At 46.0% G+C, this 72,089-nt stretch overlaps 1 protein-coding gene and 1 long non-coding RNA gene across 3 annotated transcripts; one reads left to right on the plus strand and one right to left on the minus strand.

Annotated features, from left to right (window-relative positions):
* Positions 1–370: 370 nt before the first annotated feature.
* On the minus strand, positions 371–52,166 carry Fam81a (family with sequence similarity 81 member A). 2 transcript variants are annotated; one of them, XM_052713465.1, is made up of 9 exons: positions 52,064–52,166; positions 35,048–35,144; positions 33,818–34,091; positions 20,320–20,438; positions 13,584–13,713; positions 12,176–12,282; positions 8,465–8,600; positions 6,276–6,471; positions 371–2,791 (listed from the first exon to the last, which is right to left on the minus strand). In XM_052713465.1, the coding sequence occupies exons 2-9, from the start codon at positions 35,056–35,058 to the stop codon at positions 2,667–2,669; spliced, it is 1,098 nt and encodes a 365-aa protein (XP_052569425.1). In that variant the 5' UTR covers positions 35,059–35,144; positions 52,064–52,166; the 3' UTR covers positions 371–2,666. The 2 variants fall into 2 exon arrangements, with proteins under 2 accessions (XP_052569425.1, XP_052569416.1); XM_052713456.1 differs by lacking the exon at positions 52,064–52,166 and adding an exon at positions 51,305–51,420.
* Positions 2,798–8,458, plus strand: LOC128094931 (uncharacterized). The gene is made up of 3 exons (XR_008213111.1): positions 2,798–3,264; positions 5,314–5,400; positions 6,467–8,458. It is a non-coding gene; the product is annotated as an uncharacterized LOC128094931 (long non-coding RNA).
* Positions 52,167–72,089: the final 19,923 nt, after the last annotated feature.

A 72,089-nucleotide genomic window follows, 5' to 3' on the forward strand; every position in this document is an offset into this window, starting at 1 on the left:
TAACTCCAGCTCCAAATGATCCGGTGCCCTCTTCTGACATCCTAGGGTCGATGCTCATGTACACACATGCACGCACGCACGCACGCACGCATGCACGCACACACACATGGGGTTAAAAAATATTTTTTAGAAGTCTCAGCACAGATCTGTGGCACACAGCCAGGAACTGCTCGATAGTGTGACTCCAGGGGCAGCAGAGACCTGAGACCCTGGTTCCCCGTGAGTGATGCAGTCTGCAATGGCCCTGTAAGGCCTGCTGGGACTCCAGCATCAGATTTCTCAAGAAAGCAAAGTGGCACCTTTCCTGAGGCGGTTGGCCTGCCCAAGTTTTCGCCCCACACTACAAAACTCTTCCCATTTAAGAGTCCCATACCACACATATTTGGAAATTTTATTCTTTTTATTGCAAATCTCTGGTAAAGGAAAAGACAGGATAGCTGATTCTCCTTTAAACTTTGGCGAGAAGAGTACTCCATTGTCTTCGCTGGATGGCTGGCCTCCCAGCTGCACGCGGAAACACTGGGGGTGGGGGCGGAGTTAGGGGTGAGACACGTAACTGATGCTGGTGACTGCCTCTCAGATGCTCCGATGTAATTGGTCTGGAGGTTGTTCAGCATCAGTAGCTCCTTAAACTCCCCGAATGACCCCAAGCAGCCAGGGTGGAGAGGCCCTGCCCCAGTTCCTTGGCAGGGACTAGGCAACATCTTGAGCACCTAGGCAATTCCACCAGCAGCTGTATCACCTGTTGACACCACCTGCTAGGCCAGAGTCGGCTTCTGTCCGCTGTCCCCCTCTTCCCAGGTGTCATCTGTGCTCATCCTTCTCCCTTAGAGCCCCCAGAGGAGAGAGACAGGGAGGGGGCATGGCCCTGTCCCAAGGCTTGTGCTTAATCACTCCAAGAAACATGGCTAGCCTAGCACAAGGGGGCGGGGGGGGGGGGGGGGACACCACTTTCTGAACACCAGTGACTTCTCCTAGGTGGAAAGATCTTCCTATCTCGAGATGAAAAGATTTGCGGGGAAATGAAGAAATGCATGGATACGTATTCATCACATAACCTCTCATGAGTCCAAATGAAAATAAAAGCTGTCAAGCTACCAAGAGTGAACAAAATATTAGGAACGTGAGCAGCATACCTTACAAGGGTCAACAGTAAGAGCCAGTTAGAATCTCGTTGTGATTTATTCTAGAAATAGAAAATGAGTTTTATTTTCCTGAGTCCTTGCAAACGAGAGAGAAGAGGAAAAGACAAGGTATTGTTCTGGGAACTTTTAAACGCTCCTGCTCTCTCTCTCTCTCTCTCTCTCTCTCTCTCTCTCTCTCTCTCTCTCTCTCTCTCTCTCGCTCTCTCTTAGGGTGCCCTCACACTTTAACACGAGTGTCTTCTGTCAGCTATGGCACACTCACAGGCGAGCAAACAGCACGGGCTCGAGTCTTCAACAACTCAAACCCGGGGACTGAAAATAAAACATCTACAAGGTGCCGGGACGCGCCTGGTATGATCCGGGAGCATCACATCGTGGGATGGTAAATGGCACATCCGTTTGACTCTGTCCACACGAACGTGTGTGTAGCGACTCCATGAATGATGCCGAATGCAGCCCATCAAGACAGAGATAAAATTGTTAGGACGCTTAAAAAGTACGTAGGATCCCAGTCTTACATCACAGCCCTGATGTGTTTACCACACTTTCTGTTTTGTTGGTAATTTTTTTTTAAAACAAGGGGACAGTACAGTGATGTGATAAAAACCAAGGCACAAATATACAGTTACAACAAATGTCTATAAACCCTAGCACTTAGTGTCTATTTGGGGAACATTAAGGTAAACTGTAAAGTCTGAAAAATTCTCACATTCATTACAACTGATGAACAATTAACTGTGCGGAAAAACAGACTGCTTAGCCACCACCTCATTATTAAATATATGGCTATTGGCTACACCGGCTGTAAATGGTTCCAAAAATAGCTTTAAATATTAAAATCTGGTACCTCTAGGAGGATATAAATATTGTGCCTTGTGGGATCTAGATAAATGTAGTAAGTTTCCACTTAATTTGTAATCTATATGGCAGTTATCAATTTTAAAAAACTATTCTCATTATATAAATGGCAAGGTTTTTTCTTTTCCCCAGTGTTAAATCTCTTCTCTCTACAAAAGACAGGTGGTTTACAAGAAAATAATGTTTAAAAAAATGCATAGACAACAGTAATACAATCCAGATGTGGACTAAAAGCTGAACTCTAATCTACCAGGACATTCTCTTGAAATAGAGTGAGGAGCAGTACATACCCGGAACAATTCGTTCATTTCTTAATTTAAAAAAATCACCATGGCAGCTTTTCTTTTCAAAATAGTCGTCTTGCTGGCTAGAGCATCAAGCATTGAAAATAAATTCTTTTCATTCATAAAAGCCTTTCAAAATCCGAGGGCATAGGGCTCAACTGCACTTAGCTAGGGAAATAAAGTTGTAAAAATTGTATTTAAGATTTTTAAATCAAGGGTGTTTCAATCCCAAAGGTAAACGTTTAGACCCATGAGAACACGTCTCTTGGCACATGCACACCCTGGATGGGATCCAGAACACAGCCATCGTCCAGCTGCAGAGGTGTCTGGCTCTTAGCCCCACAGGCCGTCTCCTGTCATGTCCTTGTCCCGGCCCTCTTCACATGGAAGTTTCTGGCTTCTGCATCTGCTGAATCTGCTTCTGTAGCTGGTCCCTGTCCAGCTTCATCTTGGCCTCCAGCACTTGCCTGAGGGATCCTATGCTTTCGTAGATGGCTGTAAACCCTTGAGGAGGAGGCAAACGTCACAGGAGTTAACAGTTTGCAAGCAGTGCCCTGCCAGGTTCTACAGCTACAGTAAACGCTGACACTCCAGGGGTCAACCCTGGATGGGGGCCTCCATGAAGACTGCTTCTGAGTTACCAAGGGGACTATTGCAGTCAAGACACAGGACAGATGCTACTTTAGCCAAGTGATCCCAGCTCACACCACTATCACCGAGACATCACATCATGTACCTGTGGATCAGATGGCCAGAGCAGGGCGGCCATCTCTCCTGTGGCATCTCTGTTCCAGGTCATATCATAAGGAAGCCATCAACCCCCAACCGAGCTTTCTGCAAAACACTGCCCTGTAGTCTAAAAAGACTAGGTCCAGGCGCCTCTGTGGGTCAAGAGAGCACCAGGAACTTAGGCCTCCAGCTCCTAAGGGACCAGACAGAACTCTACAGTGAGGTCTTCTGGCCCAGTGGCCCCACAGGTCAGTGCCGGGGCTGAGCTTTGGCTCCAGTGTCCCCGGGGTCTCCTGAGAGACTGGAGGTTTGTTTCCAATCATCTCTGGGGTTATGAGTGAAGGCTTTTCTGAGGCTCCAGTTCTCACTGCAGGACCTGGCATCTACACTGCTGTGCTCCAAGAGGTCACTTTGGGCCTGTCACCCTAAACATGGATCCCAGATAGGAGCCAGATTTCGCTGAGAAAAATGCTGGGCTCAGCCAGGCATAGTGGCACATGCCTGCATTTCAGTACTTGGAAGACTAAGGCAAGACTAAGAGTTTGAAACCAGCCTGTTCTACACAGCTAGACTCCTTTTCTTTCTTTCTTTCTTTCTTTCTTTCTTTCTTTCTTTCTTTCTTTCTTTCTTTCTTTCTTTCTTTCTTTCTTTCTTCCTTTCTTCCTTCCTTTCTCTCTCTCTCTCTCTCTCTCTCTCTCTCTCTTCCTTTTTTTTTTTTTTTGAGACAGGGTTTCTCTATGTAACAGCCTTGGCTGTCCTGGAACGCCCTCTGTAGACAAGGCTGGCCTCAAACTCACAGAGATCCACTTGCCTCAGCCTCCTGAATGTTGGGATTAAAGACATGCAACACCACTGCCCAGCTAGACTTCATCTCAGAAGCAAAACAGCATCATAGAGGAACTGATCCAGATACACAAGACTGTGGTGATATATATTGTGTACCCTAATAAACTTGCCTGAGGATCAGAGGACAGAGCCAGCCACTAGATCAGACATAGAGGCCAGGCAGTGGTGGCACACACCCTTAATCCTATCACTCAGGTGGCAGAGATCTGTCTGGATCTCTGTGAGTTCAAGGCCACACTAGAAACAGCCAAGCCATGGTGGCACACACCTTTAATCCCAGTACTGGGAAGCACACATGCCTTTAATCCCAGTGCCCCAACTGGACACACACTGAGAAGGAAAACGGCCACCTAATAAAGAGATCCTCACTCGGGTGCCCAGCCCTCCCTTTTGTCTGTGTGTTTTCAAGACTGTCCTGGCTGTCCTGGAAATCTCTTTGTAGACCAGGCTGCCTCTGTTTCTGCCTGTGCTGGGATTAAAGGCGTATGCCACCACACTCAGCCTGCCTTTTTCTTTTTCTTTTTCTTTTCCTTTTTTTTTTTTGAGACAGGGTCACTATGTAACTGCTGAGCCATCTCTCTAACCCTGGCTACATTCATATGATGATTCAAAAGGAAAAAAATTAAACACATAAACACAGAATAAAATGGCAGATACCAGGGGCATGATGTGGGCAGACAGGGGAGTAAGGAGACTCAGATCAAAGGGTAAAAACAGCAAAATACATAAAACAAACAAGTCTAGAGATCTAATACACATTGTGAGGAAAATTCAATATATTGTCTTTGGGGTTTTTGATGAAAGTGTTGACTCAAGGTAGACACGAACACACATACATATGCACACATATACACCATACACATATACACACACCATGCACACACACACACACCATGCACACACACACCATGCACACACACACACACACACCATACACATACATATGCACACATACATACACATATATACCATACACATATACAATACACATTCACAAATATATACACATACATACACACACATATATAGCACACACAACACACATATATCCCATGTGAGATGATGGGTAGCTTAATTTATGTGAACACAGTAAACGTTGTGTTACATATATCAAAACATAAACTTTAAATATACAAATAAACATTTTTTTTTTTTTATTTAAAGCACGTTTGAGGGCCAAAGAGATGTGTCAGCGGCTAGTTTTGCTGTGCTGGCTAGTTTTGTGCCAACTTGACACAAGCTAGAGTCACTAGAGAGGAGGGGTCCTTGACTGAGGAAACACCTCCCTATCATTTGGCTGTAGGCAAGCATTTCCTTAATTAGTGATTGATGGGGGAGGGCCCAGCCCACTGCAGGTGGTGCCACCCCTGGGCTGGTGGCCCAGGGTTCTATAAGAAAGCAGGCTAAGGAAGCCATGAGGAGCAAGCCAGTAAACAACACTCCTCCTACAGACTCTGCCTCAGTTCCTGCCTCCAGGTTCCTGCCTTGCTTCGGTTCCTGTCCTGACTTCATTCAATGAAGACCAGTGCTGTGGAAGAGTAAGTCAAACCAACCCTTTTCTCCTCAGGTTGTGTTGGTCATGGTGTTTCATCACAGGAACAGAAACCCCAACTAGGACAGTGGTTAAGAGCACTTTACTGCTCTATTGGAGGACTGGAGTTCAGATCCCCACATCCACATCAGGTGGCTCACAAATGCCTGTTGCTCCTCTCCTAGAGAGCTAACACACTCCTTCTGACCTTCATGGGCACGTGTATACACACACACACACACACACACACACACACACACACACACACACACCAGAGAGAGAGAGAGAGAGAGAGAGAGAGAGAGAGAGAGAGAGAGAGAGAGAGAGAGAGAGAGAGAGAGGAAATAAAACGGATCTTTTAAAAGAAATTTTGATTAGGAAAAAAATGTTTAAAAGGTGAGAGAGAACTGACTCTACACTCATGTGCATTGTGCATATGGCCAGCAGTGCAGAGGTAGCCCTCAAAAATTCCTCAAAGGCACATTGATCCTGGCCATGAACAGGAAGAAATCAGCGGGTGGCACTAAAGAAAATGTCCACCATCAGCAGGTTAAGCATTTTGTCTGCCTGTGTATCATGGAGATACTTCAGAGACCTGCAACTGAACTAATACTTTAGGCCTGGGAGCGTAGCTCACTGGCGGAGGGCGTGCAGTATAGCAACTGGGAGGTGCTGAGTTCAACTCCCAGCACTACAGTAAGTAAATAAATAAATTAGCTAGCATCTTTGTTCAGTACTGCATAGATACTTAGAAGAGCAACTAAAGACATAATGCTGTTTTTTTTTTTTTCCTAGCCATCTCAGTCTCAGTTTCAGGGGAAATCTCAGTGACTAGCTTTTTAGATAACTCCGCCGCACGAGCTGCGTGCGGGGCTGGCATACCGGCATTAACCTCTGCTTTCATTTCCTTCATATCCTCGTTCATCTGTAACTCCAGTTTGCTGATCCGCCCATGCACCTTCTCCTCTTCCGGCTTCGTTCTCTGCCCTTCCACGTTCTTCTTCTGACTCTCTTCGATTTTGTCAAGCCTGGCCGACATCTGGCTGAGCTTCTTCTCCATGTCTCTTTCACAGGCTCCCTGAGGTCCATAATAAGAATTACACTTGGTTATCGCCAAAAAGGAGCATACACCGTGTCTCACACCGGCCGCAGCACTTAACCATCTGCAGGGACCAGAACCTCCATGGCTCCTTATTGTATGGCCTGCAACCATTCTCCAAGGTCACCCAGAGTGAAAATCTACACTTTCTTCTGCCTCTTGAGTTTGCTGTGGCCATATGATCTAGCCAAGGGGGCGTAAGAACTGTGCATGTGACTGCTTCCAGAAAAACTTAAAGAACACGTGCTGCATATCCTTAACTTTTTCCTTTCCCTTCTGTTTCTACCATTCAGTGGATGGCTGGAGCTCTTTCAGCCACCCTGAATGGAGGGGACCAGGGCTGCTCTCTGAGCCTGGCAGGAAGCTAACCTAAAAGGATTCTGGGTCACTGAAGACTGACAAGCCCTCGCCTCATGTTTCTCCTGAAAAATGCACACCTGGATTTGTTTTACGTGAGGGAAACGTAAGTTGGCATCTTAGTGAATCCACCATCATCCTGGAGTTCATTAGCTTAAGTCAATGTGAAAATCAAGCTGTAAACCACAGACTCTGAACTCCACAAATGTGCCAGGATGCGTCAAGGCACAACACTAGTAGGTCTGAGCAAAGTAGGGGGAAGAGTCAAGGGATAGATTGGAAATCCCGAGTGTTTCCTTGTCTTTGCAGTCCACTATCCCTGTGTTTGGTGAAACTCTTTAGGGACACCAAGCCCTCATCATGTGACATGACACCACTCCTGTGACGGCATTGATGCAGAGCCCACAACTCAACGAGGCTCAGCACCTGGAGGAAGCAGTCGGACGAACAAACCGCACCAGCCACTTCTGCTCAGTCTAAACCCCACGGGAGGAAGCTGGGCGAGAAAAGAAAACCCAGCACAATTTGCCTGCCTAGCACCAGTTCCCAAACCTGCTGGTTTTAAATGTGATAAAAGCACGACTTTTGGAAGATATTTTTTTGGCAGTTCTGCAAGCCTTAGCTCTTTGAGAGAGGGGGGTGGAAGCAGAAGTAGATGGCCGAAAAAAAATGGATTCTGCTCTGTCGCCCTGGGAGAATGAGGCACACTGTTATTACAGTCCGTTAGAGTGGCCTGGAGGGGCAGAGAGTCACTAAATATGTGAAAGCAAAAAGTAAAAGCAGAAAAACAGGATCAAGTCGGTGACTGATAGCTGTATTTAGAAATGTGTGATAGACAACTGGGTTCACTAAAGTCGTGACTTAAAAACCATTAACTGAAATGTTCAGTTTGTCCTTTCTTAATGAACATAAATCAGAGCACTCCCCGTCTTTATGAACAATATGAAGAACAGGGAATGGGGGGCATGGCTGGGTGCTAAGGTTCAAGATTAGCTGATCTGATGGCTAGTGTTAGTTGTCAATTTAACAGAATCTAGAACCAACCGGGAGTCTCTGGGCGTGCCTGTGGGGGGCTATTTTGGTTTGCTGGAGGTGGAAAGACTCAACCACTGTGAGTGGCCCCATTCCATGGCTGGGACCCTGAACCGTGTGAGTGGGAAGAATGCTGAGCAGTGGCCTGTATTCACCCCTCTCTGCTTCCTGTAGTGGATGCAACATGACCAGTTGTGTGAGGCGCTCCTGCTGCCTTGACCCCCTCCCCGTCACGGAGTGTACCCTTGACCTGTGAACCGGAACAAACTGCTTCTCCCTTAAATTGCTTTCTTCAGGGGATTTTTCTCATAGCAACAGGAAAAGAAACTAAGATAGCAGGTATGAGAACCAGGGTTTGATCCCCAGAACAAAGGAAGGAAGAGCAAGAACTGGGGAAATGGGAGAGGAAGAAGCAGGGAAAGAGAGGGGGGTAAAAAGGAAAGGAACACGGAAATGATTCAAAGGCACGAATGCCTGGACAGCTGTGGGTGGTGCCAAATTAACGAGTGCCAAGTCCTTAGGTCCTGGTGAGACATGGCAGGCCGCCACTGAGTATCTATTATTGAAAAATATCAATACCCACACTGTTTTCCTTCACAATCAAGGAAAGGTGGTCGATTTTCTGTAAAAGCTCTTTCTCTATCCGTTCTTGTTCTTGTTGCAGCCAGCTCCGTGCAGATAAAATCTGGTTGCTGAGCTCCTCGACTGTACCTTTAAATCTACAATAACAAAAGAAAGGCAAGAAAAGGCATGTAGACAAGTTGAATGTAAGGCCGTTTTAAGGAGCATTAAACAATGTCTATTCAATGAGAATGCCTTGCTTTCCTTCTCTTAGGACCACATGCAACATGAAGCTGGTGGAGGATGGAAACACAACAGGAACTCACCTGATGATGCTCCTACCCATAGGAGCTGGCAGCTCGGGCACAGAGGTGACACAGTAATACAGAGATGCCAGGGGCTAGTGACCTTTGCAGTTCTAAGGGTCCATGGTCCTCCTTGCTCAGAGGACACACCATCCTTCACCTCTTTTTTCAGAATCCTCTCCTTACCTGCACCCTCCCTCCTTGTATCTCCCAGGACTAGAGTCTGGCTTGCTTTCTCTCTCTCTCGTGTTTTCTATTGCCCTTTCCCCATACAGACATGGCCTAATTTAAACCAGTAGGAAATAATCTAGGCATAATGGAACATACCCGAAATCCCAGCACTTGGAAGGTATAGCCAGGAGGATCAGGAGTTAAAGGTCATAGTGAGTTCAAGGCCAGCTTGGGTAACTTGAGATTTAGTCTCAAAAAAAAAAAAAAAAAATCAAACAGAAAATGGAAAGTACCCCTACAACATTCCATCCTTTCCAGAATCTTTAACTATCAATGCATGCTACTTCCCTTAATCAATTTCTTCTTATTTGTATTAACATGTAAAGAAAGCATAGACTATATAAAGATATATGTAGATGTGTAATAGATGTAGCTATGTGATTTAAATAATAATAAGAACACTCATTAAAGTCACTAATTGTCCTGAAATGTCTACTTTTTGTTTTCTTATGTAAGGAGTCTTCACGTCACTGGGATACATGGCTGCCTAGCCAGAGATCACATTTACTAGCTTCCCTTGCAGCTAGGTGAATATGATGGTTAATCTTCTGTATCATCTTGACTGTATTTGAAATCATCTAGGAGACACACCTTGGGTGTGAGGGTGTTTTCAGAGGGATTTCATGAAGAGGGAAGATCCACTCTGAATGTGTTAAACACCATCCTAATGGACTAGGGTCCCACATTGAAAAAAAAGAGAGGGGAAGGAGGAAGTACACTAAGCTCCAGCATTCATCTTTTTTGCCTCTGACTATGGATGCAATGAGACTACCCACTTCTTGTTCCTGCAACCACATGTTCATCGACATGGTGGATGGTATCCCCTCAAACTGTGAGCCAAACTGTCATCCTCATTACTTAAGCACTTTTGTCAGGTCTCAGCAATGAAAAAAGGAGCAGTTACAGTGCAGTGTACCAGTAAGTCACGTGACACAGTGCATGAAGGACAGAAGTACATGGCTCTGGTCACGTCCTTCAAAATAGAACTGTCGCCCTGGATTTCCCCTCTGTAGCAGCTGGGGAAGATCAAGGCCTGGAGCTGTAGAGGCTCCACACTGGGTGGTCAGAGATGCCCTGTCTGTCCTGGAACACTGACCACAGAACACTGAACCATCTTGTAGTTGAACTAATATAGCTATCTGTACAGATTGAGACACTGGCCACCACCAGGACTTAGAAGACCCAAGTGTGCAGCCCAGTCACACTCCCCCAGAAGTTAGCATTGCCAGGACCTGCTATTCTTTACCAGTGCCTTCCTCTCAGGACTCTAGTGATGACGTCAGGCTTGCTGGGATGACCCACCCATTTTAAAACCTTCTTTAGGGGGCCAGGGAGTGGGTTCAGTGGGTAAAGCCCTTGCTGTGCAAGCATAAGGGCCTGATCCCCAGAACCCATGTAAAGCCAGAGGTGGCCTATAATTCCAGCACTCCTATGACAAGATGGGAAACAGAGACAGGAAACCCTAGAAGCTCCCAGGTCATCTAGCCTGGGGTACATATTGATGAACAACCACAGACCTTCTCTCAAAGAAAAGAGGTGAGAACTAACACCCAAGGTTATAGTCTGACTTTGACACCTATACCATGGTATGCACATGTGTGTGCACACACATGCGCACACAGATTTTTTTTTTCTTTTTCACAGATTTTTTTTAAAAGGCATTTTTCCCCTAACCTATGGCCTCACTCATGCTAGGCAAGCACTTTACTCCTGAACTACATTCCAGGTGAAGACGCTTAGTCACACCTGTTGCATGATATTTTGTTTGTGTGCTGACAAATAAAGCTTGCCTGGAGATCAGAGAAGCAAAGCATCAGCCACTTAGAGACCTCTTACCTCTACGAAATCTCAGACCAAATGGGTGGTCCCGTCTAAGAATCCTCAGACTGAATGGGCCCAAGATCCCGTCTCCACCCACCGTATATTTCTGTCTCCACCTCTCTGGCACTGAGATTAAAGGTGTGAGCCTCCCAAGTGCTGAGATCAAAAGTGTGATCCACCAATGCCTGGCCTCTATGATTAACTAGAGGCTAGCTCTGCCCTCTGATCTCCTGGCAAGCTTTATTTGTCAGAACACAAACAAAATATCATACAATACACACCTGCCAAGTTCCTTTCCCTAAAAGTTAACAAACATATTCACATGGAGAATTTGGGGGAATCATTATTTAACTTAACATAACCACATACCTATTCCCTGAAGCACCATTAATAATAGATGATACAGAGCACCCTGTTTAAGTCCTTATCTGAAACCTGGACATCAGCTCCCTAAACTGTAGACTCTAAAGGATTAAGAACAAGGTCTGTTTTGTTTTGTTTTTTCTTATGTTAAGCCTCTAGGCAAGTGCTTAACAAATACGTACTAGGGGCAGGGAAGTTGACTCGGTGGGTAAAGTACTTGCTGCACAAACACAAGGACCAGAGTTTGGATGCCCGGAATCCCTGTAAAAAGCCAGACGTGATGGCTTGCACCTACAGTCCTAGCACTGGGGAGATGGAAAAAGAGTCTCACTAGCCAGTTAATCTAGAAGAACCCATGAGAGACCCTGCCTCAAAAAAATAAGGTGGAGTGGGAAAGAGGAGGATGCCCAATGTTGACCCTCACCTCCACACACTCATGCACCCATTCCATCTACCCCTGCACACACACACACACACACACACACACACACACACACACACACACACCCCACATATACACATCAAAATATAACAAATAAACCAAATGCACATTGAATGAAGAGATGGACCATCATTCATTCAACTGCTAGAAGCAATAATTATGAAGAAAAAGTGACAATGTGCCACATGGAAACCTTTTCTTTTAGCTTTCATTATTGTTTTCACTCTGTGTGATAAATAAAAACCAGGAGGTGGGCAGAAGAGATGGCTCATCAGTTAAGAGCACCTGCTGTTCTTCCAGAGAATGGGAGTTCAGTTCCCAGCACCCATATCTGGCTACTCACAACCACCTGCAACTCCAGCTCCAGGGGATCCAATGCTCTCTTCTGGCCTCTGTAGGTACTGCACTCATGTGCACATATCCACACAGACATAAATAAAAATAAAAATAAATCTTTAAAACAAACAAAGTTTAGAGATTATGTTTTAAAATAAAAGCAAGAGGGAGAAAATGTGAATTCTGTGAACTCAGAAAGGAACTCGAGAAAACCCTTTACAACCTGATAACTTACTTAGTGTCCAGGAGCTGAAGCTGGTGGTTGCTGTCTCTGTGGGACATCTTCAGTTTGGTGCTCTGCTCTGAAATGGACAGGTCTACTCTGCTCAAAAGCTGAGAAATCTGGAAAAGAAGATTGGATTATAAAGATCTCACATCATGTCTTCAGGGGCCATTTCAGAAAACATGGCATATGCTCTCTGCTGGCCAGTGGCATTGAGAATCACTTTACTAAGTCCATTTAGGAGTTTGCCTCCTCTTTCCACCTCTGTTTTCGTGTGTGTGTGTGTGTGTGTGTGTGTGTGTGTGTGTGTGTGTGTGTGTGCAGATGCATGTGCACACAGGTATATATGGAAGCCAGAGGTCAACATGAGTGTCTTTCTCAATCATCCTCTATTTTTTGAGGCAGGGTCCCTCACTGAATATGGAGCTCATCTATTGGCTAGGATAGCTGGCCAGTAAGTCTCCACTACACAGTTCTTGATATTACCACAGTGTCTAGGTTTTGAAAAACATTTTTTTAGGGGCTAGAGAGATGGCTCAGTGGTTAAGAGCACTGGCTGCTCTTCTAGAGGTCCTGAGTTCAATTCCCAGCGACCACATGGTGGCTCATAACCATCTCTAGTAGACTCTGATGCTCTCTTCTGACATAAAGCCGTACATGCAGACAGAGCACTCATACACAAAATAAATAAATAAAGCCTGTGAGTAACAAAAACCAATCAAACAATAAACATCTGAAGTAGGGGCTAGAGAGATGGCTCAGTAGGTAGTTAAGAGCATATATTCCTCAGAGTTCAATCCCCAGGACCCGTTTCTTACATTAATCCAGCTCCAGGAGGAATCCAAGTCCTCTGGCCTCTGGGAGCACCTGCACTCATGTACACACACACACACACACACACACACACACACACCAAGCTGGTGAAATGCTAAGTTTCGCTTTGTGAAATAAATGATGAATTTCAAGGTGAAATACCCCAAGATTCCTTGGCCAGCTTACTTGCTTCCTCTCTAGCTTTGGCCTAAGTTGTTCCCACACACAGACCACGTGATGAGTCAGCACATGCAATGTGTCCCAGTCAGTAAAGAGCATATTTCCTGAATCAGACACTGGGATAGACAACTTCCAAAGCTATACTGGGTCACTCACCTGGGCAAGAGGTAGTTTGGGGGGACATAATTTAGAATTTCTGGGGTATATGAATTATTTTATGAATAAGGGGAAAGAATCTTTAAATTGGCACTGTACCAAAAATGCTCTGTGATCTGGCTGCCTGATTCACAAAGGCCCACTCCAAGCAAGATGGGGAAGGAAGACAGGAAGAGGTGAGGATTTGCATAAACCCACACTGGGGGCTCCGGCTGGCTGCTCTAGGCTGAGAACAAACTCTTCGCCTTTAGGGTGTCTGTCCCGACCGTACCTGTCCTTCTGCATCTTTGATTTTTGTTTCCAGGATCAGCTTGGCTGCTTGCTGTTCCTTGTTCAAGTGCTGGAGCCCCTCGAAGGTCGTCTTATGCTCTGCAGAGAGTCTGGCTATGCTGGCATCGCACCTACCCGGGGAGAGAACACACAACCATCCAAGTTTAACAGCATGTCAAATAGCTGCCTTGCAATTTCATACTACAAAATGCATCGTGCGATGCAAGGCCTCCTCAGAAACTGAGCAACTGACTTGTGGAGAAGGCTCAGACCGTAAAGCAGGAGGAACAGTCTGATCCTCAGAATGCATGTAAAGAAAAAACAAAACAAAACAAAACAGGTGTGGGGCTGGAGAGATGGCTCTGTGGTTAAGAGCATGTACTGCTCTTGCAGAAGACCCGAGTTCAGTCCCCAGCATCCACGTCAGGCAGCTCACCACAGCCTATAACTCCAGTTCCAGGGGATCCATTACCTCACCAGGTACCTGAACTCACATGCATACCTACACATAATTAATCACAGTACAGGGGAGGCAGAGACAGGTAGACCTCGCGGGCTCACTGGCTGCCAGTCCAGCCTGCTTGGTAAGCTCAAGGCCAGCAAGTTACCCTCTTGTTTTGTTTGAAAGTGGCTCAGTTGGTTGAGATGGCTCAGGGGCTAGAGGTATGTGTGTCCAGGCCCAAGGGCCTGAGTTCAATCCCCGGATCCCGAAAGGTGGAGGAGAGAACCAAGTCCCTGCAAGGTGGAGGAGAGAACCAAGTCCCAATAGCTCTCCTCTCACTTCCACACTGCACCATGGTGCATGCGTGTCTCTGTACCTGAAAATGCACTTGTGCACACACACGAAGTTTGGGGCCAGCAGGATGGCTCAGTGGGTAAAATGCTTACTGTGCAAGTCTGAGGATCTAAGTTCAGTCTTCAGAACCCACACAGTGGAAGGAGAGAACTGACTCCACAATGGTGTCCTCTCTCTCTCTCTCTCTCTCTCTCTCTCTCTCTCTCTCACACACACACACACACACACACACACACACACACACACACACACACACACACACTTTTTAAAATAGTGGATGGCTCCGGAGAGTAACTCCTGAGCTTAACCTCTGGTGCACACACAGTGATAATGAGACAAGTGGGGAGGGGGAGGGGACGAGAGAGGGAAGGGACTTAAGTGTCCCCAACCCCAAATGATTTTCAAGTTTGGCGCCAAGACAACCTGGTGAGGGACAGAATAGACTTTTGACCAATGATGTTGAAAAATAACTAAGCATGCACACACACACACACACACACACACACACACACACACACACACACACACACTATGTATAAAAGGCTGCCTCAGGGCTGGAGAAATGGATCAGTGGTCAGAACACTTGGAGTTCGGGTCACAGCACCCACATGGGGCTGTGCACAACCACCTTTAACACCAGCTCCTGAGGACCTGACACCCTTCTCTGGTCTCCATGGGCACTGCACACACATGGTACACGTACATGTATGCAAGCAAAACACTCATACACATAAAGTAAATCTTTTAAAAAAATGTAAACATACAAGGCCTCATAAACAAATATTATCAGCATATTATTTGTAATAGACAAAAAGCTGAGACAGCATATCCACCCGATTTATAATGAAACAAAACGCTCTCTTAGCCATAGAGAGCAATGATATACTGACACACTTTACACAGATGAACCCTGAAAGCACTGCGCAAACTGTAAGAAGCTGGCCTTAAAGAACCGTGTGTTAGGTACGACTCCACTTACAGGAAACATCCAGAGAGGCAAATCCTAGAGATGGAAAGAATGGACAGGGGTGGAGGGAGGATAGGGGAGTGACTGCCAATGAATGAACTGTTCTAATGGTCTAGGGTTAATTGTCATGGCTGAATATACCCAAACCCACCCAAGTGTATGCTTTCAAGTTTTATTTTATTTTTAGGTTTTTTGAGACAGGGTTTCTCTGTGTAGCTTTACACCTTTCCTGGAACTCACTTGGTAGCCCAGGCTGGCCTTGAACTCACAGAGATCAGCCTGCCTCTGCCTCCCGAGTACTGGGATTAAAGGCATGCGCCACCACCGGCCGGCTTAAAGTTTTATTTCTAAACTGTGTGTGTGTGTGTGTGTGTGTGTGTGTGTGTGTGTGTGTGTGTGTGTGTGCCTATGTGAGTGCAGTTTCTGCAGACTTTGAAGAAGTTGTCAGGTCTCCTGGAGCTGGAGTTTCAGGCAGTTGTGAACCACCTGACATGGATCCAGGGGCACGAACTTGGGGGTCCTTTGGAAGAGCAGTGTCCACTCTGAAGTGCTAAGCCATCTCTCCAGCCACTCCACCCCACTGTCGCTTGTATGTAAATTATATATAATACAATATCTATAAATATAAATAAACTTATCTGAAAATTATATATCAGAAAATTATATATGTCATAAAATAAACATAAGTATAAAAAAATCATAAAATAAGGTATCATAAAATAAAGAACAATAGAGAGACAGAGAAAGGGAGGGAAGGAAGGAGGGAGAGGAGAGAGTGAGTACTCTCAGGTCCACTGAGGCGTTTGTGAAGGTCTCAGTATTATCTCACTAATTCCCAATTCCCGTGTGTTGGGAGCTTACGTTGGCATATGGACATGTCCCCTCTCTCACTCTGCCTCCAGGCACACCCCACATCCTACAAGAGAAGAAAGAGGACGTGGCCACTGAGTTTTGGGGAAATGTAGGAAATGTGCCAAACACAGGAACAAACATCCCAGCAGGAACTGAGAAGCTAAAAGTGAGACTTTCTTCAGGAAGCAATGGAAAAATCTCTGGCCACATCCTATGTGAGGTTCACTATGCTGAGGGGGATGAACGTCCCTTACCTTCAAAGAGAACCTGCCTAAGCTAGCTCTACAAGTGAGGAACGAGGACCTGTTTGCTGTTAACTGTATTCCTAATAGATTCATAAAAAACTACACATTCAAATAAGAGATTATATGCCAGCCTAGTAATTTAGTAATATCACTTTAAAAGCTAGACTTCTTCAACACAATTATGTAATCGATGCACGCAAGCCGAAATCTTGCCAGAGTTTTTTTTTTTTTAATCTCACATGAATTCATCTCAACAGTCTCATTAGCTTTCCAAGAGAAAGACAGATATAGCCTCCAAACAAACCCAAAATATCCGGTGCTTCTAACAAACACTCTGGGCGCGTTTGGAATCAAGGTGTTTGTTAACGGGGAGGAGCAAGTCGGGTGGAGAAGGCGAAGAGACACTGAGGCAGAATGGAAGATTCCTGAAGGTATTTCAAGAGACTGCTGTGTCTAGATACAAAGTCATAAAGATGACAGCAGTTTGCACCGTTGGCTGAGGTGGTGCCGGGAACCGACATTTGTAGCATCATCCCCCCCAACACACACACACACACACACACACACACACACACACACACACACACACACACACACACACACGAGCCCTCAATCTCCACCTGCACCCACAGTGGCGTGCTGGTTAATATTGGTTATCATCTTGACTGGAGCCAGCCACTGGGCACACCTGTGAGAGGTTTACCCGTTCAGGCAGTTAGAAGTGAGAAGACCCCCCCCAAACGTAGGCAGCACCTCCCTGAGGCAGCCCCGATAAAAGAAGGGCTGAGGGAAAGCGGTGCCTTTCCCTCCCTGCCTTTGTGTCTCACTGACAAGGTCATCTGCCCTCCTCCTCCTCCTGCTGCCGCTGCCTTCCCCACTGACATCACACTCAGGCTCCTTCAGGTTTCCAACAGGGACCCGGGACCAGGGCTCTCCGGGACCCCTCCAGACCTTCAGCACCAGGGTGGGAGTGCTGAGGCACACAGCCTCTCAGGCTAAGCGACTACCAAGTGCTCAGTCCCTCCTGCATGGAGACGACCATTATCCGACTGTCAGCCTATACTGTATAAACCAATCTAATCACACACACACACACACACACACACACACACACACACACACACACACACACACACACACACACACACTGTTCGTTCTGTTCCTCTAGAGAAAGACCTCTAACAAATATAGTGGCCATGAAGATCTTCAGCTGTCTCCTTGAGTCCCTGCTCTACCTTGTGGCTCTCAAGTCCTTCCAAGCCCAGGCTGTTCTCTGAGTTTGGGGGTCTTTTAAAAGCCAAACTCCCCAAACAAAGACTCAGTCTTGTTTTCAAGTTTTCAGTCATTCATCCAAACATGCATTTGTCGAGTTCCTACTGTTTTCAACAGGCTCCAGGCACTTGACTCCAGGAGTGAATGACAGACAGAGAGCCTCACTCTGAGACAGTCAGGAAGACAACAGAGTGACTGGATGGAGCGTAAGTGGAGGGGGCGCTCTGCAGAGTGGGGGTGTCAGGAAAGACCCTCAGAGGATAAGACATTTGCACTACCCGTCAAAGGTGGACCAGGAGTTAGAAGAGGAAGTAGAAAGGTACTCTGGGAGAAGGACACAAGCCAAGGCCCAGCGGCAGAAGAATTGACTTCTTTGGAGATGAACAAAGGTGGGGCATGGCTGAAGATGCAAGACAAGTGTAGAGAGAGGTGAGGAGAGATCAGGAGGTGTCCACCACCAAGAGTCAGACTGAGGAGACTAGAGTGGGGTTCATCCTGCTGAGAACAGCAAGCGACAGACGGGCCAGGCATGGTGGGACACACCTGTAATCCCAGCACTCAGGAGGCTGAGGCAGGACAACATGATGCAAAGCCTGCTGGGGCTACAGAACAAGACTCCAGTTCAGTTACAAATAAAGAAAAGGGGCTTGAGAGGTGGCTTGGCGGTTAAGAGCGCTCACTGCTCTTGCAGAGGACCAGGGTTCAGTCCCCGGCATTCACATGGTGGCTCACAACCTCCTGCAACTCCAGTTCCAGAGGCTCTGACACCTTCTCACATCCAGAGGCTCCTGCATGCATGTGGCACATATATACACTCAGGCACACATGTGCACATTAAATAAATAAAGACAAACAAAAAGAAAATAGCAAAGAGCCGAGGTAGAGCGGTCACTGCGACCCTCATTCAGTCCTCATAACCCTCCTCCAACCGGTAACGGATCTTTAACCGACAGCTGCCAGCACACATACCCAGCATACAAGGCACTAGATTTCTGCACAAATACACCCTAACATGGCTCTCTCTGCTCTAAAGATGCCCTGGTGGATCCCTGTTCTTAACCTGGTCCCAAGCTCATGTGTACTCATTGTCAACCCAAGCTGGCTGGTAATGTTTCTTTGCTCCAGATTCCCATTAGCTGCATACTTGCATTTGGTTCTCAGTAGCAGCAGAGGGCAGAAGAGGCCCATACATGTTCTGACAACTTCATCCCAGCCAGCTAAACATAATCCGGAGGGAAGGTCTCTTGCAGCAGTTCTTAAACATCGGTGTGCCCAGAATCCAGAGATCTCATTAGAAACAGATTCCAGTTCAGTGGCTGTGACAATAGTGGACATGGCTACCAAGGTCCCAGGTAAGGGCCAGGAAGGTGGTTCAACCCGTAAAAGCATGTGGTGCCAAACCTGGTGATTTGAGCTCCTCCGGACAGGTGTGGTAGAAGGAGAGAATCAATTCCTGCAATTATATCCTCTGATCGCCACACATGTGCCACAGTACACACACACACACACACACACACACACACACACACACACACACACACACACACACACACACACACACCCGTAAATACATAAAGGTAACTGTAAATAAAATACATTTTTAAAAATCCCAAGGCTCTGAGTTCATGGAACACACCCAAGTAAAGAGAAAAATCACTTTCCACACTGACAGAAAAACATTTCTTAAAATTTCCAGCCTAGGGTTGGGGATTTAGCTCAGTGGTAGAGCACTTGCCTAGCAAGGGCAAGGCCCTGGGTTCGATCCTCAGCTAAAAAAAAAAAAAAAAAAAAAAAAAAATTCCAGCCTAGGAGAAGCCAATACTTTCAGGAAGTAAAACGAAAAATAATTATAACCAAGATGAACGTTTTAGAAGGCATACAAATAGTAAGCTCTGACTATATTATTTGATTCAAAATGACGATACTATTACCTGACCAAATGACATCAGCCAGCAGAGGGCGCTCTCTGATCATTTCCTCCCATGAAGACCGGACCAGCTTCAGAAACAAAAGTGTGTGTGTGTGTGTGTGTGTGTGTGTGTGTGTGTGTGTGTGTGTGTGTGTAGAAGACAACTTTGTGGAGTTGGTGTTCTCCTTCCACCCTCCCGGGGATGCTGGTATGTAACTGAGGTTAATAAACTTGTACAGCCAACCCTTTACTCCCTGGCCACCCCAGAGCCAAGTAAAAACTGTTCTTCAGGGGTAAAGTCTCTAACATTCAAACACCTGCTGTGATGGGTAATCATCACGGACAACTTGACTGAATTCAGAGTCACCTAGGAGACACACCTCTGGGCTTGGCGGTGAGGGCGTTTTCGGAGAGGTGTAACGGAAGAGAGTAGACCTACCCTGAATGTGGGCAGAACCTCCTCAGGGGCTGGGGTCCCAGACTGAACAAAACAACCAGGCTTAGCTGCTGCAGCAGCAGCAGCCAACTCCTCCTGCTTCTCTCTTGACCGTGGACCCCCGAGAACAGTCACCTCATGCTCCTGCCGACGTGTTCCCCACCCGAGGGACTGGAACCCCCAAACTGTAGTCCAAAACAACCCTGCTTCCTGAAGACGCTTCCACGGGGCGCTCTGAGGGCAGTAACTGGTATGCCTACCTTGCAACTCTTCCTCGGAGATCCCCCAAACCAGAGAGCTGGCGCATCTCCAGCGTCTTTAAGGCAGAATTAGTTCCATAGCTGATGTTGTCCCGGGCACGGATCTGCTCCTGGAGAACCTGGGCAACACAAAGGTCACTCGGGGTCACTGGCAAATTCACAGATGTCCATAATATATTTCATAATTCGGGAAAGTACATGAGTGCTCACCTCATTTTTTCGTAAGGGAGGTTTTTGTTTGTTTAAAACTAAGGGTCTCACTATTAGTCCTGGCTGGTCTGGAATTTGCCGTGTAGATCAGGCTGGCCTTGCACTCACAGCGATCCATCTGCATAAGGTGCTCTTTTTAGCAGTGAACTGATAAACACAGATGATCACAGAGAACCAGGGGGCCTTGGTTACCACTCCCAACTAAGGGACCCCCAATTTACTAATAAAACTATGCTCCTTTTCCCCCCCTTAGTACAGAAGGGGTTTTATTTTCAGTACAATATCTGCTATGCCTTAAGCTGAGTGTGGACTTATTTATTTGTCTTTTGAGACAGTATCTCACTGTGTGACCAAGGCTGGCCTCCAATTTGTCTGCCTCCTACCTCAGCCTCTGCATTACAGGAATTAGAGGCCTATTCCACTATTCCCAGCCCTTATTATTTTATTTTTCATGGTTTTAACTTCAGTTTTGAATTTCTCTTTGATTTAAGGATGTCTGAATATCTAAGGATTACTCAGAATTAGAGGGCTGGTATGGTGGTGCAGGTGAGTAATCCTAACACTCAGGAGGCTGAGGCAGGAGGATTATGAGTTTGAGGCTAGCCACAGCTATACCACAAGATTTTGTTTTAAAAACTAAAACCAAAAACATAATTTAAATTGTGTTTCTTTATTTCAAGCTGTTAAGATTTTGTGTGGGCTTTGTTGTTGTTGTTTGTGGGTTTTTTTTTACAATTTTTATTACATTTTATTTAGTGACGGGTGGGAGGTATGGATCAGAACACGACTTTCAGGAGCCAATTCTCTCTCTACCATGTATGCCGGGGATCAAATCCAAGTCTTTAGGAGCGGTGGCAAGTGCCTTTTCCTGCCGATTCGTCTTGCTGGCTCTGTCTTTAATACTTAAGTCTCGCTGTACTGGCTTAAGACAGTCTGTAAGACATTTCTTATTTTCAATATGCTAGGTTTTCCTTTGTGACACATGACTGGGGTGTTAAATTTTTACTTATGTATATGTGTGGGAGCCTATGCCTCATGTGTGTGGGTGCCCATGTGAAGTCGGAATTTTCTTTGGGCCACCAACCAGCTCCCAAATAAAGACAAGGAGACTTATTAATTATGAATGCTCAGCCTTGGCTTAGGCTTGTCCCACTAGCTCTTTTAACTTAATTTAAACTGTTTCTATTCGGCTTTTTACCTTTCTCTCATTCTGTATGTCCTACTTTCCTGCTTTCTCCGTGTCTGTCTGTCTGGCCCCTGGTGTCTCCCTGGCATCTTTTTCTTTCTTCTCTGAGCCTAAATTCTTCCTCCTACTTACTCTCCCTGCCCTGAAGCCCGCCTATACCTCCTCCCTCACTATTGGCCATTCAGCTTTGTATTAGACCAATCAGGTGCCTTAGGCAGGCAAGGTGAAACAGCAACACATCTTTACATAATTAAACAAATATTCCGCAACACCCACGAAAGCCATGCTAGGGTGTCTGGTGCTCTGGAACTGGAGTCACAGGTGGCTGTGATCAGAAGGAGGTGGGTGCTAGGAACTGAATCAAGCTGGACCACAGGGCCACCATCTTTGCAGCATCTCTGGCCCCACTCTGCTTCTAAAAACCCATTAACCTGGAGCTTGGGGAACTTGTCAGACTTTGTTTTCCTCAACTCACACATAATTTCCCTGTGTAACTAATATTCCCTCTTCTCTCCTCTCAACCCTGTTTTGGCGCTTGGCGGCACCAAAACTTGCCCTTCTGGACAGCTCCACTCTTGAATTAACTGTCCTCTCTGGGTTTCTTCCGCTTTTCCCGGGGACCCACTAAACCCTTAAGTTCAAGGCAGCAGTTTCACAGTGCACTCAGGGGTCCTAAGTGTGTAAATTGCTCTTTTATTCCTGGCCCACTGGTTCCCTCTGTTGGAAGGCATGGCTTTCCTCCTCTGGTCCTTGGATGAGATGGAGCGTTTCTTTCTCTGCTCGCTAGAGTGCTTGGGTGGGTGTTCCTGACAGTAGTGGCAGCATCAGTGGGCTGGAGGTACAGCCAGTGAGGGACCTGTGCCAGGTCCTAGCCGAAGACTGAGAGGAAAAGTCGGCCTCCAGAGCTGCCTCCACAGTGTCTCCTCGCCTCCTTCACAGGGTAAGAGACTGGCTCGGTCACAGTCACATAGAGGGAGGTGGTGGGCCTGGCTCCCCCCAAACTCTGAAGGCCTCATTCTGTGACTTTCCCAGACTGGGGTTTGGCTGCCACTGTTGGACCCTCTTGTCTGTGCTGTCCAGATTCTGAACCCCTCTGCAGAATGCTAATAATGGGTGTGCCTGAGGGGGTGTGCTACAGGGAGCTGTGGGCACGGAGGTGCTAGGTATGAACGCAGGGGCTGAATGGACGCTTTGTCCAGGTGCCCAAGAAGGGGGTACCAGGACTGGGGCTAGCGAGGAGGCACTGAGTGACCAGTGTCCCTCACCTCCTGCACCATCAATACAGGGACTTGTTTCCCTGGTTTTGTTCAGTTTGGTGACATTTATATTTCATTAGTACTGAAAATGGAATTTGCAATTGCCAGACCCATTATTTCCTAAGGTTCTTAATTTTTGAATGAATGAACCTGCTCTATGGAGAAGAATGCAAACTAGCTACAATCACCTATGAATGACAAAATGTTACTCATCTGAACACATTCCTGCAAAGAGACTTCAGGTCTGACTAATTCATCTCTGGCACTCTCCCACTGATGAAAGGCGCTGGTGGATCTCTCTCTCTCTCTCTCTCTCTCTCTCTCTCTCTCTCTCTCTCTCTCTCTCTCTCTCTCTCTCTCGGAAGTGGTATCTATTAGAAGCAGTGAATAAGAAGAAACACTCATGCTTTCTGTATGGGTTTCTTCAGACTTTTGTTGATAATAATAAGACACAAGGCCACAGTGCTCAAATGCCTCTGGGGTACATACATGTCACCCAGAAGGCCCATTGCACATGCAGAGTCCCAGGTCCTGTCCCCAGGAAGACGGAACTAAGGAATGGGCCTGAAGGTGAATGCAAAAGAAAGACACAGGCCTCTCCTAGGGTCCCACTGCATTAGATGCTCAGAAACCCAGGCTTTGCTTTGGTTTTCCAATCCCTTGATAAAGAAAATGGAAAGGAATTCACAAAAGAGGTGCTTAAAATAATGAACACAGTCAACGTTTCTAGTAAGCAGAGACACAGAGACCATGCAGTGGGGGCTGGGGATGTAGTTCAGTTGCCAGAGTGCCTGCACAGCAGAGCACCTGCAAAGCCTTGAGCTCTATCTGGGGACCAACGGCAGCGGCAGCGGCCGGCACGGTGGGTTTCTATCCACAACCTGAGAAACCCTGTCTTGAAAAACAAAAACAAAGATCATCTTTGTTTATTATGGCTCAGCTCGATCCCCAGCACCCACGTAACAACCAGGCGTGTCTACACAAGCTGCAAACCCAGCACTCAGGAGACAGAGACAGGAGGATCTCCGTGGGTTCGAGGCCAGCCTGGTCTACAGAGCGAGATCCAGGACAGCCAGGGCTACACAAAGAAACCCTGTCTCAAAAAAGGGGGGGTGGTGGAATATGTAGTGTTCGATATTGAACAAGAAGAACGGGTATAAAATAAACACACAGGTTGGTTCCTGCTGTGTGCTAAGAACCTTGTAAAGTAGGGGAATGTTAAAATCTCCCTTATTATATCTAGTTTGAGAGAGAGCAGATGTCTCTTTCTTGTATTTCCCACATTATGTTCATAATCAGAAAAAAAAAGTATGTAGTTTTTTCTTTTACAGCTTAGAAATAAGAAAAGCTCATTTAACTTTTCGAGTTCCTATGCAGATGAATGAGGCATTGCATTAGCAATGCTTTGAAGACTACAGAAAAAAAATGTTTGAGCTTTACACGATATTCACATTACTAAAAGGTCACATGAAGATGGAAATCATTAGGGGGTTTATTGTTTAAAGAAATTCTAGAGTAAAACTGCAAAAACCCAGTAATGTCAGAAATGTGCCCTGATCTGCCATCTTGGAGCTTTTACTTTAGAACACTGCTGACCTTTGGCAAGACATGAATTGTCCTTCATTGTCAATTTGAGAAACTGTCTTAAGTCTGTGCAGATTACCAGACATGCGCTTAGGAGACACAGCAAAGACTACAGGGTGGTCAAGTATATGGCCAAGTCCTTCGGACAAAGATGCTACCCACTCCAAGAGAGAAGAGGCCAGCCATCTTGAAAAAGGCACATGCCTTTTTCTTCCAAGACATGGCTTCTCACTGAAGAAGCTCCCCACCCCAAAGCCAGCATAGAGTATGGACTCTGTGGGAGCCATCAGGTAATGGTGGTCATGCACAGACTGTGACAGTCCAGGCCCTCAGACTTGCCTAGGAACTGCCAGGAGAGTTCTCTGTGAGTCTCCATCTCCACCTCTTCTTAGATGGAAAGGGATTTAAAAACGAACATGCAACGGACAGAGGCCCCACCACACAGGGCATCGCTTCATCAAGTGGGGCCTCCCTTGCCTGGCTCTTCATCCAAGCAGAGGCTTAAAGCTCTCCCGGTCCAGCTTTGTGTGTGGAATTGATTTTCCGGTATTTCGTTCCACCTGGGATTTAGTGTCGTCATGGACCCCTCAAAACCTGCCAAATCCCAAACAGAAGTCTCGCCCTCCGGCATGCAGAAAGCTCTGTCAACCCTACCTTCAGCATGACTCCAAATCTACCCACTACTCCCCGTGTCTGAGCGGCTCCCCCAGCTGAACTGCCACTGTTAGTGCTCTACTTGTCTGGGAGCTGCTAGCCTGCCTCTGTGCTTCTGGTCTTGTTTGCTTACGCAGTTTGGGGAGGTCAGACCTAGGGATTCCGGGCAAGCTAAGCAAGCACTCTACCTCTGAGCTGCATGCCAAGGCCCCTTGCTTCCCATCTTGGTCCTGAACCTTTTCTTTCACAGTCTGTAAGCTCCCCAGGGGGTGAGGGGTGTCTATCTGTTTTACTATCTCCTAATGTGTCCTCAGCACCATGAATATGAATGAACTGTTTTAGCTTTCAAAAATAATGAAGACAGATGTGGTGGGACACAGCTATAATCCTAGCTGCTCAGGAGTTGGGGTGAAATTGTGAGTTCCAGACTAGCCTGGACTACATAACAAGATACTCAACTCAAAACAAACAAACAAAACAAAACAAACAAACTAAAAAACCCGAAGCAACCCAAAACAAAACAAAAAGCTCTACATGATGGCTTTAAAAAAGAATATATATAGTGTATGTATATGGGTGTGCCCGTCATGGTAAACTTAGGGGGGTCAGAGGACAAGATTCAGGCATGGACTCTCTCTTTCCATCCTGTGGATTCAGGGGACCAAACTCAGATCATCGGGCCAGAATAGTACCCTTACCCTCCAAGCCATCTCAAAAGCCCTAGATAATGGCTTCTACAGCCAAACCCCAAACCTGCTTTCCAAGGCTTCTGAGTGGCCCCTTTCTTCACCTCATGACCCTCCAGGTTGCTGGCTGGTCCTCACTCTACTCCTTTCTGCCTCTGGCACAGGCCACCTGGGCACCTCCTCCACCCCAGCTTGGCTGTCCTCTGCCGTCTTCAGTTGTCCTTCACCTGTAACGTCTTTTCTAAACAGCCCTATAACTACTCTATATCCCATTGTCTTATGCTCACTGATACAAGCTACTGTTACTATGGTTACTTAGCCTTCACCGCCCACGTGCCCGCTGGAGTGCGGCATGGGGCTAAGGGCCGAACCTTCTGTCTCTAGGTAAACATGCTAGCTCCTGCCACTGGAACAGTCCCTGCCTCACCCTAAATTCATTATCAATGAATGTAGCTCCTCAGTCTATGGTTCAGGCCTGGTCTTCCAGGTGGAAGGCACGGATTACCATAGTCCCATTGGTGGTCAGGACCCCGAAGATGAACTCAGACAAACTAAAATGTACTGGAGGCAGGGGTTGGGGTGTAGGTCAGTTGGTAGAGTGCTTGCCGAACATGCATACCGTCCTGGGTTCAATCCCTACCACTACAGAAGCAAAGTTTGTTGACACCTACCAGTAATCTGAAGATGGCAACAGGAAGACTAGAAGGTCCTGGTTATCCTTGGTTTATTAGGGAGTTCAAGGCTAGCCTGGGCTACATAAAATGCTGTCTCAAGACACATATACATATTATTATTATTATATATAATTATATATATATAATTACATATATAGTGGGGGAAGGGAGATAGTTTGGTGAGTAAAAATGCTTGCCACCAAGCCTGATGATCTACGTTTGATTCCCAAAAGCTGCATGGTAGAAGGAAAGAACAGACTCCTGAAAGTTGTCTTCTGACCTCCACATATACATAATAAAAATAAGCAAAATAAATGTAATAAAAATTTAAAAACATATATGACAAAGTAGAAACCATACACTATTTAAAAAATTAACTTGTGCAACACCAAATGGACTCAGCAGGTCATATTTATACATGTATATATATGCACACATATATATGTAGCAATAATTGAAGAAAAGGTCACGAAGTTGAGAGGGAGCGAGGTGTGACACAGGAGGAGTTGGAGAAGGGAGAAAGTAGGGTGGCAATAATATGTAAATATGTCTAAAATTCTCTAAAGATTATAAAATGTTAAAAATTAATTTGTACTCAAAATGCTGTGTCAACAGGATGAATGGCTAATGGATACTCAAATTTGTTTCTCTCCTCTGAGTGAGTCAAGTCTACCGGGTAGAGTAAAAGCTACATGAATTTGAAGGCTGGAGAGATGGCTCAGTGGTTGAGAGCACTGGCTGTTCTTCCAGAGGAGGGTTCCGTTCCCAGAACCCACACGGAGGCTCACAACCATCTGGTAACTCCAGTTACCTGGGATCTGATGCCCTCTTTTGGCCTCTGTGGACATCACACAGGCAGGCGAAACACCTATACATGTTAAAAAAAAAAATAGCAACAACATGAATTTGGAGGGCTGAGAACACAGCCCAGTGGCAGAGCATTTGCCTAGCATGTGCCAGGACCTAGTTTTAGTCCTCAGGGTCCTCCACTTCCGATTTTTTTTATGGGGGTGTGATAATCAACCCCCAAATCCCCCTAACAGGGATTAGACTAGATCAGCTCATGAAGCTGCAGGCTGGAATTCCCTGTCAGATAAATACATGAAGTCCAGGAGCCAAACCTCTCACCCCACTCGTGATGATGGGTGCACAGTAAGCCAGGTTCTTACCTGTCACTCAGTTTTACATTATTTAAAAAAAAAAAAACTACCTACAGTCATGCTTCTTAACAAAACAGTACCCAGTAAAAGTTTAGAGTGAACTGAAAAACAAGTATAAAACACTAATAAAAATATAACAAAAAGCCAAGCAGTTTACAGAAGAACTCAGTAAGAATCTAGCCCTCTGACACAAATACACAAATATAATACAAATATTGTGTTTGAATACATTCTGAATATATTAATGTCTCTTCATTTTATATATATAACTATCATCTTTTTTACTACTCTCATCTTCTGTATAATAATAACTTTTAAAAATTATTTTTATTTTTATTATTTGTGTTTTATGTGCATGTGTGTGTCTGTGTGCATACAAGTGTGCAAGTGCCCAGGAGCTGGAATTACAGGCAGTTGTAAGACATTTGATGTGGGTGCTGGGATCCGAACTTCGATCCTCATGATTGAGTATCAAGTGCTCTTAAATATTGAGTCATCTTCCTAGCCACCCTACTCCCCCAATTTTACACTGCTGATAAGTAAAGAGTTCCTTTTAAGACTTCAAGATTTGTATTCTCCATCATTGTGTCCTCCTAAAACACGTACGTTGAAATCCTAACCTCCAACGTTAGGAGGAGGTCTTGGGAATGCAGTTAGATTATAGGGATGAGAAGCCTAACGGATAGAATTCCTAGGGACACCTGGGCTCCATATGGGCCCTGTACTAATATAACGACAACCAGTCAGCTGGGGACGGAACTCAGTAAAGTGCTGGTCTAGCATACATGAAGCGTTAGCTTGTTCCTTAGCACCGCACACACGGGGGAATGGTGAGGCACACCTGTTGTCCCAGCACTCGGGAGGAGGATCCAGGAGGATCAGGAGCTCAAGTCATCATTGGCTAGATATCAAGTTTTAGACCAGCATGGACTACATGATTCCTGACTAAAAAAATAAACAATAAACAATAAAAAGAAAAGAGTTTGCTTCTGCCTTTTCCCTTGACACCAGGAAGCGGGGCTTTGGACCTTGAACCTCTAGTATGGCAGGAAATAAATCTCTGCTATCTGAGCCACATAACCTATGGTTATTTGTCACAGCAGCCCCAACCGACTAATACTGCCGTGATTTTCCTTTGAGGAAATTTGGCAACAGTGCAGCAATTTGAATGCCTCATCAAGCTTCTTCTTTTTAGATGTGTCTGGGCAGACACGCTTAGGTTAAAAATATATACAGATCCATAGAACTGGCATTCCACAGTGGAATCTTAAGTTTCTAAAACTTCCTTGCCGGTTACTTTGACATGATGTATAATTATTACCAGTGATAAGAAAGTAAACATTCAGATACCCAAAGTAAATTTCCTGCCCAAATTAGATTTTATTCAGTTTTCCACCTCTACAACAGAAATCATCTTTTCATTTGCAGAATTTGTATACTCTAAAAATGCGTGGAAATGGAAAAGAGTGCTTTCTAGATGAGGCAAGACATATCATTACATAAAATGTGTTTCAGATAGCGTAGAATAACAAAACTGTGATTTCAAATCCACCACATTATAAATTGTTCAAAAACTATTTTTTTTGAGACAGGGTCTCATGTAGCCAGGGCCAACCTTGAACTTCCTATATAGTCAAGGATGACCTAGAAGTCCTGGTTTTCCTGTTTCTACTTCTCAGGTGCTGGGATTGTAGTTTCTGTTGTGTTTGAGATCAAACCCTGGGCTTCCCACGTGCTAGGCTGGCTCTCTACCAATAGAGTTACATCCCCAGCCCTGAAAACCCTGAATTTATAAAGCTAACTCTGAAATGTTACCCTCTGAATTGGGTAGCCAGCACTTGGGAGGTGGAGGCCAGAGGATCAAAAGTTCAAGGACATTCTCTGCTATATAGCTACCTCAAGGCTAACTGGGGCTATAAGAGACTGTGTCTTAAATACAAATAAACCAAAAAACAAGTTCAGGGTTCTAGAAGAGCTCCCCAGGGGCAAAATGGAAAAGGGAAAGGAGCGCATCAGGGAATAGGATTGTTTTTAGTCTCAGAATGGGGATCACTGAGAGGGAGGCACGTTGCACTTCCAGCAACTCCACAGCTGCCTTCACTCTGCTGAGCATCTATTCATTTCAAGCTTTGTTTTGGGTTAGATAAGAGTGTCCTCTCCCAAATCCATGCTGACACTCAATCCTCACTGTGGCAGTGTTAGGTCACTGAGTCACAATGACAGCACCTTTACGAATAGATCCTAGACCTTTCTAAAAGGACCCGTGGAAACTAGGGGACGGCTCAGTCACTGAAGTATTTGTTTGAAACATGAGGACTTGGAGCTGGTCCCCGGAACCTATATAATAAATCTGGGCATGGTAGTGAGTAGCCGTAATCCCGGCGTTGGGGAGATGGCGGGAGGAGTCCCTGGGCTCACCAGCCATCCTGCCACCTTACCTGGGGAGATCTAAGTCAGTAAGAGACCCTGTCTCAAAGAAACAAAGAGGACAGAGCTTAAGGGATGACTGGAATGACATGTGAGGTTGTCTTCGGGCCGCCACATGCACTCACACCCATCTCCACACAAACACATTACCACAAGTGCACACCCATATAAAATGCATTCCTGGTCTTGAGAGAGCAACCACTCTCCAGCATTTTATCCCAGCAGCACAAATGGGCACCAACAGCCTCCCCACTTGCCTTCAAACACTGTGATCGCTCGAACAATGGGAAGATGAATCGGACAAGCTTTTACTGGAGAAGCTCACGGTCTGTTCTAGTCGGTGAATGCCTTACCTCACCTCACCCCCATTTACCAAAGCTAACTCAGAGCAGGTCACAAAATCAAACACGAAAACTAAAAGTTGGGCAGAAAACTCCCTAAAAAAAAGCCTCTGCAACCTTGGCTTGGTAATCAAACAGTTTTTAGGCCACAGCATGAAAAGCATGAACCATAAAAGAGGGAAAAGGAAAGGCAGACTTCGCTGACATTAACACATGGGCTGGGCAAGCAGCTCATCAGGGAAGAGTACCAGCCTCGCATGCACAAAGTGCTGTGTGTATCTCTCTGCTACATAATGAGTTTGCAGCCAGCCTGGGAAACATGGGATGTCATCTGAAGTACATACGTGAAGAATTGCTTGACGTTAGGGTGGGAGTAGTGTTCCTATGAATTTGGGGAGGGGACAATGGCAATGTCCTAAAATTTACTAAAACTCATTTAATTATATACTGGTCAGTGGATTTTTTTTTTTTGTGATATTTAATTACACTTCAATAAAGCTATTTTTAAAAAAACCACATCAATTCAGGGTCTGGAAGATATACTTCAGTTGGTAACGTGCTGACTTAGCGTGCATGAAGCCCTGGGCTCAATCTGTGCTACATAAACTGGGTGTGGTAGTAGACACCTGTAACCCCAGTCAGTACTCAGTAGGCCGAGGCAGAAGGTCAGTCCTAGGCTCCTAGGAACTTCAAGGCCAGCCTAGGCTCCATGAGATCTTGCCTCCAAACAAAGAAACAAAACCACACATCTGTCCAGGGAAGCATGATTGAAACACAAGCCCTAACAGGAAACACCAAGTTTCCCTGTTGGCCACCAACCTTTTGTTCATATTGCTGAAAATTCCATGTGAACAATACTGACCTTGTGTGGAGAGAGAAGCCCAGGCCATGCCTGGTGGGTCCTAAGCTTTCTGAACTAAATTGCATGGCCCCGGTGGTTATTCAAAATTAGAAATAAACTTACAAATTCCAAGAATAGACAATATCGGCCTCGTCAGTACAAATAAAGAGGAGTGTGAGAAGCCATTCAAACGCCTAAACTGCCTGAATAATACAACACGCACTGTGTAATCATTTCAGCCTAGAAACATTTCATCTGGAGCAACCAGGGCTGACCCGGTAACCGAGGTAATAACCGTCTTCAAAGGCATGAAGGTTTACAGGAAAACTTTTTGCCTAGTTCTCCATCTCCACTGAGATCCAAACAAAACAAAATGATTTAATAATCAGCAAGGTAAATTTAAAATAAAAACAAAGAGTACTGACAGTAATTGCCATCAAATACTGCAGTGACGTGAACATAACTCGGATGTTCCTGCAAGCAGTTTCCTTGGTGATCATGAAGAATAGACAAGGCAGGGCTGGAGAGATGGCTCAGCAGGTAAAGGTACTTGCTGCTGAGGTGGATGACGAGTTCAATCCCCAGCACTCACAAGGTGGAAGGACAGAATTGACCCTTGCAAGTGCTCTCTGACCTCTATACATGCCATGGCACATGGACCCACATACGTGAACACACACACACACAAATAAATAAACTGTAAATTTAAAAAAAGCAAAAAGAAGAGCTAAGACAAAGCATTTTTTAAAAAAAAGATTTATTTTTATTTTATGCGTCTGAGTGTTTTGCATGAATATGCACCGTGTATGCCTGGTATCTGAGAAGGCCAGAAGAGAGCACCAGATCCCCTGAAACTAGGGTACTAACTGATGGTTGTGAGCTGCCATGTGGGTGCTGGGAACCAAACCCAGGTCCTCTGCAAGAGCATCAAGTGCTCTTAACTGCTGAGCCATCTCTCTGGCCCTTTGGGGTACATTCTTAATCCCAGAATTTGGAAGCAGGAAGATCAGGATTTCAAGGACAACCTTGGCTACATAGTAAGTTTGAGGTCAGCCTAGGACACATGAGACCTTATCCTAAAGTAAGCCTAGGGCTGGGATGTATCTCAGTTGATGAATATCTTCCTAGTGTACACAAAAGGCTAGTTTGGGTCTCCCAGAATGCCATGAAACCATGCATGGTAATACCCACCTGTAATCCCAGCACTCAACAGGTAGAAATAGAAGTATAAGGAGTTTTGGTTACATAAAGTTCAAGGCTAGCCTGGGCTACATAAGATCCTGTTCTAGAAATATCTAATAATAATAGACAGGACAGACAGCTTAGATCTGGTGCCAAGTGCCTGCAGTTCTGGCATTTGGGAGGCAGAGGCAGGAGGACTGTTACACGTTGGAAGTTCTAGGCCAGCCTAGGCTACACCGTGAGCACATGTCACAAAAAGGGGAGAAGGGCTGGAGAGATGATTCAGTTGGTAAAGTGGGTGCTGTGCAAACTGCTGAGCTTATGGGTCCCCAGCACCCACGTTAAGTGCCTAGTACGGTGGTATGTACCTATAACCCCAGAGCTGGGGACAGAGACAGGCCGATTTCTGAGGCTTGCTGGCCAGTCAATCTGGCCGAAAAGGCCAGTTCCAGGATCGGTAAGAGACACTGTCTCCAAAAAAAAAAAAAAAAGTAGTGTGATAGTTTGTCTATTTGGCACAACCTGGAATCCCACAAGAAGAGAGTCTCAGGGAGGGACTGTCTTCACTGGACTGGCCTGTGGGCGTGTCTGCGTGGGGGTGGTGTCTCAAATTAATTGATGTGGGAAGAGCCAGTCCACCGTGGGTGGTTGTGAAATAGTGGAGAAATCCAGCTGACTGGCAAGCAAGCTGCATTCATGAACTCCTTTCTCTTCGCTCTCAACTGGATGCGATGTGACTGGCTGCTTGGAGTTCCTACCTTAACCTCCCCACAATGACGGACTGTAACCTGGAATCGTAAACTAAAATAAACCCTGTGGGGGCTGGAGAGATGCCTCAGCAGTTTAGAGCCCTGGCTGCTCTTCCAGAGGACCTGGGTTCAGTTCCCAGCACCCACATGACAGCTCACAACGGTTTGTAACTCCAGTTCCAGATGGTACCCTCAATACAGACGTACCTGTAGGCAAGACACCAATGCACATAAAATAAAGATAAATAAATTAATAAACCTCCTAAGTTGTTTTTTTTTTGTTGGGTATTTTATCATAACCACAGAAATAAAACCAGAACAGGTGGAGAAGGCTGGAGGAAGGTACCAAAGTCAACCTCTGTTCATGCATGAGTGGGTGAGCATACACACACACACACACACACACACACACACACACACACACACACACACACACACACGGGAAGGCACACATGACTACCTGACAGCTGGGACTCAGACTTGGGCCACCTGACATGGGCCAGGTCCAGGGAGATGAAAATGACCCGCTGGCCTTGCACACCCCTTACCTCGATATCCCGATTCAGCTGCTTCACGATGGCCGTTATATTCCTGATATGCTCTTCCAAGAACAGCCGGGCTAAGCGGTCGCCTCCCCCTTTACTCTGCATCTTCTGCAAGCTGCTGACGATGTCGTCTTTGATTCGGAAGGCGTGCTCCACCAGTGCTGCTGTGGTTTTCTCGTGACAGAGGATCCTGTCTTCCAGCTGCTCCACCAGGCTCACGGAAGAGTAGGGTGCCATGGTCAGGGACTGGCTGTGTCGGGGCATGGTCCTCACTCGCCTGCAGAAGGAGCCACATTGCTACAAGTTGCCGGTGAGGAAAAGGTTATCTTTCCAGCCAGAAAGAAATATAAATCGTCTGTCTCCATAAACAAATGGGATTAAAGGAAATACTTCTACTCCAAAGAGTTTTCTTTGGGAGCTAGACAGGACTTTAAGGTGACTATGCCCATGGAATTAAGTGGGCTGCTGGCAGGCTCTGTGACCTCCAAGAAGCAGGAAGCTGGCAGAACAGACACACCATGGCTCCCCACATCAGTTGTGATAGCTGTGATAGCCAGATCAAGCTGACCCCAGAGGTCTGTTGACCTACTGCTTCCCCTAAAGCAGTGATCATGAACTCCAATGCCTCTAGGGGCCAGGCCATCTCAGAAATGAGGAACAGACATCAAACAGGGTGCAATCAGAAGGGCCGGGGACTCTGGAGAGCTCGAATGTCCCCTGAGGTGCCATGGTTTTGTTCCACCCATAAGAAGACCATCTGAAAATGAGGTCCTTTTTAAAATTTATTTATTTGGGGGGCAATCAAAATGATACTTCAAGATGAGCCAGGAAAATCAGAGGTGGCTGTGAGATCACCTCATTCTGTAAATGGCAGATCATTTAGAAAGGACTTACGATACGCAGGCTGAGCAATGCATTTCTGTGAGCCAGTATTTCCCCACAGGCATCCAATACCCAACTTCTGATTTCAAAGGGCTAATGGGAACATTTGCCTCAAGCTCCACGGTGATTTTACTGTGGGCAGGAAGTTCAAGTCTATTGCACAGCCACTGTGAAATCTCTGCCTTCTGGGGTCATGGAGTGGCCCACAGGAGCCATGAGAGGGATGCTAAAACGCTTTTCTTGTCCTTAAACAAAATGACCCTCTACAATGTAATGGCCACAGGCTTCCTCAGTCATGACGCTCACACCCTGTAGCAACCCTCATGAGACTGGTGGAAAGAAAAATTATACCTTAGATGCATATTTTCCAGATAGTATACCCTTCCTGGGTGGCAAGAGAAGGAAATACAGTGTCCTGTTGGGCCATTTTCTTTTTAATAATTCACATCTGTTGGGGAAAAAAAATAAGGGCTAAATTATCGAACAGTTTATACCTAGGACGTAAAGGACCTCACACTCTGATTGTTTAAGATACCAGGAGGCTCCTAAGCTGTGTGGTTACCCCAATCAGCTGTAGTCAGAAATGCTTTTGACCTCACACGTGAAATAAACATCAAGTACTTCCCGGGAAGGGTGAACGAGCCTTGAAAACCAGAATGCTTCTGAAACAAGTGCTGCTAATCCCTACCAGGCAGAGCAACAAGGACCATCAAATGGAGGTTCCAGAAGCTTCCTCATTCCCCATCTGCATCTTGAGCTTGAAAACTACTCTTCCAGAAGCAAGACCCTCACCTCACCCCCTGAAATATGGGGGCTAGAACCCAGCCCTTCCCAGGTGCTAGATGATTGCTCTGCCACCCAGCGACACCCCCAGTTCCCCCCAAGCAATCTCCTTCACAGATTTATTCAATCTTGTACTTCTCTGTAGAAATTCTCAATAAGCCACCTTAGTAAATCTTATCTTGGTGAGCAATTAAGAACACTTGTCTCTAAATGAATCGAAAATAAAAACAATGCATGTTTAATGGAAGCTGATTTGGAGGAACCTATCTATCCACTAAGAGAATGGTATGGATACTCTTAATTTAAAAATTTTGTTATAAAAGATAATCATTCATACTAAATCTTACCTATGCACACTATTTGGCTGTCACAACTCATCAGAAAACTGGAGTTTTTAAAAGATTTTAGAACTTAGGTTTCTCAAGCCCGTGGGTAACTGACTTAAAACAATGAGTGCGTGGTACCCACAAGCTGATTCTGTAATTAGTCCCATTCCGACGCTGGATTGAGAAAGCATTTCTGATTGACACCATTGTTTTGGCATCAATTCTCCGGTGTTTTATTTTTAGACTTTCAAAATGTGAACATTTCACTTTCCCAGACAAAGAACTTCAAATTTTAAACAAATTACATTTAAGGAGGAAAAAAGTAACTTATGTCAAACAGGCTATGATGTTCAACGAGGTCTTGGGTGTAAAAGAGAAGAATTTCCACCATTTAGACAAAGGAGAATCAAGTCCATGTGGAAACTTGGAATCATAGAACGCTTACACTTTTAAGGTTATATGGCACTTTGTGGGATTTTCATTAATGAAACAGTCCAATTTAAAACTCATTTAGCATCCATACATGTCCGGCACCCCCATGTCGGAACTGCCATCAATGAAGGAATTATCTTAAATTGTAGAGTTCTTTACTGAGACTGAACATCAGTCTCATTCAGTACAAATCGGTGGCCGAATGTAGACTTCGGCCATGCCCTTCACTGAGGCTGATGCCACCCACTTTCCTGAGCTACAGAAATCCCAACCAGATGAACTTTGTGAACGAGGAGAGGATACACTCTTGACTACTAGACAGGCTCTTTCAGCCTCAACACTTCCATCATCCAGCATTGACTCCATGATATTAAATTCCCTTTAACGTGAGTTCACAAAACACACCGACAGATGTTTGGGGCTGGTGACCTTCCGTGGCTGCTGCAAGGATCTGGTCATCTGTTTAGTCATCTGGTTGGTTGGCACCAGGACTCTTTGCCACAATAGCGGGAGGGGATCTCTGTTGCAGCTGAATTAGAGGCTGATCATCAATCACTAGAATAAGTCCCTTCCCGGCTGGCATTTCCAGATCTTCCCATGGTCAACTCCAATGCACCTGCCTGAAGTTAGCATCTCCCATTAGTTTATGGATCTGATCTCTGACAAGTGGGTCTAAAGTGTAATCAGGAAGGTCAGGGTCATGTGCTATTCTGATTGTATCATAAATCCCTGAGGTTTGCTTTTATGGGGGGCACAGGCAGCGGTGTTTTACTTTGAGTTGGGATTTTACCCAGCTTGGAAACAAATAGCCTTAACCACTGAGCTATCCCATGAATCCTCTTAACTTCAGGTTTTAAAGATTCTGCAAAATTTCCAATCTTGCTACCACCACTGGCCCAAAACCATGCCTGTTTGTCCTTCAGCTCCCGATGGTGAGAAGCTGTCCTAAGCTGGCCTAGCACAAATGCCTGGGACAGCAGACCCAAGAGCTCCATGTAGCGTAAGCCAGCCTTGACTACATAGCCAAGCATGACCTTGAACTTCGGATCTCCTTGCTTCTGCCTCTGAGTGCTGACATTACAGATTTTTACCACCACGCCTGGTTTACACAGAACCCGGGGATCCACCTTAGGGTTTTATGTATTCCAGGCAAGCATTCCACCAACCGAGCTACACCCCAAGTTTGAGACTACTTTTACATGCTACGTCCCTCGTCTCTTACCTTTCACACCCCACACTATTCCCCCTGTGCCCGGTTGCTGGATTTGCCTCTGTGGTGTGTGAATGGACAGGATCTGGCTACTACCTCTTTTGGTGAGAGAAGAAGGGCTGTGCAACCCAAGCCAGGATGCCTCATTTCCAAAGCCAACACATCCAGCTTGACCAGACCAAGGAAAGACCACGACCAACAGCCATAGCTGTCCATGAATCCCCAACAGGCCTCAGACAACAGGCTAGCACAAGAAATCAGGCCTGGCCTTCTTCTTCATAGGTAGCTTACCTGGCCCACCCCAGGATCAGAAGTTTGGAGACCAGGTGAGCCATTCCTGGAAAAAAAATATCCTGGCCCAGCATATTCAAGGATGGAGGTGGCATTTTGGTTGTGAGGTGGACCCAGGAAAACTAATGAGCTGTCAGGACTGTATATGGTCTGTGAGGCATGTGTGTCCTCACACCCAAACATGCTGCTCTGTATATACCTGGCCAATGGCAGATGACTTACATTCATTTACCATCCTTGACACTTTCTGGATCCTACATCACCCCCAGAAACTCAGAAACCCCCTCCACACCCCTGGAAAGGACAGGAAAAAGGCTTGACCACTTCAAGTGTTGTGACAGTAATCTTGTTTACTTCCTTGTTTGCCATAGGATCTCTCTATTTAGTCCAGGCTGGCCAATAATTTGCTATGTAGCCCAGGGTGGCCTCAAAAATCTCAATCCTCCTGCCTTGACTGAGTGCTGGAATGACCAATGTGTGCCCTCTTGCTCTGTTCTATAGTAAATTTTAAAAACAGTAGAAAGAAATCTGTAGTGGGTAGCTGTTCCAGCTTTGACCTGGAAGTACTACCCCCGTTGAGGCTTCCGGTAACTGTCACACCTACCTGTGGCCTGCCCCTGAGGTGGGGATGAGTCGGGAGCCCTTAAGACCCGAGATCCGGATGTGCTGGTCTCTTGGTTCCTGGTAATCCTGGATGTTGGATGGTAGACCAAGCGGAGTTCTCGGGAGAACACCCCTGGACTGCGCTTCACCTCCCCCAGACCCTGTAACCTATCCCTTTACTTGTTGTAAGTTACTCCCCAAAATAAACCTCCCTTTTAACTACATGGAGTTGCCTTAATAAAGCCCCCAATAGAAATCCGCCAAAATGTAACCAATAGCATTAAGCATGTTTCTATTCTGTTCTCATTTTCAAACTACTTTAAAAAGCGTGTTATTTTCACAATCACAGAAATTTGAGCAAGTACATCTCGAATAAAACAACGAAACAACAAGCAGTAACCAATGTAGAAACTGCTCACTTTTGGCTGTAAAAACTGAGAAGCAAGCCTCGCTCTGGGCTCAAAGGAGGCTATCTATGGTTCAGTTTGAACACACATGCTGTCTGTCGGCTTTACCTTCTCCTTCCCCTGCAGGCACGTTATGAGACCTGAGCCTGGTGCCTCCGTCACAGTCACAGCTGTGATTGTGGCCTGGATTACCTGCTCATGGGGGCCTGGGCATATGGCACAGACAGCAGTTCTAAGGCACAGCCACCCAGAGCATTTCCAGGGTCTGGGTGATGGGCTTATAGGGTCCCAGGCAGGTATCTCCAGTGAAATGGCTTTGAATCCACTGGCCAAGGCTTGCTTTCCTCCCCTTCCCTCTATTACATTCACAACGAACTAGACAAGTAAAGGGTGATTTCCATTTGATGCATAACATTGCGTTTCAGAGGACTGGGGATGTAGCTCAGTAGGTGGAATGCTTGCTAAGCATGCAGAAGCTCTGGGTGTTCATTTACAGTCCCAGAACTCAGGAGGTGGAGGCAAGGGAATCAGGAGTTCAAGGTCATCCTTGACTACACAGCCAGTTCAAAGCCAGCCTAAGCTACCCAAGACCCTAACTCAAATAAAGGAGTGACGGGGAGGCCTGGAGAGAAGGCTCAGCAGTTAAGAGCATTTGTTGCTCTTGTAGAAGGCCTGGTTTTAGTTCCCAGCACACACACAGAAACTCCAAACCATCCATAACTCCGGCTCCAGGGAATCCAACACCTTCTTTTGACCAACTAGGTCATGAACATGATGCATATTACACACACACACACACACACACACACACACACACACGCGCGCGCGCGCGCGCGCGCGCGCGCGCGCGCGCAGGCCAAACATCATATACATAAAATAAATTTTTAAAATCTGAAAGAAATTTTCAGGAGTTCTAGACTGCTGAACACATTTCCTGGCCTTCCAGCCAGCACAGTGGGTTGCCGGCCTCTGTTAGGTCATGTGGGTTCACAAACAAACCCCAGAGTGCTAGGCACAGGTTGGTGGTGCTGCCTTAGCCCACTCACCAAGGCTCAGAATGATGCCAGTGTTGTGAGGAGAATCCCTGCGAAAACAGATTGGTTTTGTTCTCGTCTATTAATATCAGCTATTTTGAAATGCTATTTAAGCCTCTGTTGTTTATTTGAACTGTTTGGGGATGAGGGCTTTAGAGCAACAGGGACCGTACCCTATAGGAATCATACCTCTTAGGAAGCCAGGCATCATTCCTCTTCACAGATGCTAATAATACAGATTCATCAGCCTTTTTATTTCTCTAATGGGGAAAAGCCCATCTTTTTTTAATTATTGAGGTACTTGGGGTGGTTTACATAAGAATGGCCCCCAGAGGCTCATTTATTTGCAGACTTAGTCACCAGGGAGTGTGAATTGGGAGGTGTGGCCTTATTGGAGGAAGTGTGTCACTGGGGATGGGCTTTGAGGTTTGTTTGTTTGTTTAATGACTTTTTAATTTTTGTTTTATGTGCATTAGTGTTTTGCCTGCATGTATATCTGTGTAAGAATGTCAAATCCCCTGGAACTGGAGTTACAGACAGTTGTGAGCTGTCAAGTGGGTGCTGGGAATTGAACCCGGGTCTTCTGGAAGAGCAGCCAGTGTCAACCTCTGAGCCATCTTAAAAGCCCAAGCAGGCCCAGCCTCTTTGTCTGTCTGCCTCTCTCTCTCTCTCTCTCTCTCTCTCTCTCTCTCTCTCTCTCTCTCTCTCTCTCTCTCTTTCTCTCTCTCTCGGCCTACAGATCAGGATGCAGCTCTTAGCTACTTCTCCAGCACCACACCTACCTGCTGCCATACTCTCTGCCATGATGATACTGGATGAAGCCCCTGAAACTGTGAACAAACCTCCAGTTGAATGCTTTCCTTTATTTAAAGAGTTGCCTTGGTCATGGTGTCTCTTCACAGCAACAGCTCAGTGTCTAAGACAGTGCTCTACCCCAGTGACATATCAGTGGCTGAGAGGCCCCTCCAGCGTGAGTGCGGCAGCAGCTTCGGGTCACCTTGCAGGAGACCCTTGTACTCTTGCAAGCGTGCAGCCACACCCAAAGAAGTGTCTTACTATTACTTTTTCCAACCACTATATTTGGGGACTTTTCTCTCTAGCATTAGCAAAGACACATTACCAAATGTTAAAACGGGAATCTGCCAAGTGCAACAGCAAGAGCAGAAAAAATATTATTAAAAGCGGGTATAAACTCTCTACCTACACCCGCGCTGCAGCAGGGTTCACCCGCAGGCGGGAAGGCACGACTTCTGGTTCTCCTGCAGGCAGAAGGCTGGGTGTGAGTGTGTGTGTGTGTGTGTGTGTGTGTGTGTGTGTGTGTGTGTGTGACTGTAGGCTTCTACCCTGCCTGACATTCTAACTGAAATGCAAAGGATCGGCTTGGAAGAAACTCCCAACCTGTGCCCTTGTCCCAGGACCCAGGACACCATTGATCTTCTCTGCCAGCCCAGGAATCTCCTTCCCAGAGATCATCCCATCTGGAGTGACATTGCAGCCCAGCACATTAACACTCTAACTATTTAGAGAGTGCAGGGGAGGACTCTCGAGCCCTTCCACAGATAATTAAAAAACAGGGAGAAAAGAAATATGAAATAAACAAAACAAAACAAAAAAACAAGCTCAAGGCTCCAAGGGGTTTCTGAATAACATCTTCCCGGTTAAACAATTTTAAGAATTCCATAATTCAAAAAGCAGCCCCACACTTTCTCTCCCACACAAACACGCTCTTTATTAAGCCACCCTCCAGCGGCGGCAGGATCTCTGCCTGTCTTCCCTCCTGCAGCAGCTCCATCCACAAAGGGTGTCATCGCCACAGCCACAAGCCATCAGGGGCTGGGAGCTGGCCACCAGTCAACAGGGAAGAGACATCCAGAGGCAGGATCCTGCAGGACCCAGTCACCTCCTAAGCACATCACCCTAGAAGCTAGGTGTCACTTCAGGAGACACCCAAGTGTTCATTCAAGCTCTCTGATGCTTCTCAGGCAACACATTCCCAGTTGCTTTCCTGGTGTAACAGAACGAGATAACTATATCCCACTACATCATTTTTTTTTTTCAAATCACCGAGAACCACATTTCTAAAAGATCAAAGGGGCTTGAGGTGGTGGTGGTGGTGGGGGATGCTCAGTGGTAGACTGCTTCCCTAGCATGCTTGAGGCTTTGTGTTCAATTCCCAGAACCATAAAATGAAGTAAGATAAGATCATATCAGTTAACTGCTGAGCCATGGAAAAGAAACAACAAAGAATCACCAACGGTAAAAAGCAAACAAGTCTCCCCTTCCGCCACAGAATCGTCTAGTTTTATATAGAGAGCCTGGAATATCCCGGGAACGGAGGAAGGGAAGCGAGAGAGCGCAGAGATGAAAGCCAGCCATCAGGCTAGCCTGCATGGCCATCAGCTTTGGTTGCGGACGCTTGCTTTTGCAGCGGTCAGTGGTGAATGCAGAGACTCATACCTGGTCCATGGGCTGAGATAAGATGACGGCCAAATACACAGCCACAAATGGGACATCATCACGACAAGAGCTGGAGAAAAGTGGGCACGGATGTGGAGTGCCAACCTCTGGCATGACAAAGCCGGTTGCATTCACAGCAGCTGTGGGTGCCTGCACAAGGTCAGGTCCATTAACATCCTGTCATGGAGGTCCAGGATGCCCTGATCCTCTGCCAGGATCTATGGTTGCCAGGAGAAGGAGATTCCTGGTAAGGTACCCATCCATACTCCTGTGATCAAACCTCTACCCACACTCCTGTAAGCAACCCTAGTGAAACCCATAAGGATACACACACACACATGCATACATGCGCACACATACATATATGCACACTACACACACGCACACACACAAGAAAGAGGGGCATGAACGCAGAAGTGGGTCTCACTAGAAAGAGGAAGGAGATCAGCAGGAAGGGGGAAGGGAAAGATAGCATGATGGGGTAGGTGAATATGATCAAAATACATTATGTACATGTATGAAAATGTCATAATAAAACTTGGCATTATGTATATTATGTATAGTTATTACATGCTATCAAGAAGAAAGTCATGCAAAAGGGCCCCACTTCTCTGCCTCCTGTCCACCCTGACATCACTCACTCTGCCTTAATGGACAGAAACTTCAGGGGACCTCCTGAGCCTCAGGAAACCCCCATGGAGGTATCCCCAAACCTTGTGTCCCTGGACCTGGCTAGAATCTAAGTCTGGGATCTGGCAGAGACTTCCTGAGTGCATGAGGGCATTGGCACCCTTCTTGGTCGGGGTGGGGGTGGGTGGGTGCAGTATCTGACTGCTCAGAGCTCCAGACCTCTATGAGAAGACAGGCCTGTGGCAGGAACCCCTCAGTGACTGTCTCACCCCAACCTGTCTGAACACAGACTTGATCAGTTGTCTAGACCAGCCAAGCCAGCGATGAACATTTCATTAAACTTCGATAACTTCCCCGAAGAAAAAGAAAACCCCATCCAAGAAGACAAAAGCTAAAGCCATCCATGTAGAGACAGGAGGAAGTAGAAATGATTGACAGAAAGGAGCTAGCAGACATAGTGAAGGAAGGAGGGAGACGGGATGGATGATGACTGGGAAGAGGAGAGAGGGAGACGACAAAGAGCTGAGAGAGAGAGAGAGGCTAGACAGACGGTGAAGATCGCAGGTGTCTCAGTCTCCATGGAGGAAACAGGAGAGAATCCCTTCTCTCACATTCAGCTGCTCATTTGGAGTGTGAAGAACCACATGGCCATTTTGAACATGCTGGGAGGTTTCTCTGCTCATTTTCCCAACCGTACATGCTCACTGTCTCAACACATACCCCAATTAAGAGGTCATGGGGCAAACATGTATTTCACCCACAGCATGGAGATACCTTCTCACGGTCTGGGGAAGGGGCTCAGTTGAGACAGTGCTTGCCTCCCACGAACAAAGCCCTGGACTCCATCCCCTGGATCACAGAGAACTCGGTGTGGTCCTGCACAACTGTGACCCTAGCACCCAGGTGCTGGAGGGTGGAAAGCTGACGGGCATCCTTGAAGCCAGTCTGGGCGGCATGCGACCCTTTTCAAGAAGCAGGAAGAGGGAAAGAGAAAAAAAAAAAATAGAGACTGGAGTGATGACGGTTCAGTAAGTAAAGCCTGAGGACCCGGGTTCAGATCCTAAGCTCTCATGTCAGGTGGGCACAGCAACACACCTGTAATCTCAGTGCTCAGGGAAGCAGAGACGGGAGATCCACAGGGCAAGCTGGTCAGCCAGACCAGCCCGCCAGTGAGCTCTGGGTTCAGTCGAGAGGCTGCCTGAGCATATAAGGGGATGAAACATCAAGACACCAATGACAAGCTGGCCTCCACGTGCATCAGCCCACAAGCATCCAAACCCATATCCACATCGCACACAGAGAGAGGGAAGGAGGGGGAGAGGGAGGGAGGGATGGAGGAAAGGAGAGAGAGGGGGTTGATTTAAGCAATCCACCATTTCGCTGCAGATCCTATATGAGTCAAACCCCGCCTGCCTCTTGGGATGGACACAGGTCTCACATCTACCAGTCACACCAAGACCACCTCAGTGGCTGGGAACTCGCTTGCTCAATGACTGAAGCCAATCCTGTAGTCTGAGACGGGAAAGGGCACAGTGGCCGAAGCCCTTCTCTCCCAAGCTTGAGGACCAAAGTTCAGATTCCCAGAACCCATATAAAAGCCAGCCCACTCTAATTCCACCTCTAAAGGCAGAGACAGGATCCCCAGAGCAACCTGGTTAGCCCTATCAACAAGCTCTGAGTTCGATTGAGAGACCCTTGCCCAATGAATTAGGTGGAAAAGCAACTGAGAATGAGTCTACCTACATCAGACTTGGGCCTACACACACACACCACACCACACACCACACACACACACACACAAACACACACACACACACACACACACACACACACACACACACACACACACACAGAACAAATACTTTAAGTCCAGTTAACAAATATTCGCTGAGCCTCCACAATGCTGAACAGGATGGAGCCCTCCTGCTACAGGACCTTCTATTCAACAGGAAGTAACACTAGCAAGCCTCCAGCAAGTGTGAAGAGGCTGGGAAACACTACATGAGTAGCAGGAACCAGGCTAGGCCCCCAGGCAGATGGCAGGGCAGTGTGAACCAGGCTCTGAGGAGCAGGCATTGGAGCTGGGTGTTCCAGGGTAGTTGAACTGAGGCAAACCCAGGGGAAGATCCAGAGAGGGCCCGAGAGGAGGAAACAGTGACTCAGAGCCAAGGGCAAACACAAGGGGTCTTGCCGGAAAGCAGCTGATGAGAGGAGGGGGGTCACTGAGGTCACTGTGCAGAGCCTTCACTCCACACCACACCGCACCAAGCAGGAAAGACATGGGATCAGAAGGATCGGACCAAAAAAGGGAGGTTGTGAAGGAAACACACATGGGCGTGACAGACAGCCATCCCTGGGGCTGTGACACTGTGCAGAGTCAGCACAGCCCCAGGGGTTCAAGAGCTGACTCAAGAGAGGAAGATGAGGGCAGGAAACCCCCTGGGTGGACCTGGGGACAGGACACAGTGCCCCCACTCAGCTATAACTACAGGCCCAATCATAGCGCTCCAATACACCCAGACTGGACCCTTCTTAAGTGTCAAGGTCATAAAAGACGAAACACCTGGGGAACTGACCCAGATTAAAGAAACCAAGAGAGAGACATCACTGAGCCAGAGGCGGGATGATCAAAAGTTCCAGGTCAACTAGGCTACTTGGGGGACCCTCTCAGAAGGAAGGGAGGGAGACAGGGATAGCTAGAGCTACACTATACTAACCCGAGGAGCCTGGAATGGCGGCTCACTCCTGTAATCCCAGCAGGTGAGAAGCTACGGCAGGAGGACAGCTGTGAGTTTTGAGACCAGCCTGGGAATAAGATCTTATCTGAAAAAGGGGAGAGGGCAGGTAAAGGCCCTTGCTGTGAAGTCTGGTAACATGAGTTCAATCCCTGGGCCCTCCATGGTGGACAGAGAAGCGGCCTGCTCCGCAGGAGGGAGATTGTAAGAGACAGAGCTTCTGGGGGGCCGCCACGAGAGTCTGCCTCCTAGTAACGTCAGAAGCAACACCCGTGAAGTCTCACCAACACGACTGCGTAGACATGAGCTGAATAAGGACAATGACAACAGAGATGCTAAAGGAGATGGGGGAAGCTCATGAGGCCTCAGCCCTACGCAAAGAACTATGGGCAACTAAGGCATGCCGAGGGTGGGAGAAACAGTCTTCCCCAGGGAAGAGCACCCCAACTGGTTGTCCAGTACCAAATGGTCAGCCTTGAAAATAGACATACAAGTAACAGTATATAGACTGAGCAGGTTGTATTTAAGAATATGAATGTATGAATATATGCGTATCCACACACATGCACATGCACACACACACACACACACACACACACACACACACACACACACACAACAAAAATGGATTGTTTTAAACCCTAGATTGGATCCTGACCCCTAAACCAAATTCTTTTAAAAGGATCTTCCTCTTCTTTTGTATAAAGATGCCATTAGGACGCCTGACCAATATCTGTCAATTAGAGAATAACACTGATTCAAACTTAATTTCTTGATTTTGACAACTGCTGTATAAGAAAATGTCCTTTGAAAAGAAGAAGGAAATACGTGCTTGAATATTTGGGACAGTACAGGTACATTTTCTCCTTGTTGCTCTGACACAGTGCAGGAGAAATTACAAGCTAAGTGTGTGTCTCTACACACACATCCACAAATAGATGCAAAGAGAGAGTGGGAGAAAGTGCCAGAAAGATAAAACAAGTGTGGTTGAAAGTTAATATTTATAGAATGCAGCTAAAAGAGAGATCAGAACTTTTCAGTTTATTGTTGAAGCATTTCCATAAATCTGAATCAGTTTAAGATTTAAAAAAATTTAAAGGGGAAGGAAATTGTTAAGGAAGCCAGGGTGATAAAACAGCTGTGTCAGGGACCTGAGCCAAGCAGAGGTGGGAGGGCTGGCTGGGTCTGATGTCCAGAGCCCCTGTCTCAGCTCTGCCCCTAAGAACTGCCTTGAGTTATCCTGCGTCCCCTCTACTTCAATCTCTTCATCCACAAAACAAGGATAAGAAGTGTTGGCCTCGGAGAGAGAGCATCCGCTCCCACTGGGGCACGGGAAGGTGGGATCTGAGTTGGCACTGAGGCTGGGAAGGAGAAAAGAGAAGGCCAGGAAGGGAAGAGGAAAAAAACCAAAACAACAACCCAAGTTCAGATAGAGTCCCCACAGCTAGGGGCCAGCAAGAAAAGTCACCAAATGAGGGATGAGTGGAACCTGCGGAGACAGGGCATGAAGACAGAAAGAGAGGCACAGGAGGAGGGCAGCAGGGCACCAATCAAGGAGAAGGGCAGAGGGAAGGCTCAGTTCTGCAGCCAAGACTCCTCTAGAGAGCCCTGTGAGGAGGCAGTTTCCACAGAAAGATAAAGGAAGTGCCTGGTCAAAGGAGAAATGCTCACTGAGCGCAACAGAGCAGCTGATCTAGCTTCAGCACCGGCTCTGCCCTCCCCACACAACAGCCAACAGCTCCCTGTGGCTATTTCAATTGAGTTTAAGTTCATTTAAAAATCCACATACATCGAAAACTCAGTTCAAGCCAGGAGTGGTAGAACATGATGCCTCAATCTCAGCCCTTAGGAGGCTGAGGCAGGAGGATTGCGAGTTCAAACATAGCCCTGGCTGAACAGCAAGACCCTGTCTCAAAAATAAGTAAATGAAAGAATAAAAATCCAGGTCCTTGGTTGAACTAGTCATCTTCTGTGAGCTCTGTAACCGCATATGTCTGGTAACTGCCATCACTTCCTTCGCTGGAGAAGGTTCTAGTGGACAGAATGGAGACTCTAACAGTGCTTCTTAAAGGAAGGATGGGCTGACTGTTTGATGGAAAGAGATCTGGGGCAGAGGAAGGAGGGAGCATAAACAGGCAAAATGAGAGTGAGAAATGGAACAAGATCCCAATGGGGGCAGGCAAAGCCAGTGTGAGGGAGCGGGAGTGTGGAATGGGTTTAGGCTGGACTTAGGACAGACACAGAGCTGTTCCTGAATTTCAGACCAAAGACATAAGGACATGGAGAGACAGAGAAGGAAATACTTGGAGGTGCAAAGGAGGGTCCAGCGGGATTTACATTGGGGGAGGGCAGTAACGGAGAATGTGGACGCTCTCCATCTTATCTGTTAAAGGCCACTTTCTGAAAGGAAACCTGGAACTTAAGGGATAGAGAGCCGTGGCACAGAGCCAAGTGGATGCCATCTGAGTTCATGAAGAATAGAATTCTTGTGTCTCATAGGAAAGCAAGCCTTTGTGAAATTAAAGCCCCCATCAATTTAAAATGGAACCAGTCCAAAGGTCTTTGGGACTTTCTCCTGGATAACTTGGCAGGCTGGGAGAAGAAAATACAGACACTGAGGCTGGTTTGGGGATTGGAGACTGGAACCCAAGGAGTCCAAGGCTAACAGCGTGGCGCATGCCTTTAATCCCAGCACTCTGGAGGCAGAGGCAGGCAGATCTCCGAATTTGAGGGTAGCCTGGTCTACATAGTGAGCTCCAGGCTAGGCAGGCTACATAGTGAGATCCTGACTCAAAAAAAGTCAAAGTCAACATGTCAAGACCAAACACGTGGAGCCCTGAAGATAGACTGAAGCATTACAGTGTCTGGGAGGAAGGGCTGGAGTCCTCGGTGATGGGGTGATGGTTAAAGCCGGCACAGGAGGTGGACAGAATCCGTGAAGAGGGAAGAAGAGCAAGTCCCGCCTGGCACTTTCCTAAAAGTGGGAAACCGCAGACTCAGCACACCTTCGGTACCAAAAGGAAAATGCAGGCGGAGCGATGGGGGTCAAGGCTGAGCCACAGGGGTCAAGGCTGCAGCACTGCAAGGTCATTGAGTGGGGCCACAGGGGTCTGGCTGAGGTCACTAAGTGGGGCAAGTCTTGAGGTAGACCCAAAGTCACCAGCAAGGCCAGCAGAGCAGAGAATGAGTCTAGGTGCTCACGGGTCTGTGTTTATGACTTCTTCCTAACCTCAGGTGAAGTGGTTTCCTGCCTGGGCGAGCATCAAGCCAGCTGCTTTCTCCCTCCTCCCTTCTTTTTTCTCTTTTTAGGCAAAACAAACAAACAAACAAGCAAAAGCTTTTTTATTTTTAATTGTGTGTGTCTCAGCACATATGTGTAAGTCAGAAGACAACTTAGGATTGTCAATCTTTTCTTGTACCATGTAGATTCTGAGGCTCAAGGTCAGGTTGTCAATCCTGGTGACAGACAGGTGCCTTTACCTGCTGGACCATCTTGCTGACCTAAGCCTTGTTTTTTACAGAAAGGGTTCTGTTTGGTTGATTGGTTCGGGTTTTTAAGGTCTTAAACCATCCTAATGATTCCCTTTTGACATTTGAGAGAGTCTAAATGAGCCTGGCAATTCTGAAGAACCACCAGGTTTGGGAAGGGCTAAGCCAGAAACACAAGGAGAGACTTGAGGCCAAAAAGACAGTACCACATTCTTAGAGTTAGTGGCTTGGAGGTGACATCAAGGAGCCAGGACAAGGTCATCCTAGCTCTATGAGCGGACCCCAGAAAGGGGTGTTCTGGGGGAAGTTGTGTGCTCAGACTCTGGTAGAAGGGAGAAAGAGGAGATGGCTCAGAGACAGAAAAATGAAAATACAGGAGTGTGGCTGCAAGACACAAAGAAGGAGAGACACTGAGTGGCAGGAGAGCCACATGGGTTAGCAGCCACAGAGACAGGAGGATGAGCCCTTTGCTGATGGAGGCTCTAAGGTCGAGGACTTGTGGTTCACTAAAGGGCTGTAGGCTCGTTGACAGAATTCCTGGGCAACAAGGATTTTTGTATTTGTATGATAGATTTCTAATAGGTAACGTATTAAGCTTTCTAAGCCCTCAGGAAGGCATGCTGGCAGAAGTTTACTCATTAACTGAAAACTTGGCCTCCCAGCCTACCTTTTTACACAGAGGAAGTCAGATTCCCATGACTATCAAGAGTGTCCTTGAAACACAAAGTCAGAGACATCTCAACCGTCCAGTGACAGGAATCCTGGGCACCCCTTGCAAACCCTTAGAGGACAGAGAAGTTTATGGATGGAAAATATGGAAAACGGCCTCCTTGTCAGTTTTAGTACCAGCCAGTTCTAAAATTAGAAGAAATACCACAGCCTATAAGTCACCTCTACACACACACACACACACACACACACACACACACACACACACACACACACAAACCAAGGCAGATACAATGTACATTTCTTAATAAAGAACATGTTTACTCTCAGAAACCGAATTCGTTAATTTTCATTAACTTATTTGTTTAGCTTGTGTGCCTTGTGTGGGTGTGGAGGTCAGAGAACAACTTTGTAGGGGTAGGATGGTTTTCTCCTTTCACAGTGTGGGTTCTGGAGCTCAAATTCAGGTCACCAAGCTTGTGGCAAGGACATTACCCCACTGAGCCATCTTGTCAGCCCCACCAGCCCCATCACCAACCTTTAAAGAGCAAATGTAAATGTTTGCCCCTGCTTCTAAGAGAATCCCTCTGCAGAACCAAACCAGTCTGGCATTATTTCTGTGAAATAATCTCTAACGCCAGCACACACCGACTTTAAGCTGAGTGCACGCATGCGCGTGATACACACACACACACACACACACACACACACACACACACACACACACAGAGCTTCTGCACATTGAAGAAATGACTCACTTAATTTGCCACTGCCTGCCACTACTGGGTTTTGATTTTACCTGTTCAGACACAAAGTTTCCTATCATATCAACTACAGGAAAGAAGTATTCAGTAGCTTGAGCCTGAAATGGGTTTAGGACTTTAGGGCACCGTTGGAATTTTAATCTGTGCCTTTTAACGAGCCTCTCTGGACCATAGAGTGTTCCCTCCACAATCTTCCATAAAAACGGTAACATCTCTTGCCACTTTGGGAGCCAGCTCATTGGAAACCCCTTGCAGAATAAACATGGTTAAGTCTTGCATACCCAGAGGGGCCTTTCTTTCCTCAGCTCACAGTACCAGCAAAACAGCCTTGTGCTGCAACTGAAGAGAACCAGGGAACCCGCGGGGGAGCAATGTGGCTAACCCACCCAAGGTCACTCAGCTCGGACTGGGGATGATAGACTTGTCCTGTCCTAGTCCTGGCAAACTCTGCATACCCTTGGCTCGCCTCAAACAGTCCCTCGGGGGGCTCTGCTGTCTGCTAGCTTGCAGCCCCCGCGAAGATGCAATGCCACTTGCGCTCTGTGCCCAACTTCAGCCCTGCGCCTCAGCATGCAGTTAACCCTCTCGCGTCCAGAGTGTCACACGGGGCACACGCAGCTTCCCCCCCCACCCACCCTCCTCTCCCTAGCACTATCCCATGCCTATCCATGGAGTGGTTGCTCCAAGGTCATATCGATGGTCCCTGCGGGAGCAACCGCTGCTTAGATCCAGAAGATGCCCGGCCGCGTGGGGAGGAGAGGCACCCCTGGGGACTCACCCGCGCACGGATCGGGCACGCCGCGGCTGCCCATGTCGTCGCTGGCGCTCTGGGTGCGGTGGCCGCGAGCGCGGGGCTGTGCGGGGCGAACCCGGCTACGGGCCCGCGCTCCAGGCAGCGCGCGCGCGGCCCGGCCCGGGGTTCGCGGCTCCCCCACCCGGGAAGGGCGCGAGCCGCCGCGCGCCGCCCAAAGCCGCTTCCGGGCGCGTTGCCTGGACGCGGTTGCCGTGGCAGCCCGAGCTGGAGGCTTTCCCCGCGCGCCCGCGCCCAGCCCGCCGGCGCCCCTCCTCCCGCCGCGTTCCCACACCCAAAATAGCCTTTCCGCGGCGCCGCGGGTCCCCACCCAGTCCGCAGCAGGGAGCCGGCGGGCGGGGACTTGCTTACAGGAACCTCAATCCTGTCGTAGGGCGCGTCGACTTGGAGGCAGAGATAGGTGTAGAGGATGCTTGAGTGAGAGCCCAGCCTTCCAGGTCGCAAAGCCATCCGTCATCCTCCCCGGAATCCTAGCATCCCTTATGTGCCAAGCCTGATTCCCACCAAAATAGTTATCCGCGCTCTCCACCTCAAACTGAGGAGAAGTTAGGGGTGAGACCACAGTCTGGTAAACAGCTCCCTCCGTCGCCCCACCTGCACAGGTGATGGAACCCTCCAGGCGACCAGTGTCTATCAGGGAATCACCGTGCCTCCCGCATATCGGCCCAAGAGACAGGACCCCGGGAAGAATGCTAGTTACACTGCTTCTCATCCCAGCCCTCCTACCTTCTGTCGAGCTCCCAGAGAGTCCTATCTCTGCCCTCCTTCCCATCGGTGTTGGATTCTCAGCAGGATCCACTCACAATTATGCTTCCTCTCCGTGGGTGGGATTTAAGCGGAGTGGGGGATCCTACCTTTGCTCGCCTCACTGCGTCTGGTTCATAGCTCTTACGTAGAGGCACGAGCTTACCCGGGGCAGGTGCTCCTGTCTAGCGGCCCCCTAGCCCTCTCAGCCCCCCAATTCAGGGGAAGCTGGGAAGAACTCACTTGGACAGGTCTGGTCTTGGAATCCGCGATCCTGTAGTCATTTGTGTGTGGTCTTGGGTGTTCTGCAATTTCCTCGCCTGTAGAGTAGTAAGTCCCCCAACACGGACACACACACACACACACACACACACACACACACACACACACACACACACGGGCACGGGCACGGGCACGGACACACACGGACACACAGCTAATGAATATAGCATTCATTCAGCCAACAGTATTTCTTGAATGTCTGCCAAGTGCTAGAAACTATGCTTTATCGCTAAGGCGAAATGGAGAAGATGAAAATGGAGGAGGAGAAGGGGAGAGGACTCTGCTTTTCTCCTGGTCATTACAGCCTAAAACACATTAATTAGACACATGTTAAAAAACAAAACAAAAAAAAAAAAAACTGGTGACCAAGAGGGTCATGGCTTTGAGTACTGTCTCAGGGAGATCTGACCTAACATTGCTCCTTTAGTGTGATGATTTTTCTTTCCATAGCACCTGATACACAGTCGATAAATGCGTATTGAATTCAATCCTATGGCAGAAGGATCTCTGGGAATTTCCACCATTTAAGATACGTTTGAGGAGGATAAGGAGATAACTCAGTCGATAAAGTACTTGCCTTACAGGCATGAGGACTTGTGTTCTATCCTCAGAACCCACATTAAAAAAAAAAAAGTCAACGCTCATGTAGTGCCCATATCCTCATGCAAGCTCCCACACATGCACAAAATAAATACGGTAAAGCCAGACATGGGAATTTGGTGTGCACTTGTAACTCAAGAGCTGGGGAAGCAGAGATAGGCAGGTAGGTCAGGACTCATTGGTCATTCAGCCTAGCTTTCTGGGCGAGTTCGAAGCCAATGAGAGAGCCCGTCTCAAAAAGGTGGACAGTGCCACAATGTCTGGAAAAACAGAGCTCTTACCATGAAGTGCCGGCACCCATCACAGTGAGGCCACAGATGGCTCAAATACCTGTTCCCACAGGCTGCCTTCCAGTGTAGGGAGTGCCTTTCAGACACACACAGGACACTCTGGCCCTGTCCGCCTTTGGTTCCTCCTCCCTCCTTCCCACTCCACTCCCTCCCTATCCTGCTTCATCCCACCACACCCCCATTAGTCAAGGATTCAAGGTCCTAGGAAGGTGAGGGAATGAAGCACTGTAGAATAGAGGGGACTTGTCCCTTCTGACAGCCTTCAAAGTATAACTCGATTTACCACGAAACCTCCGCACACTCCGGGAGAAGGAATACCCGGGAGGTGAGGGGGTTTTGCCCGAAGCACCCACAAACCCTTACTTAACTTCTTTAAAAAAAAAAATCATACAGATTAACATAAGACACCAAATTTTTAAGGATTCACTTGTGAGGCATGGCGGCCCACGCTTGTAAGTCCAGCAGTCAAGAGACTGAGGGAAGCGGGCTGCCACAGTTCAAGGCCAGCCTAGACAGGTTACCCTGGGGTGCAGAGTGAGCCTGTCTGTCTCGAAGAAAACAACAAATAAAAAAGATTCACTTAATTAAGCAAAACAAAATAAAAACCTTGATGCTGCAATACCAGTCCTAGGATTTCAAAGCGGTCCCAAATCAGCCTGTGACTTCTCCCTTCTCCCCACCCCAAGCCCTTTTCTTCCTCTCAGGAAATCTGTTTTTAATCCTCAAGGGTCAAAATTGAGCGCACAACAATTTAAGCTTCCTCTAGTTTCTTCCCGCCCTTTTACACACCTGTAAGGTAAATTTCAATCAAGTACTCAATTTTTCCATAATTGGAAAATTTGGAAATTTTGTAACTTGTTATAAGGAAATGGATTCTTTTGTAACTCATTATAGGAAATGGATTTTTTTTCTTGTGTTACTTTAATTACCAAACCATGAGTGATCACAAATTATTATATGCTGGCAGAGATTATTACTAAGAATGATTTTATCAAGGAAAGAAAACCCGACTTGACTTCCCTTCACGATGGACTACAAGGGTAAAATGGTTTTATCACTGAAAGCTCAGCAGGTAAAGGCTTTTGCAGCAAAACCTGAGACACGAGCTGGATCCCTGGGACCCACATGATGGAGGACAGAACTGACTCCTGTAATCTGCTCTCTGAACTTGACACTTGCACCCTGGCACACACACACACACACACACATACACACACACACACACACACACACACACACACACACACACACACAACACACAAACAGATAAATAAATAGATTTTTAAAGATTAATAAAAAGGAAAATAGTCTTACAAGCTTGGTATTATAATATTAGTTGCCAGCCAGTCATAGAATAGAAATAATTTGTCCATCCTTCAAGGCCAGGCATTTCAGGGAGTTTGCTTTTAAAGTAACCTTGTACCAAGTTAACGTCCTGGCTTGACACTGATGTAGAAGATGTAATGAACAGGGTTTCAAACTGGCCAGCAAGCAGATACAGCTAGCAAAGATGGAGAACAGGCTGGGCAGATGGCCCAGTGTATAAAGTGCTTGCCATGCAAGTATGAGGACCAGAATTCAGGCTCCTAGAACCTTCTTACAAAGCTGAGTGGTCATGGTGGTTGCCTGTAATTCCAGCATTCAGGAGGTAAGAGACGGAGGATCCCAGAAGCAAGCCCACCAGCTAGACTAGCCAGGACGGCAAGCTCTGGGATCAGTGAGAGACCTTGTCTCAAAAAATAAGGTGGAGAGTGATCAAGGAAGACATCCAATGTCAGTCTTTGAAACCCATATGTCCATACATATGGGACTACACATATATGCATACACACCACACACACATGAATAAAATGAAATTTTAAAAATCGTTCATGGCCCAGGTTGGTCAAAAGTGAAGCAGGAGAGATGGCTCAGTGGTTAAGAGCACAGGCTGATCTTCCAAAGGATCCAAGTTCAATTCCCAGCATCCACATAGCAGCTCACAACCATCTGTAACTCCAGTCCCAGGGACTCTGATGCCCTCTTCTGGCCTCTGTGGGCATGCATGCATGTGGTGCACAGACATACGTGTAGGTTAAAACACCCATGCACATAAAAATAATAAATAAAAAAAGTTCAAAAATATTTTTAGCTGGGCAGTGGTGGCGCATGCCTTTAATCCCAGCACTCGGGAGGCAGAAGCAGGCGGATCTCTGTGAGTTCGAAGCCAGCCTACACAGAGAAACCTTGTCTCAAAAAAACCAAAAAATAAAAAATAAAAATAAAAATAAACCAAAAAACAAAAATATTTAAAAATGATATTTGTAAGAATGTAAAGCAGAGCCAGGTGGTGGTGGCACATGCCTTTCTTCCCAGCACTTGGGAGGCAAAGGCAGCTTGGTCTACAAAGTGAGTTCCAGGACAGTCAGGGCTACACACAGAGGAAACCCTGTCTTGGAGTAAAAAAAAAAGGGGGGGGGGACTGTAAAGCAGATGAGCCAAAAACAACAGGATGAGTTCAAAGATGGATATATAGAATTGCTGCCTGTCTTATCCTAGGCTTTCTCAACAGTGTAGCTCCTCAGGCATCCAGAGCTCTAGGTCATGTCACAAGCTGCTTATCCCTAGTAACAAGGGGCCAAACTATCGCCCTGTTAGGAATGGTCACACATGGGAACAAGGAAGAAAAGTTTTCCACAGGGAACAGAGAGGAAAAGCCAGTGATATGGGGGTTGGGACCATGTCAGAGAGGGCATGGAGAAAAAGGTTCACAGGTGATCTTCATGAGTCCTTGTCAGATCCCTGGGAGTTAAGGAAGTCTCAGCGGTGGAGAAAGGCAAGGAAGGCATTGGTCACTCTTCCCGTGTTTTTTGAGACAGTGTCTCGCTATGTAAACCAGGTGTGCTGGTTGGATTTTTTTGCCAACTTGACAAAAGCTAGAGTCATTTCAGAGGAGGGAATGCCAATCCAGGGTTTGTCTAAAAGACAAAATCTGTGGGGCATTTTCCTGATTGACGATTGAAGGAGGAGGGCCCAGCCCACTGTGGGTGGTGTCACCCCTAAGCAAACAGTACTGAGTTGTATAAGTAGCTGAGCAAGCCCTGGGGGAAAAGCCAGTAAGCAGCACTCCTCCATGGCCTCTGCTTCAGTTCCTGCCTCCAGTTTCCTGCCTCCAGTTTCCTGCCTTGACTTCTCTTCATGATGGATTACCACTGTAAGCTGAAATACATCGTTTCTTCCTCAAGCTGTTTTTGGGCATGCTGTTTATCACAGCAGCAGAAAACAAACTAAGACATCAGGCTTGCCCAAAATTCATCCCTTAACCTTTTGATTCCTGAGATTACATGTGTGTGCTACCATGCCTGGCCAACGCTGACTATTTTTTGTCTCTTGAGTCTTTTATTTATTCTTCGACAATTTCATAAATATATACAATGCCTCTTATTCTCTCCACTCACAACCCCCCTTCCAGACTCCCCTTCAATCCCAACATGTGCACTTCCAACCTTCATAGCCTCTTCTGTTTTGTTTTTAATGGTTTTATATGTATGGGCGTATTTCCTGCATCTATGTGTGTGCAGCACATTCATTCCAGGCACCCTTAAAAGGCCAGAAAAAGGAGTCAGGTCACCTGGAACTGGAGTTACAGATGGTTGTGAACCACCATGTGGGTGCTGGGACTCAAACCTGGGTCTCCAGAAGAGTGGCCACTGCTCTTAACTGTTGAGCCATCTCTCCAGCCCCACATTTTCATTAAAGCCATTAATCCCATTTCGTTAATTGGACCCACAGATCTTGTGCAGATAACCTTAGCTACTGTGGGTTTATGGGTGCTCCATCCACGCCATGCAGAAGACGCATTTCACAGTACCCCTCCCCACTCTACGGCTCTTACATTCCATCTACCTCTCTTCGGCAATGTTCCCTGAACCTGCTGGTCACTTTTTAGGTAATTTCCACAGTGTAAGGAAGGGGAAAATAACCCTAGTAGGTTGATGTCCTTTGACCTCCACATACTTTCAAATGCACACATACAAACAAAAAAAATGTAAAAAATTAAATAAAATAAAAAGTGAAATCCTCCAGCAGTTACAAGACATCCCACTCCCCACCTCAGCAAAGTGGGAATTCAAACTTTGGGACATTATTCTCTTAAAACTTTGGCTTGACAACTAATTAACCCAACACATGTTGTTCTTTATGCTATGGTTTTTCTATTTTTTCCTTTTTTGATAATTACAACTCAAAGGACGTTCATTTTTCCTCTTTTACATGTAAACAGAATGGATATTTATATATTTGAATATACTGTAATTGACTAGTTGTTTTGCTAATAATTACCCTTCATGTGTAAGCTAATTCTCTCAAATTATGTTTTATGCATGCATTTATTACTATCTAGCCATTTCACAAGTATTTTTTAAGCAACAACTAAGCACAGCACAGCCAAAAAAAGCATAAACTATCGGGAAGATCCTTCTTTGGGGTATTTATGTCTTAACTTACATAATTGCTGGTGTAAAGAGGGCAAATTCAGCCTCGGGTGTGTTTAAATAACTCACAACTGAGACTCAAGATAGCATAATATGACTTGCTACAGAGATAAAGATGTTTTTCCACAAGCGTTTGTGGCCAGAAATTCTAAAATAAGTTCATAACAAAATGCATTCATCCTAAATTCAGTTTCCCACAAGGGAACATGATAGACATTTCCATTGCATATTGATTTTGGAAACCTTTTCTTCCTCTTTCCAACAGCTTTCAGAAGACATGCATCTGAGGGACAGCCCCCTACTTCTAACAGTTTGGTGCTGTGCTCACATAGTCCAGCCCAGTCTTGAGGTATTCTTGGATGAACCTTGGCACCACAGTCTAGACAACAAGGTCTCACACCATCTGTCACTCCTATTGGACATCAATCTTCATAGGTAGGAGAACTCAGAGATAATTTGCTCAAGAATAAAATGGAATGATGAGCTGAGGGTGTAGCTCAGTTGGTAGAGCACTCCCTAACAAGCATGAAGCCCGGGGAGCCATCTCTAGCATGGCAGGAGTGGAGATTAGTGGCTCATGCCTGTCATTCCAGCCCCTGGGAAAGAGAGGCACCAGGATCAGGAGTTTAAAGTCATCGTCAGCTATCTAGGGAGTTCAGGTCAGCCTGGGCTACAGGGGAAATTTTCTCAAGAAATAAAAATGAAAAATGTACATTCTGCCCAGCAAAAGGCATATGGAACTCCATAAAAATCTTAACAGGGCTAGCTTGGTGTAGAACTCAAAATAGTAGAACACTTGCCTAATGTGTGAAAGCCATCGGTACAATCTCCAACAATAAATAAACTTATAGATGATAGACAGATAGATAGATAGATAGATAGAGACAGACAGACAGACAGAGATGATAGGTTGACATATGAGACAGATACATAGAAGATTAGATAGATGAAGACAGATAGATAGACCCATAGAGATAGATAAATGATAGACAGATGAGACAGATTAGAAAGATAAAGATAGATAATAGATGAGACAGATAGATTAGAATTATAAAGATAGATAGATAGATAGATAGATAGATAGATAGATAGATAGATAGATGATCAATAGATGATAGATGGTACAAAGATACAAAGTGTGCTGGCTAGTTTTATGTCAACTTGACACAAGCTAGAGTCATCTGAGAGGAAGGAACGTCAATTGAGAAAATGCCTCCATAAGATTGGGTTGTAGGCAAGATTATCGTCTTAATTAGTGATTGATGTGGGAGGACCTAACCCATTGTGTGTAGGGCCATCCCTGAGCTGGTGGTCCTAGGTTCTATAGGAAAGCAAGGTGAATGAGCCAGTAAGTAGCACTCCTCCCTAGCTCCTGCATCAGCTCCTGCCTCCAGGTTCTTACCTTGCTTGAGTTCTTGCCCTGATTTCCTTCAATAAAGAGCTACGACATGAAAGTGTAAGACAAATAAAGCATTTCCTCCCCACGCTGTTTTTGGTTATGGTATTTCATCACAGCAATAGAAACCCTAAGACACACAGATAAATAGATAGATTATATAGGTAGGTTAATAGATAGATAGATAGATAGATAGATAGATAGATAGATAGATAGATAGATAGACAGATAACCATAATAGACAATAAAAGTTAGTCATGGTGGTACAAACCTGCTAACCTAGCACTTAGGAGGTAGAGGCAGGTAGATAACGAGTTCAAGGTCAACTTCAAATACATAGGGAGTTCAAGACCAGCCTGGCTCTCATGAGACTCTTCCTCTCCGAAGAAAAAAGACAATGCAGATCTCTCACTAAAAAGAAAACAAAATCAATAGTACAAAGATTACTCTTAAAAACATAACTTTCAGTTATAATTGCTTTGCCCAATATTTGAATTCACTGAACTTGTCTTCAGGAGTCCATATAGGTGTCCCAGGCAATGGGCTGTAGGATTCCCCAAGAGGCGATGAACCCCACATAGTCATACAATAAGCTATGGTCACTATGGACTCAGGAATAGCTTTTTTCTTCTCCTTGGAAACATAAATACTGAGATGACATTTTCTTCTTTGCCCTGAGGGCAGTCATGCTGTGAAGGTGTCACGAGCTATCTGTCTGTGCTGCAGCAAGTTGATTAGCCCCTCTTTGACTCCAAGTCCTCATCTTCAAACAGGGGATAACAAGGTGCCTGCCTCATAGGGCCCTACTGGAGAGCAGAGGCAGTGAGTCACGAAAAGAAACACTTCCATTATTATTTATAGTATTACTTGTCATGTCCAATGTAAGAATTTTATGATGATCATTTTCTCCCCAGCCCTTGTCTGCATAGTGACTATGTAACAAATACTATGACACTCAACAATTCCATCCGTCATATGGAGACAGAGTTTGGTCATGAGTCTGCCTGGCTCACTCTTCTTATCATTGCTTGCCTACCTGCCTGCTGTCAGCCACACCCTAGAGTCAACTCTGCCTTGTGAGTGGATGACTGCCAATGTCTGAGACAGGCACAGGTGCCGCTCTCCGTATGTACGCCGGGTCACTTTTGGCTCTCTTCCAAGGCTTCTCTTCTCAAGAACAATTACTGCCTTAAAAAAAAAAAACCTCAGTCCTTCCTGCCCCACTTACATGATTCCATTGAATTAAGTACCTAACAAGGCCCTTAAAAAAGGAGAGGGAAGCTAGACACAGTGGCACATGCCTGTAACCCCAGCAGAGAGGTTAGGAGGGAATCTTGCTACTTGGTTGCAAGTATAAGGCTAGCCTGGGCTACACAGCAAGACCATACCCCCAAAAGGGGTGCAGAGGATGTTAGGGTTGGAGCTCAGTTGGTAGATTGTTTACAGAACACACACAAAGCCCTGAGTTTATCCTCAGCACTGCATAAACTGTGATGATTCATTCCTGTAGTCCCAGCACTTAGAAGGTCTGAAGCTCACAGACACTTCAAGGTCACCTAGGATATAGGAGCCTATGAGCTTATGACTCAAAAGGTGGGAGTGGGTGGACATATATTGGGCGTGCAGAATGGCCCCGAGTTCAATCCCCAGCACTGCAAAGGGAGGGGCTTGGTGCCACTGTGCATTTGGTGCTGAGAAGGTGATGGGTTAGCATCTCTGTCCCGTCATCCCTGCTCCCACTGCCAGCTAGCATCATTCTTCCCCACAGTGGGTATCTCTGAGGATACATGTGGTCAGCAAGGGCTCTAGAGTCAGTAACTCTTGCCAATTATTATCAGTTGCCTTTCTCTGCTTTTGGGTGTGTGACTTGTTCTCATAATCGCTGGGACAAAAAATCACAGCTCCCCAGTGCCCACACATGGCACAGGCTCTGCCCTTTGAGGTCTTGCCTACCTACTTCACAGCATCAGAAGAAGGCCTGGTCCTGATCAAACTGCCACCCTAATCTCCTATACTAGAATGGGCACAGTAGCTTTCCCTGACTACAAATTCAATCAGAAGAGTGAAAGCCTAATCAAGCCTGAGTCAATGGCTTTAGTTTATCCAGAAGACAGAATATGATGATTCTTATCCTTAAAAATCAAGCCATTCTTGTATGAAGGTCTCAGTGACATGTACAAAATTATTGGTAATTCACTGTAAGTTTAGAATTCAAGCCTCTGCTTAAACTAGTTTGCAGTTTCTTACCTCAAACAAAATCAAAATCCTTTTTTTTTTAATAAAAACTTTTTGAGATAGTATCTCCCTATGAAACTCAGGCACCCCTTTGTGGGAGCGCACAGTGAATCTAGCTTGTGGCTTGATTTCATCTTGACTTAAGGTCAGAGAGTTCAAGCTTGTCTTTGCTCTTCAAGGCTGAATAACAGGATGTTCGGCCAAAGGCGTGGTTACTAAATGTTTTGAGAATTAAGGAGGTGTTTTACACTTGTTTGTTTCTTGAACCATGGTAAGGAAGTCTTTTGCCCCCCCCTCCTACTTTGGGTATAAAAAGGCCATGAGAAATAAATTCGGGGCTGCTGCAGTATTCACTGAGAGCCCTCCCGATTCTATTGTCTCTTGTCTCTTTCTTAATGCTCACTCCCCTATTGAGGTACTGTTTGACAGGTCGGCTGGTCCCGACAGCCCTCCAACTTTCAGTAGCCTCCTGCCATAGCCATCTGAGTACTGTGATTACAGGTATTCACCACCATAACCAACTTCTAAGATTCTCTACTATAGCGTTCAGAATCTAACATTCTCTGATCTCTTATTCTACCTAGTAAACCAGGTATGGTGGGGCACTCCTGTAATCTCAGCACTTAGGAGTTAGAGGCAGGAGGATCATCCTTGGCTACATAATGATTTTGAAGCCAGCCTGAGTTACATAAAACAAATAAATGAATAAATTTATCTAGTGCCTCTTGTGTTACTCTTTCTGAACTCTGAACTCTTACTCAAAATTCACCAAGTCCTTTTTTTTTTTTTTTACCCTGACCATCCATTCATTCTGCCTCAAATTCCATTCATTTTGGGTCTAGACCATCACATAGTTCACTTTACAACATCTGGATTGTCAGTTGGGTACCAGACACCCTTTGGGACAAGTCTGCCCCAAGTGGCCTTTCTAAAGTCTCACCATGATCCACACTGATTACACCACAAAGCTCGATCACTGCCTTACACTGCTTTGCATGCTTCCTATGGTGCCCCACTTAAGATGTGACCTCAAGCCAAGCCTGGTGGTTTATGCCTGTAGTCCAGCATGCAGGAGGTGCAGGTAGGAGAATCAGGAGTTCAAGATCATCCCTGGTTACATCGTAAGTTTGAGGCCCTGGGCTACAAAAGACCCTGTCTCAAAACAAATAACAGCAACAAAAACGGTGGATAGGTGAAGGGAGTGGTTGACAAGATGACTCACAGAGTAGAGACTCTTACCAACAAGTCTAGTGATCTGAGTTCAAGTCCCAGACACACCCACCTCTCTCTCTCTCTCTCTCTCTCTCTCTCTCTCTCTCTCTCTCTCACACACACACACACACACACACACACACACACACACACACACACACACACATACAAATAATCAACCAATCAGTCAAATAATACAATTAAAAACATTATGGTCAGGGCTGGAAAAATGGCTCAGTAGTTAAGGGCCTTACTGTTCTTGCAGAGGACCAGAGTTCGGTTAGCAACACCCACATGGGGAGGCTCACAACCACCTGTAACACTGAACCCTGGGGAAAGGATGCCTTCTTCTGGCCTCTTCAGGCAACTGCACCCATGTACACATAGCTCTTCTGCCTGCCAGACACACATACACACCTGTAATTTTGAAACATCATAGTAATAAACCTTTTTTAAAAAAAAAAATCCTGTGGTCTGATCTTGCCTGTACCCTACCCTTCACATGCACACCCCAAATGCAATCTCCACGGGAAGGCTACAGAGTGACTACTGTATCCCTCATACCTAAGGAGGAAACTGAGTCCCAAACAGACTGGAAGATCTGTTTAAGATCACCGAGTCAGTGAGAGTTTGAAGGTTTGAACCTCAGTCTTCAACTTGGAGTTCTGGAACCTACCACATTTTAAGTGATGCAATGTGCTTCAGTGGATAATTATTTTAATTATCTAAAATTATGAAAAAAGAAAAGATGTCTTTGACATTCACAGTGATTGTAAATAGCTAACTAGAGTGAAATCATTTGTCTTTCTCCCTGCTATAAAATTCATGTGATTGTTCCATAGACAGAGAAAAAATAAGACTTTAAGTGAACGCTCTTTGTATCAGGAAAATTATTTTTATATTAATAAAATAGGTTTTACCTAGGCTCTTCTATCTTTAATCAGTTAAAGCTGACATTAAAACCATATCTTCATTCTTACTGTCAGGAAGTTGTTAAAAACATATTTGGAATGATTTGCTTTGTAGTTGATGAGTTTATGTACTTTTGAACCGAATTAGCTTTTAAATTAGTGTCTTAATTCTTCTTTTAAAAAAAAAATGTTTCCTAGTGCCGTTGTCCAGTGGAAGTGTGGTCGATGCACATTTGGAGTCAGCAGGAGACAGAGATGCAGAAACTGTGTCCAAAGAAGAAAGAAAGTGATGGGTTCTTGAATTAATAACAGGAATTTCAAATACTAAGTGCATGTTCTTTTAAAATGCTCTCTGATTTCCCCCTCATTACCCTAAATTTTGTTTCTTTTCATTTTTCTTGCATCAAAGAAATACATGTACTCAATTATAAAGCCAGACATACTGGTACTGATCTTTCTTGATCTCTCCTGATTATACATCCCTATGGGTCTCCTCCCAGAGAAGATGACATGTGAGTCTCACTGTCTGCCAGGCTCAGCCTGCCTTCGGCCGCATACACTTCTCTCTCCTTAGCCTTCTCAGTATAGTGACAAATGATTTTTTGATTAAACCAATTATCAGCACTGTTTTTATATCATGACTATTGTTCACAGCTGAGTCAAGTATGATTGCCTATCCTTTTCTCAAACTCTTGGCATTAAAAATTGCTCTGGGGCTAAGCAGACAGCTCAGTCAATAATTCACTTATTTCCAAAGCATGGAGACCTGAGTTTGTATCTCTAGAACCTACATAGAAATCTGCATAGCGGCATGTGTTTGTAACCCAGTGATGGCAAAATGGGAAGTGGAGACCCTGGGAGGATTGGGGGTGGGATCCTGAAAGCTCACTGGCCAGCTAGCCTGGCCTACCTGGTAAACTTCCAGTCCAATAAGGGACCCTGTCTCAAATGAAAGATTCCTGAGGACAAATATGTGAGGTTGTCCCTTGGCTTCCACATACATGCCATACATGCATACTCTACACCTGCATGTATACCCACACCCATATGGCAATACCTTCTCTCTCTCTCTCTCTCTCTCTCTCTCTCTCTCTCTCTCTCTCTCTCTCTCTCTCTCTCTGCTTAGTCCTTTGTGTATCTACCACTAAGCCATGTAAGAACTTTCTGACAGAACTAAATCTCCTCACTATGGTCAAATATATACGGTACTCGGTCTCTCTTTCTCTCATTATTAGGGAGTGTCTGGTTTACTCTGGGGGTTGTTCGGAGAATGAATTCCTGGAGCAGGTGAATGAGTCTCAAGCTGCTTTTGTGGGGTATGATGATGGCTTGGCTTATATTTACAGGGGGGGGTCAAAGGAGACTAGAGATAATGTAGAGGACGAGATAACCAAACTTGTGATGTGTTAAGGAGAGAAGAAGTGTCTTATTTTAACATGAGCACCTGGGTAAATCACAGCATCACTTATGAAGCGGATGACTCTGTGGGAAGAGCTGCTTTGCACATGTGGAGTATATGATTGTCTTAACTTCTTAACGTGTTGCTGTAAAAATACACCTAACAAAAGCAACTTCAGGAAGAAAGGATTTATTATGGTTCATGGTTCAAGAGTATAACCTATCATGCCTGGGAAGCTGAGGCAGCCTGAGCTTGGAACAGTCAGGAAGCAGCAGAGAGTGAGGGGCGTTTATGTCAGCTTGCTTCCTCATCTTTACTCTGTCCAAGCCCAGGGAATGGCACCGCCCACTTTTAGGATGTATCTTCCCACCTCAATCATCATAACCCCCACAGACCTGCCCAGAGGCTGTGTAGTCCCTCAAGATGTGCCTGGAGACTTGTCTCTCCGTAATTCCAGATCCTGTCAAGTTGACAACATTAACTATCACAACACTTTAGGTATAAGTTTTTTAATTTGTTGTTACTATGTCAAAATACCCCACAAAAGCAACCTAAGTGAGGAAAGGGTTCATTTGGCTTACAACTTCCAGTTTACAGTCCATCCATTGAGGGCAGTCGGACAGGCACTCGAGCAGGAGCTTGAAGCAGAAACCATGGAGGAACACTGCTTGCTGGCTCAGTCTAGGCTCATGCTTAGTTACCTTTCTTATACAGCCTAGGACCACTTATCTAGGGATGGCACCACCCACAGCGGGTTAGACCCTCCTTCATCAATTGAGAATCAAGACAATCCCCCACAGGCCAATCTGATGGAGGAAATTCCTCAACTGAGTCTTCTCCTCTCAGATGACTGTAGTCCCAGCATTTAGAAGGTCTGACGCTCACAGACACTTCAAGGTCACCTAGGATATAGGAGCCTATGAGTTTATGACTCAAAAGGTGGGAGTGGGTGGACATATATTGGGCATGCAGAATGGCCCCGAGTTCAATCCCCAGCACTGCAAAGGGAGGGGCTTGGTGCTACTGTGCATTTGGTGCTGAGAAGGTGATGGGTTAGCATCTCTGTCCCGTCATCCCTGCTCCCACTGCCAGCTAGGAAGGGAGACATGGTGACAAGAGGTGACTGGTCACATTGCATCCACAGGCAGCACGCAAAGAGAGATGGATGTTGTCACTCCACTCATTTTCACTTTTTATTCGGTCTGGGACACCAGTCCATGGGATGGAGCCCACATCCAACCTTCTCTCTCCAGTCACACCTTCTGGAAACACCCTCATACACATCTGAGAGTTCTAAATCCCATCAAGTTGACAAGACTAACCACAGCCCTCCCTAAGCAGACAGAAAGAAACATGAAGAAGGCAGCTGGATGATGACTCTCAGGCTTGGAAGAGAGGTGAGCAGAAGCTAGCCATTCAGTGGCCTTAGCAGATGAGGACCTTGATGCCGGAGAGCAGTTGTTGTCATGTAGGGAAGATGTGCACACGAATTAGCTGGGGCCCAGAACCAAGCCCTGTGGCAAAGAAAGGGGAACCAGTCATGTCAAGAACCGTGAACTAAGGACTGGGGTGTAGCTCAGTGATAGAGTGCATGTTTCACATGCTTATGGACCTGGGTTCAGTCTCCAGCCCTAATTAGGAAAAGAAAAGAAGGAAAGACATAATTAAAAAACAGAAAAAGGCCAGGTGGTGGTGGTGCACGCATTTAATCCCAGCACTCGGGAGGCAGAGGCAGGTGGGTCTCTGTGAGTTCAAGGCCAGCCTGGTCTACAGAGTAAATTCCAGGACAGCCAGGGCTATACAGAGAAACCCTGTCTTGAAAAACAAAACAAAAAGAAAAAAGAAAGGAAGGAAGGAAGGAAGGAAAGAAAGAAGGAAGGAAAAGAGAGAGAGAGAAAGAAAACCAGGAAAAGATTGAAAGAAAGAAAGCCTGTGTATATAGTTGAAAGAAGACCAGTAATTCCGTGATGATGAAGCCAGGCTGAGGGGTACTTACCTGTAATCCCAGCATTCCAGAAGCTGAGACAAGAGGGTCACAAGTTCAAGTACACACTGAATTCCAGACAGGCCTGAGTTATATATACTGTAAGAGTAAATTCTCTCTCTCCCCCTCTCTCTCAATAAATAGATATAAACAGCCGGGCAGTGGTGATGCACACCTTTAATCCCAGAACTTGGGAGGCAGAGGCAGGTGGAACTCTGTGAGCTCAAGGCCAACCTGGTCTTCAAAGTGAGTTCCAGAACACACCCAGGCCTGTTACACAAAGAAACCCTCTCTCAGAAAAAAAAAGAAAGAAAAAGAAAAAGAAAAAGAAAAAAAATAGATATAAATAAAATGTAATAATTAAAAATATATATATGCATTGTTTTGGAACCATATAGAGATGTAAACATATTAAATGCCATGAAACTGATGTCATGTGAATTTAGTTTAATAAAAGCCATAATTATAAGAATGCATTGAATATGCCAGACAGTGGTTGTGCATGCCTCTAACCCCAGCAAAGGCAGGCAGATCTCTGTGAGTTCCAGGCTAGCCTGGTCTACAGAGTGAGTTCCAGGACAGCCAGAGCTGTCTCAGAGAATCCCTCTCTTGAAAAACCAAAACAACAACAACAAAATGGGCTGAATAGCTGTTGTGTGCCAGGCTGTGTGCATTTGCCATATTTTCCTTATGAAGATTTGGTCACATTGAACTTTCTTTTCCCTTTCTGGTCAGCAACATCAAGATAGATGTTGTAGATAGATAGATAGATAGATAGATAGATAGATAGATAGATAGACAGACAGACAGACAGACAGATAGATAGATAGATAGATAGATAGATAGATAGATAGATTTATTTGATGGTTTAGAAAGTCTGTCTTCAAGGATAATAGTTTAACGACCTCAAGGTTGACTCAGGAATTGGTGGTACATGTCTATAATCCCAGCATTCAGGAGTATCTGGTAGGAGGAATTAGAGTTCTGGGCCAGTCTGAGCTGCACAGTGAAACCCTGTCTTAACAAAACAAAACCCTACAAAACACCTTTGACAGGACCAAAGATTCTAGCTTTCAGCCAAATTCGAGATCCAGGCAGGAAGGTGTCAGGGTCAAAATTACAGTTACAAGCAGGGACTAGACTGCCAATTCAGAAGAGAGGGAACAACTCAGGAGGGGCTCCAGAGAGGAAGCAGACTGGGCTCAGCCGGCAGCAGCCCGGACATGGCTCCTGGCCAGCCTTCCTACACACCCTCTCCAGTCTGGTCTTCCCGAGCTTATCCTGCCATCTAAGGCTTATGCACCTTCTTGACCCCATCCGGTCTACAGAATTGTAATATCTAATGCCTATTCACATTAACATCTGATAAGTTCTGACCTGGAGAATTAACAGCACTGGGCCTTGGAGGAGCTCAGGCTTCAATAGCCTTGGTTTTGATTGTGTGGCCACACATACCTGCAATCCCAGCTGCTTGAAAGGCTGAGGCAGGAGGAGTGCTTGAGCCCAGGGGTTGTAGGGCAGGCTAGGCAGCGTGGCAAGAGCCTGTCCCCAACTAGAAGAGCAGGGGCCTCTTTGTGGGAAACAATGGTTCTAATTTAGGAGCCCCGGCCCTTAGACTCATGGAAAAGCATCTAGAATTTTGTGTCATAGAAGAAAGTCAATTTACCATACAATGTGGTGGTTTTAAAGAAAATGGCTCCCAAAGGAAGTGGCACTGTTAGGAGGTATGGCCTTATTGGAGTGGGTGTGGTCTTGTTGGAGGAAGTGTGTCACGGTGGAGGCGGGCTTTAAGGTCTCATATTTGCCCAAGATATTGCCCAGTGTCTCGGACCACTTCCTGTTGCCTGCAAGATGTAGGACTCTCAGCTCCTTCTCCAGCACCCTCTCTGCCTGCATGCCACCATGTCCCACCATGATAATAATGGACTGAACCTCTGAAAATGTAAGCCACCCCAATTAAATGTTTTCCTTTATAAGAATTGCCATGGTCGTGGTGTTTCTTCACAGCAATAGAAACCCTAACAAGATACATTCTGTTTGAAATTTATAAGAAATTAGCAATTTTACTCTATAATAAGTCATATGAAGCCCTGGGAAGAAATGAGATTAAAAATGTAGAAACAAAACACAAGGGAAATTTCGGGGCTGGAGAGATGGCTCAGTGGGTAAGAGGGCATATTGTTGCTCTTGCTGAGGACCTGAGTTTGGTTCCCAGCACCCGTCTGTAACTTCAGCTCTGAGGGAATCTGATGCCCTCTTCTGGCCTCCATGAGCACCCACTTATACATATACATAGACAAAAATAAAATGTAGAAGTCTAAAAGGTAAAAAAATAAATCTAAAAACTTCTTTCTAGGTTCTTACTCTGTATGCGGCAATATGTAATTGCTATCCAGCATGAGATGCGTTTGTTTGGTTTTTGCATCAAACTCATCTGTCCTCATTTAAGAAAGCCCCCAGAATAATCACTCGCTGTTTTGCTTGCCTCAGCCAAGAGAGTTAAGAGTTGTTTAATTCTATAGACAATGAAGTTAATTCTCACAACTGCAGGAGGAAGGACAGAGCATAATAAACCCACAGAAGGCTGTCTCCCACCTACGCAGGGTCACCACGATGCTGCTGCTAAAACTTTGTCCTTGTCACATACACTTATAAAGGCATTACAGGAATCGCCAATCAGCATAAAATCTGCAGGTAAGCAATGCTTCCCTGCTTGTATTGCCTTTTGGATCTCAATTTCCCAGCAGGAGCATGTTTGCTCTGCTTCTTAGTGGGCAGTCCCTAAGGAACGAGTCTCCATTTTTATCCTGCAATGGATTCTCTAGGCCATCATTTCAGGTAGGCTAAGAATCAATCAAGCAAACACAAAGTACTTTCTCTGAGCCCAGCTCCGGGCGGGGGGTGGGTAGGGGAGATAAAATAATGAAACTTAGAATATATTTAAGTGGTGTGGTCCCTACCTGTGAGCAGGCTCTCATTTCACTTGGTGGAGATTTGTTTTCTTGTTTGAATGTTATTTGGAGTTTTTTTTTGGTTTGTTTTTTTTTTTTTTTTTTTTGGTTTTTCGAGACAGGGTTTCTCTGTGTAGCTTTGCGCCTTTCCTGGAACTCACTCTGTAACCCAGGCTGGCCTCAAACTCACAGAGATCTGCCTGCCTCTGCCTCCCGAGTGCTGGGATTAAAGGTGTGCGCCACCACCATCCAGCGTTATTTGTTGTTTTTAAGGTTTAGTTTTATGTTTTAATTATGTGCATATATATGCATATGTGCAATCAGGCGCCCAAGGAGCCCAGAAGAGGGCATCAGATCCCCTAGGGCTAGAGTTACAGATGGTTGTGAGATGCTCCGGGTAGGTGCTGGAAATCGACCTCTGGAAGAGCAGCCGGTGCTAGTGAGCACTGTTTCTTTTGGATAGATACAAAGCCAAGAAACCATTGGATATCAATGAAAGAACAATAAAGTAGTAAGTTATGTAGCCCACACTTTGAGATCTGGAAGAGATCAGGAAGGAGCATGTGTGTGCCTCCCATAGAAAGAGGAGGGAAGGGTTGGGGAACAGATCAGTTGGGAAAGTGCCTGCCACTTAGAACCCAAGTTCGGTCTCTAGCACCCATGTAAAAAGCTAGGTGCATGGGTGAGTGCTTGTAATCCCAGCACTGAGGACATGAAACAAGGTCACTCAAGTTTCCTGGCTAGCCAGCCTAGTCTAATCAGTAAGACCTGGGTCCCAGGGAGAGACCATGCCTCAAAAAAAAAGATAGTGACTGAAGAATGACATCTGAGGCTGGCACATACATGCCCCCCATATACATGCACACACCCACAAACCACCATGCCCAGCTTACACAATACTAGAGTTCAAATTCAGGGCCTTGGGCATGCTAGGTAAATGCTCTACCAACTGAGCTATGTTCTCAGCCTCTCAATTTTCAATCGTCACTGTTTAGTGTTGGTCTATCTATCAATACAGGCTTAGAGGGACCTCATGGCTGGCCATGATCTCCCAATGTATTTACACAGTGATGTTTATGTCATGATGTTCATTGCATTCTATAGAAGAGAAAACACAGTTGGTCTGCTGAATATCTTTGAGGTAAAATGGGTCTTTGAGTCTTTGGGGTGGGGGTCCAGGAGCTAACTGACCACAGAGTAATTCTGATCCTTAAGAATTTAAAGAGGCAACATTAAGAAACGCAAGCAAATATAATAGGGGATGATGGGGTGGGATGTCTCTGAGCCACTGACTCAGCATCCGGACTTGAGAGGGACTGAATCAGTATACTTGGGCTGCCAAGCGCAGCCTAGATACTCAGCGCACATCCATCTGGATATTCCAGAAGCTGAACTCACTTTCTATCTATAGCATCCTTCAGTTTGATTTTCCTTTTTAAAATTTATTTTCCAAGATCCTTGCAGAGAAACCACGGATGTGCTGTAACTATCTCACCATGACCCTGCCCAGCCTCCATCAACCTCATTATCCATCCTGGGCATATCCCCAGTGGAGATGAGCAGAAGTCTGGGATGGTGACTTACAAAATCTTTGACTGCTTTATTCAAAGGATGAATTTTGAAAAGCTGTGTTCCCCTTCGTATATTTTTAAGTCAGCATCTAAAAATGTTCACCATTGGTTCAAATAGCTGCAAAAGATGTCATTTCCAGCATAATGATATATTAAGACAGCCCAGTTTGGGCATTCATTAATTTTTCATGGAATCTTATGTAGTCAAGGCTAGCCTCAAATTGATTATGTAGTCAAGGACTGCAGTGAACTTTGATCTTCCTGTTCCTGCTTCCATCTCCCAAGCGCTTGGTAGTATACACCCCCACACCAGGTTTATTCGATGCTAGGGGTAAAATTCAGGACTTTATGTGTGGTAGGCAAGCAGTGTACCAACTTAGCTACATTTCCAAACTCAACTGTGTACGCTTGAGAATGATTCCAAGTCCTCTAAGGATCACAGCTAATAGATACTGGCTTTGTAATGCAGATTCAAAAGTTTACTAGTTGCCTGGTGCCTGGTACATAGGAAGCACTATTTATCAGCAAGGAGGAAGGATGTCTAGAGAGAGTTGAGAAGGGACAAGATGTTATCAGGGGCTCTTAGGAGAGATTGTAGCCAGTATTGCTATCCCACCCTGCATGCCCTCAGCTCATGTCTGTGTTCCCTCTCTGCCATGGTCTGTTTCTGCCATATTCAGGCTTCACTCAGTGGATCCCACTGCT

The sequence above is a fragment of the Peromyscus californicus genome, unplaced genomic scaffold (assembly GCF_007827085.1).
Source record: "Peromyscus californicus insignis strain IS unplaced genomic scaffold, ASM782708v3 Scaffold_11__1_contigs__length_118956290, whole genome shotgun sequence".
Classification (NCBI taxonomy): domain Eukaryota; kingdom Metazoa; phylum Chordata; class Mammalia; order Rodentia; family Cricetidae; genus Peromyscus; species Peromyscus californicus.

Coding starts and splice junctions, on each gene's coding strand:
- Fam81a (XM_052713465.1), bottom strand. Junction 20,439..33,817: donor AGCTGAATCGGGATATCGAG/GTAAGGGGTGTG, acceptor TGTGTTGCCCAG/GTTCTCCAGGAGCAGATCCG. Junction 8,601..12,175: donor CTTCAGCTCCTGGACACTAA/GTAAGTTATCAG, acceptor TTGTTATTGTAG/ATTTAAAGGTACAGTCGAGG.